This window comes from Adiantum capillus-veneris, chromosome 20 (genome assembly GCF_014529385.1).
Source record: "Adiantum capillus-veneris isolate H3 chromosome 20, ASM1452938v2, whole genome shotgun sequence".
Classification (NCBI taxonomy): domain Eukaryota; kingdom Viridiplantae; phylum Streptophyta; class Polypodiopsida; order Polypodiales; family Pteridaceae; genus Adiantum; species Adiantum capillus-veneris.
Genome location: NC_140950.1, coordinates 138,754,728 through 138,826,816, shown reverse-complemented (window position 1 = coordinate 138,826,816; position 72,089 = coordinate 138,754,728).

The following is a 72,089-nucleotide window of genomic DNA, read 5'->3' as shown; positions in this document are numbered from 1 at the left end:
TACAGTTATGGTTTTCAGGGTTTAGGTGTTTGACCATATAGGATATGTCCTTGTGAGACTTGCCCTCCGATTTCGAGTCATTCCGATATGATTTGAGATTGTTTCGAGCTTGTAGTGTTTCGTAGGATGCGTTGTCTATTTCTTTGCTTTATGGTAGTTTTCTTTGTTAATGGAGTTTTCAAAGGTACTGTGTTTATTCTCTGTGTATTAAGGTTGTTAGTTTTCTGTGTAATGTAGTAGGATTAGTGACTCTAGAGTGTTGTTAGTGTCTAGCTCAGGGTTGACAACCCAGAGATTGTGTCCATGCCCTAGTCGGGTCAGCTACGTCCTTGGATTGACAGTTTGTTGGTCTGTGTTCTCGCTGTGCTCCATCGTCCGTCGCGGCGTACCCGCTAACACATGAAGACAATGATCAAAAAAATCTATGGATCTATAATTTTTTGACACTCAAAAATTAAACTATTCCAAAGCACATAGTGGATGTAGAAGCTGAGACATTAGAGCTACAGGTACATTGTACCAAGACTTCTTTCCCACCCTTTTTATCTATGTCTTCCTGCATCCAGTGCTATATACAACATATGGCAGTTTCTCCATGATTGCTTCCTTGGAAGCAAGACCCATTGCCCGCACCATCCATAACATCTATGTATATGATGTGGACACATATCTTGTTTCATTCAATCTACAAGAAATTGCTGCAATGTTTAAATATTTGTCAGTCAATCTTGCATTATTTCAAGACAATTGCATACTCAAATACATCAAAGAGATTTTTATTGTTTATATGCATCACTATGCTCAACACGTCGGCTTCATTTGTGGAGTCTACTTTGACTTATTCAACTCGAACCCAAGGGTGTAGATCTGCATCTTTCTCGTAAGCAATACCTAACGAGATTAAAAATGATTATTAAATGTATTTCTTAACAAAACTGCAAATTGATACCATCAGCAATGCAACTAGCTTACTCTCTTTCAGTACTCCCATCCATGCAGCGGGCCTATGGTTGCCATCTCAGGTATATAACATTTTTACCGCATAGATCGCTCCAAAAAGTGTTTTGGATTTCAGCCTCAAACTCATCGCTTATTTCACGCCACAAGGGATCCCATGTCTTCTTGGTGTTGTCTTCCACATCAATGATTGGATATCCTGGTGCATCAAGAGAGCATATGAAGCTTCCCTTGGGTTTGTAATACCCCTCCAACAAGAATGTATCTGCAAGAGGTTGCAGACACTTGGCATTCCAACTAATTTGTCTTGCTTTTTCCAGCTTCACCAAACGGCACAATGGAACCCAAGGGAGCGAAGATTCATGCTCTACCTGCAAGCAACAATATATGCCAAAGACCAATCCAAAGGATAGTTATATAGTAAGCTTTAACCAAAAATCTATAGTTTACCTTTCAAATTTCCTAGATGATTTGATAACATATCTTGTTGAACTGTAGCGTCTTCATTTATGGGAAATTCTCCCCCAATGTTTGCCCCTGTAGTCATATAAGCCTCCATTTCTCGATCATCAATCTCCTCGTCGAAGTTGTATTTGTCCTCCACAAACCCAAATGATGCTCCTTCTTGAACTTAAGCGTTTCCTTTGGTAGATTTTTTGGATTTATCAATTGTCGCGACAGGTGGAGATGTCACAATACTGGCTACTACGCTCTTCGAAATAGTCATAGCAGCGGTAGATAGTTCTTCTTGTTCTTTCCTTGCAATCTTGGTGATCCGCTATCAAACATTTAATACATTGCAAATTAATCAACATACAAACTTGTGGCAACTATTTGAAAGATAAAACTCCAATGCAAGAAACACAAACTTCTGGAAAAATGAACAAAGCAATTACCAGGAGATCGGTTTTCGGCCACGCGATAAGGCTTTTTTGTGCCTTCTTTAGGGTATTCATCTCTTTGTTAATTAAAGGTACATGAGGTAGAGGAGCATCCTTGCCATCATACACTTCTAACACGGCAACATAAAAGCATCCTGAAGCCATTTTGCTGCCATGTATCTTCACCAAGTTTGACGTCTTCTCTATTTGTCCAATACCAATTGCTTCCCTGTTATAAATGAACTCAACACTAGCGCCAATATCAAATTTCTTGGCCATCGGAAGAGAACTGATAGCCTAGCACAAAATACTAATCTGTAAAAAAGAAATGCAGATTATATTAGTATCAATATATCTTCTATTTTGCTCTTGAATTTTTCTTTTTCTCCGACTATACAACTCTCTGTAGCTATCACTCTCTCGAATATATTTCTCTCTACTATATTCAAATGTTAAATTTAAACCTTTATCTGTATCTTTGAATCTCTCTCATCCCTCTCGACGTACAACCATCTCAATCAACCTCCTTCGCTCTCCTCTCTCTTGTCTAATAACCCTACTTTGCCAAGAGAGAAAGCGTCGGCTTGCTGCGCAAGGGAGAAAGCGAGGGAGAGAGGGAGATAGACTGTGGAAAGAAGTTATAAGTACCTTGAGTATTTTGCTCTCCGCGTGTTACGTAAGATTCAATTAAAAAATAGTCGCCCAAACCCTCTTTATATAGGCTCCTTGTAAAGTTAATGTAAGCGTACTTGGCGAGCCAATAATAAGGTAACATGTGTTGTTTTTTGTGTGCACAGGTGTACACACTCCCGTGCAACCAATAGTGCTAATGATACACCCTATGTAGCAGGTACCTTAGAGAACAAAATTTTCCTCTATAACTGTGGCAGTTTGAGAGCCCTTGGTTAGTATTAAGGCACTGCTACAATACTGAAACAAATGCTTCTTTTAATCCTCTCACCCTCTATGTGCTAAAACCGTCAGTAGCTAGCACAAAAGCAACTTGCTTAATTACCTAAGCATAACCATTGTAAGCTTGGGTGTAAACGATATTGCAAAGCAAGCGTGCACAAACCAGGATTATTGCATCTTTCCCTCTCTCCCTCTCTCTCTCTCTCTCTAGAGCGTGAACAACATACAGCATATAGTAAACATACAAAATTTATCAATACAATGTAGGAAGGGGGAAGGAAGCGCTAGCACTCACCATCCCAACCTAGAAGTGAACATAAGCAGGCACGGGGCGCTAGCGCTCGACAGAAGGAAAACAGAAGGGCGAGGCTATCATGCCCTGCTATCATGCTCCCATAGTTTCACTTAATCCATAGCTCAATTCGGTTCGTTTCATCGCATTGTATTGCTATCAGATTGGCTCCATTTCAATCAGATTTCCATGGATGCTCCTGCTGTCAAGGAGGATCAGGCTATTGAAGCTGCTGGAGTAGCTGAGGCCCCCTCTCGTGCAGATCAAAACAAGGATGCATCAGATGGAGAGATCATCGTACAGAAGTCAGATGTATTTGCAGATACTAAGAGGCTGCCCTTCCCCTACAGGCTCAGGATCAGAGAGTGCTAGCGTTCAGCTGAATGGCCGGTTGATCGCACAACCTTTGAGAGTGCTAATCATGTCCGCAAGCATCACGTCTCCAGCTTGATGATTTGCAAAATATAACCAGGGTTTTGAGAGGTCTCCGGCACTCCTTTTTGGTTCTGCCCAACTTGCTGTTGCATGGACAAACTTCGCTGATCGTCTCCCTCGCAGGGAGCGCTAGCGCTCAACAGAAGGTAAACAACGCACTCTTTAATTCCTGCACTCATGGAAGATACCTGCCCTGCTGCGCAGGCCCCTCTCCTGCAGGCTTAGGATCAGAGAGCGCTAGCGCTCAATAATGGGACTGAAGGGCCGGTTGATCGCACGAAATATCTGACCTTTGAGATCAGTGAGTGCTCATCACATGCTCATCACATAGCTTGATGATCTGCCTTGAGTTCATTGAACTGGTTGATCGCACGAAATATCTGACCTTTGAGGCTAACAACACTAATAGCGATCGGTGGCTAGTGGGCTTTGTGAATCCCAATGCTAATCACGTCGGCAAGCATCACGTCTCCAGCTTGATGATCTGCAAAATATAACCAGGGTTTTGAGAGGTCTCCGACACTCCTTTTTGGATTTGCCCGGCTTGCTGTTGCATGGGCAAACTTTGTTGATCGTCTCCCTCGCAGCAAGAAAAGGTAGGGAGTGCTAGCGCTCAGGAGAAGTTAAACCTGCACTCGCCATAGCTGCCATGGAAGATACCTTCAATTCAGCCCTGCTGCGCAGGCCCCTCCCCTTCAAGATTAGGATCAGAGAGCGCTAGTAACGGGGCTTAAGGTCCAGTTGATCGCACGAAATATTTGACCTTTGAGAGTGAGTGCCCATCACGTGGTCATCACGTAGCTTGATGATCTTCCTTGAGTTCATTCAACTGGTGTAAACCTTGAGTTCATTGAAGAATTGCAGAGGGCACAGGGTTGTTGAGCTATTTTCTCTCTCTCTCTCTCTCTCTCTCTCTCTCTCAATCAATGAGTGGCTAGAGACAAACCTGTAGACAAAGCTCTAGCCTGCTTGTGCTGCTTGTAAGGAGCCTTTGTAGCTATTTAGGGCAGAGTACCCCCACTCCTAACTACCACTAATGAGCTCCACATGGAGCGAAACGCATTCCGCATAGTCCACAACCTAAACTATAACACACCCCTTATTTTCTAGTGATACGCATGCTCAAATACTACATTTTAGTCGTATCACTTTGAGGCTACACAAATGTCATTTCTAACCACAAGGCTCACCAAGAGCCCTATGGGCAAAAAATGGCAATCCCAGACCTGTGAGACAGTAAGAAATGGCTATGAAACTTTGTAGGGGTAGGTGGTAGGATTCATTACCCATCCTTGCAAAGTTTCATAACCATCTATTACCATCTCGTCAATATGGAGCTAAACAATCGTCAATTTTTGACCGCAAGGCAAGCTCAGGACTCTATAGAAAAACATTGGCGTTTGCACAGTTCCATACCAACGAGACGTAAAGGGATGGCCATGAAACTTTAAAAGGTAGGGAGTAGGGTGTATTACCTATCCCTGAAAAGTTTCATGGCCATTGATTACCATCTCGTCGATATAGAGCTACACAATGCCAATTTCTTACCACAAGGCTCGTTGAGGGTCCTATGGAAAAAAATGATGTTTGCGCAATCAGAGACCGATGATACAATAAGCGATGTCCATGAAACTTTGTAAGGACAAGGACTAGGATGTATTATTTTCTTGTGGAGAGTTTCATGGCCATCGGTTATCCTCTCATTGGTATGGAGCTACACAATCACCAACTTCTTACCACCACTGGGCTCGCTGAGGGCCCTATGGAAAAGAATTAGCGTCTAAATAGTCCTAGAAGAGCAAGACAATAAGTGATGGACATGATACTTAATAGGAGTAGGAATTAGGGTACATTACCCACCCGTACAAAGTGGCCATCAATTACCGTATCACTAGTTCAGGGCTTCACAAACACCAATTTTTTTCCATAGGCCTCTCAGGGAGCCTTGTGGCAAAAAAAAGAATTTTGCGTAGCCCCATACCAATGAGACAGTAAGCAATGGCCATCAAAATTTGTAGGGGTAGGGAGTACAATGCATTACTTTCCCCTGCAAAGTTTCATGGCCATAGGTTACCATCTCATCTGTCTGGGGCTACACAAATGGCAATTTCTTACCACAAGGCTTGCTGAGGGCTCTATGGCAAAAAAATGTTCTTTGCGCACTCCTAGACCTACAAGAAGGGAAGCAATGAGCATGAAAATCTACAGGAATGGGTGGTAGGATGCATTATCCATACCTACAAAGTTTCATAACCATCTATTTCCATCTCATCGGTATGGGGCTATACAATCACCAATTACTTACCACAAGGCTTTTTGAGGGTCCTATGGCCAGAAATTGGCCTTTGCACAATCTCAGACTGATGAGACATGCTTTTGAGACCTTTGTGATTGTGAACACATGCTATGGGATGCATGTCTAACCTCACCATCCTATCTTATTGCAGTATTAGCGAGAACCACGATTAAATTATCAACGCATGGGACGAAGCTGACTCGACTAGTGCATAGAGGCTACAAGAGGTTGTCAATCTCTTAGAAAACAACTAACAACTTGCATCTAACTCAAGCTACACTCAAGTGACTGAAATCACCAAAAGTCAATTGCTCATCGACAAACAAATCACATTCGTTGCAGCATCAAATGACATCTAAATGTAACGAAACTTCTAGGACATGTTTATAAGACCTAAGTACACATGCTTATGGTCACAAACCCCACTTTAGGTCAAGTTCCAAAATCGCGATTATTAACAACAGTGGATTTTTGACCTAGTCGTTTTCGACCCAGAATGCATCTAAATGCTTTGCAATGATGCCCCAATATCCCGCCTATGCTTAGTTTTTGATTTGAAAGTGTAGATTACTAGTTATGATGAAATTAGGTCATGGGTCGGCGACGCCAAAAGCTACGAAATACTATGATGTGTTTACATCAATGCATAGAGCTCTTACTAGTGGTTGCAATGCAATAAAACACGTAGGAAGCGTGAGAAGGAGAGGAGTGAGCACCGTTAGCTCACGCTATGTATTTCATTATCCAAAACTTAATAATAACTTACAAAAATTGAATTTTATACCTTAGCCAGGGTTTTTGGTAGTCAAAACTAATAATTTGGGAGTTCTCCCAAAGATGGGTAATGACAGGTTGATACAATATAGAAGCTTGTAGCCTCGGCTCATTAATTACAAAGTTTATCCAAGAAAATAGGAGTTACAATGTTTCCGATTTATCAAAATAATAAGTGTTTTACAATTATGAGAACTCCAAAAAGTGGTATCCGTGTTAGCTTATTGCTAACATTTCCCCCTCCTTGCCTGTGTCGTCCCTTGACACAGCCTTATGGATTGAAGTAGTCTTTGGGCTGGCGACTGGTGAGGCGGTCTTTAAGCGCACTTAGTGCCTTTTGATATCTGATCTTTCTTTCTTTATCTGGCACTTGCAAAAACTGCATAGTTACTCTGTTCTTCAGCTCCACTGCTGAGTAGCCTACAAACCTTGATGTGAGGTTGCTGATCATTGGCGCAAATATCTTCATTTGCCAAGTGAAGAATCCCGTGTAGAATGCTTCGTCGAACGCCAGCATATTGTGTGAAGGTAGAAACATGCATCTCGCGTAGAAGCCATAGAGGACTTCTTTGGAAAGTTGGCCACTGAGATCATAGCACAAACCTTTGTTACCCTCGAGGAATAACATCCAAGGGACGCCTGCTTGCTCTGACTTATTGAACACTTCGATGCATGTGAGCAGCATTCGGTAGATCTTATATAGCATAGCGCATGACAAATCTGCTAGACTTTTAAAGAATGACATGGCGCCCTTTAGGGGTTTCACCATGTATTCTTCAGTCGTCGTCGCTGGTCCCTTTTCTGGAGCAGGCAATCTGGGGTAGTTTAGCCAAGTTGGCTGCTTCTTGAGTAGTGCCTCATGTGGTATCCAGGTCCTTACTCTTGGTACAAGACAAAAAGTCGGATCTCTTTGCAGGGCCGCAGGTACTCTCGTGAATAGAATCAAGTACCTTGGGTTTTTGAACAGAATCAAGTACCTTGGGTTTTTGTTGAGCCCTCCACTTTTGGGTGGTCTTTATCTGTGCCCTCGATGTGCATGTCTGTGTAAAGTCTTTCTTTTACCTGTAGTAACTCAAATTTTATCAAAGGGTAGGGCAGGGAGTGTTGGTGCCATTGCGCATTGATTTGATTGGGAGTGAGTTGTGTGACATTGACAGAATGAAGTACTCTCAACTCCCAATCCATTGCTACCTTCCACTACTCATCTACCTTTTGTGTAACTTTTTCTTTCAGTGCATCTTCTTCAGCCTGTGAGAGCTGGACCATGGACACTGTGTCTTCTTCTATAATGGGCACCTGAAAATCTTCCTTACCACTCAGCTCTACTGTGGACTATGTCTCCATTTCAGCAAATGATATTGAGGGTATTTCTATCTGAGACTGCTTCGAAGTGCCTGTCTCTTCTTGCGTTTCCGGCCTTCCCTCTCTTAGTAGCTGGTTGACTCTTTTGAGTTTCGCTATCTCCTTCAATAGTTCATCTTCTCTTTGGACCCGCATCAAGGCCAGGTCTCTGTGCTGAGATTTCTCTAACTTCAGCTCCAGCTCGAGGTCTTTATTTTTCTTTTCTAGTTCCTTGTAGACCTCGTCTATACCTTTGATCGAGGCGACGGCTGGATTTTCTCGTATTTGCCGCAAGAATATTGCCTAATCATTGATTCTTTGTTTTGAGTACTGTAAAGAAGCATTGGCTACATCTAGCTGTACCTGTATTTTTTGAGCTGATATGGTGGTAGTGAGAAGTTCATTTGTAACTTCTGTCAGTTGATCATCCTAGGCTTTGCATGCATCTGACAATTTGGTAAGCAGCTCACCCAGCTCCTCCATTTCTTTTTGTTGCTTATCTCTAGCGAGATGATGTTGTTCATCTTTTGATCTCAACTCCTGCACTTGCCTCTAAAGATCGGCGATGACATTAAGTCTGTTGTCTAACTCCACTTGGAGTGCGTTGATCACCATCTCTAACTCATTAGGAGAAAGTTGGACTCAATTTTGGGCCCTGTAAGAAACGCCAACTCAGCATAGAGAGAGGTAATCTTGGAAAATATGAAAGTAGTATATTAGAATTCTATTTTGCATAGTACATACATAAAAGTTTGCTCGATCACTTGAATGTATGCTCGTACATAATGCTTTTTGAGAGCCCAACTTAAGTGTGCACAAAAATCTATGTTTCTGAATCTTAATGAGTGATGTGATGTACAATGAGATAAAACACATCAAAGAAGTTTTCAAAATACAAAAAGAATACCATGAATGCATCCGAAACGTCAAAAAACCTTAGGATAGCACTTTAGAATGCCGAAATTCGACGTCTCTGGCTCAAGATATGACATTTTTAAGCCTCGGGGTCTCATGAGGTCAGAACCTAGCGAGTAGAGGCCCTAGAGACCCCTCACGGGTCTCTATTTGCTTGGTTCTGAATTCTTATTAGTCTTTAATAGTACCTATCAATCGTTATCTAGTACGATCCATTCAAATTCAAATTGCAAGTAGCTCATGAAAAGGTGATTGAGGCGTGTGCGAGTTACACACGTACAAGTACCAAACTTTATATGATAGCAATAGCGCGTCATAAAAAGGCGTTCCGCGCTTGTGCAAGATGTCACTATCAAGCGCCTTATTTTTCTAGTGATAGGGATAATTTCACCCAAAAGGTTTTCATGGACATTTTCAAAAATAAGAACAAAGGCTTTTTCAACGGAACGTTAGCCTTCTTCCTATTGGCTAAAGAGCATTCTCTCACTAGAGCTAAAAGGCCCAAAAATGAGTCCAACTTTCTCTTAATGATTTGGCCCATGTGCTACGGCCAAGTGCTGCTGAGGGAAGCCATTATATCATCTCCTGCATTTGCTTAGCATATTCATTAACCTGTAGGATGACATCGTCATTCGATTGCCAGTCTTCATGTCGTGCCAATTGAGTTGATGCTTCTGCAGGCTCTTGTGTGGATTTTGGCTGTGTCAGGATGGCTGGTTGCTGTTGTTCTTGTAGCCATGGCTGTTCTTTTTTTGTGGAGGTAGAGGATGGTTCCTCTGCCTCTTGTTCTTTTGACTGTTCAAGCCTTGTGCTGTCCTCTTCTGTTGCAGGACTTGCTGCCTTTTCTGCCTAGCTCTTTCTCTATTGGCTACTCTTAAGTAGATCCAGCTGCTTGTTGTGTAGATTCATCTGCCTTTTACTGTTCAGGTTCTTGTGTAGGTTCAGATGCCTTCTGTTGTTCAGGTTCTTGTGTAGTTTCAGTTGCTTTCTCCTATTTAGCTTCTGCTTCTTTTGTTGGCTCATTTATTGTGTCTTTAACTGCCGGTGATGGTGGTGGGCTCGACATGTGTTGATCTTGGTGTTCAAAGACAGGAGAGAAGATGCGGGGAGACACATCACCTTGGGTATGGTGTGCTTCTCCTTGTTGAATAGTTTCCTCTGCTCTCTTTTGTTCTTCGTCCGCCTCCTTCACTTTTTGAAGGGGATCGGGGAGCACCATAGATGGAGAGTGAGAGAGAGAGAAGGAGACACACACACGATGTGGGTGGGGAGACTCAAAGAGTGAGCAACCCCCTATACACTTATGCTATGTATAAGGTATACAAGTCAGTGGGCGCCCAGACTCTGGGCGGCCGGGCAAGGCACAGGCGCCTATACCCAAACAACCTCCCACTTAAAGGCGACTGTGCCTTTAAGCAAGGGAACCTAGTCTAAAGACTACAAAAGGCGAGAGAAAATTGCTCTCAACCGATGCCCACTGGCTGGCTGTGATCATGTGCATCCGGCTGTCCTGCTCCCGTGTAAGTCCATACACCACCAGACGTACCGCACACGTACTACAAGTATGTACGCAATTCCTGTATATCTCTCTCGTGCACTATGCCATCATCAGTCAACAAACGACTGACAACCCCAACTGCAAATGCTCCCACTGCAGCTGCGATATCCGGTCTCAAGATCAACATCTCATACATGAGACCACCGAATGACAATGCAATGCTAGCGGGCCCTGCTAGCTCTACGGAGCATGCATCCACATATATATCCCTGGCAATAGGCATCTTTGACTGACAAGGCGTGTCAGCCACATGCATCTCTTAACTGTCCGCAAAAGATGCATCAACTTGTCGTGCAACCTCATAGCAAACCAGCTGCTCTAGGTGTCTGCTGGAAGACATATCCTGCACAACTATATCCCCATGCTTACGGTCGAGCATAGAAAGGAATGACTGCATAATCGCTGACATCTCAGCCTCCTCTACAATCATCCACTGCAAACATGACCACTCAGTCTGCTGTGACTCACTAGAGCTCTCATGCTCTAACTCCTTATGCATAGACTCTTGCACAACGTCCTCCTGTCGTGACTCACTAGAGCAAGACCGCTCTACTTGTCTATCCTACATAGAAGTATCTCGCACAACTGACTCTCTGCTTTGCTCAGTCACTAACAAAGCATGCATGTCTGACTGTGTCACCTCTCTGTGTGAATGCTCAAGTCGTGCCCCAACTGTGTGCACAACGAGCTCACTACTCTACACTCCATGCAAAGCACCCTGCAACCCATGAAGAAAAGAGACTCTCCGGGTCTCTTGCTCTCTGCATGGCTGTAACAAGATTGAGACTCGACCATCTCGCACCAGTACTACGTGCAATGGGTACCATGTGCCAACTCTAACACCTCTCGCAATCACTAGAGAACCCAAATGCAATGCAAAAGATCACTCAAGCAGCGATACCCGACATCCACTATCCCGTAACTGTCTGACTGAGATCAAATCCCGTCTCAGATCTGGCACATAACGCACATGACGTAGGGTAAATCTCATACCACTGGGCAAGGACAAACATACGTCTCCTGCATCCTCAATGTCATACACAACACCATCAGCCATGTGCACACAACCAAGTCTCCCACTAGAAAACGTGCTAAACCACTCACGATGCGACGTGACATGGAAAGTAGCATCTGAATCTAGTAACCAATGTGAAGACTATGTGCAATCCGATATGCAATCCGTAGACATAAGATCGTCTGAAGACAAGCTAGATGTAAATGTGACATCGCCGTCACAAGCATACTCAGTAACCACCGTACTGACCTCACTAGCATCTGTCATGCCCAAATCTGCATCACGCATTTGTCGCCTCCGTTGTCTCAAACGCCTGAAACATCGACGCCTAATGTGCCCTCTATGTCCACAATGCCAACATGTCAAGTCTCTATGCTGTCGAGACTTGCATGTGGAACCAATCTCTGCCATGGACATAGAAGTGGGACTAAACTCCCCTGTAGACATGGATGTCGCGTACATAGCATGTAAACTCTGCCATAAAGCATGAGTTGTAGTCTCCCTCGAGACCTGCCAGTAAACAGACGCAACCAGAGGAAAACAAATCGTAGACATGGCTAACTCATCAAGATCCTGCCAATCATCATCATGCATAGAATTGGGCTTTGCCGATAAACCACGCAAGGGTTTATCCTGCCCCAAATCCGCCAATACAACAAGCATATGCTCCTTCCAAGCAACAAAATCTGCACCATGAAACTGTGTCAGACCATAACGCTGGAAGTCAAATGAAAAATCAGCCATAATGCTCACAAAAGAGCAACCAACAATGAGTAGCAAATGTCAACCAAATCAGCCCTAAACTGACTCGAATCGCATCAACAAAAGTCTGCAAATATGGCTGCAAATCAGCTCCAAAATTCAGCTCTTAAACAACTGCATAAACAAGTCACAAACGTGTCCCAGATCAGCCTACAACTGAGCCATACATGGACACCTGCAAAGAGGAAACAATGGCTGAAAATTCAGCGCCCAAATAAGCCCTCAAACCTGCCTGTAAAATTGTAAACCTGTAGCTGAAACCTGCTGAAAAACCTCAAGCCATTAGTGCTCGAATCCAGCTACCTAGCTTGTAGCCACACAAGCATACATCACAATACTCACTCCTGTGAGTGTGCCAAGATAACTATACGCCTGTCAAACCGTGAGCTAATCACCAAGCCCACACTATGCGGTATCGATGCATACACACGCACAAATCTCCCACCTGCAGAGAATACCGCACGCAAATGCTGAGTGCAACCCGCAATCTCTACCTAGATTGCATAAATGATGCGCATAAAACTCCTGGGAAAATTTCGCTAGAGTTTCGTCAGTAAAACGGCCACAAAACCAACAACCAAACTGACTGCACGCTTAAAACCATGAGCAACCAAAGCGCATCAAACCGCACTCCAAATGCATGCACCAATCTCCACACTTTGCATACATCATTGCAAACACCTGCAAATCTAGTACACAAATATCTGCTCTACATGTGACTGCCAAAAAACATGCTCGAGCATACATTGTCGAGCTCAAAATGCAATCACATTAGTATCCTTGAGTATCAAACCACATAAGGCATATATTGTATCCTCCCAACTGCGAGGAAACTTGCAGCAAATATCACTCTCACATTTGAGAGCAAACCATGTGTGGAATCCTCGACACACAATAAACAACTGCTACTGCAGAAAATTCAGCGTTCAAAATTTTAAAATTCTGATATGACGAGCGCGTTCGGAGCATGCCGAAACCCCAAGGTAGACTCCTGGATCACATGTATCCGAGTCCGGGTGTGAAAGCTATTCCAAAAAACCTCCGTTTCGACCCAAAAACGCAGCATAAACTGCTAAAAGAGGGCTGAAAATGCAGCTCTTCAACCGTAGCTGGAATTGCTTCGAAAGGGGGGTAAAACACGAGGACACCTAGTGGAAACGCTCTCGGAAAGATGTATTTGCCGATGCCGAAGTCGAAACCCTGTTTGCACTCTTAAAAGTGCGCGCGCACGCGGAAGCGATTTCGGGAATGAAACTGGCTCTCCGCTGTCGTCGTGACTATGCACACACGCGCTCCCTCCGCACCTACTCTCTGATACCAATTGAAGGGGATCGGGGAGCACCACAGACGGAGAGTGAGAGAGAGAGAAGGAGACACACACACGATGTGGGTGGGGAGACTCAAAGAGTGAGCAGCCCCCGATACACTTATGTTATGTATAAGGTATACAAGTCAGTGGGTGCCCAGACTCTGGGCGGCCGGGCAAGGCACATGCGCCTAAACCCCAACACTTTTCTCACTGGTTCTTCAACTTCCTTTATCTTTAAAGCTTCTGATTCACTACAAGAGGTTATGTGCTCTTGTGACGCTCTTAGCGACGGAAATACACTGGGTTTTTATAACCCCCGGCGTCGCTATAAGCGTCGCTAAAAGCGTCGCTACGAGAGCGTCGCTATATGCGTCGCTATAGGCGTCGCTATAGGCGTCGCTATAGACGTCGCTATATAGCGACGCTCATAGCGACGCCTATAGCGACGCTCTCACAGAAGAGTATAGCGACGCATATAGCGACGCTACAGAGCCATAAATAGCGACGCATATAGCGACGCCTGAGAGAATATTTTTTTGGTGGCAGGGCATTGAATGCCTGCCACCCATCAACCATATTGTACTTGATTCACTTTTTAAAAAAAGTGCAAAGGTAAATAATAGACCCAAAATAGTCACCCACAAGACGCATTGTTTGCAAAATTGACAATTGTACACATCATAGACAAACTGAATTGATTGGCAAATGTAATAATGACAATTGTACAACATCATAGGCATAAAGAATTGATTGGCAAAAGGAATTGCGGTGACAAATGTAATAATATACATGGTTCAAAAAGACGTATAAAATCCGTCTCATGATACATAAGCTATGAGAAACCCTAAACTAATGCTATCTAGATACGGCTAAACTGACGTCGTCTAATCAGACGTCTCATCGCGTCCAAGCGGCGTATCTGTCGGATTCTGCAAAAAAAGACAATAAGACAGTTTTCAGTAAGTATAAACATATAACGACATTTATAAAACAATACAAAAAATAAAAAAGAGTAAACCCTAATACTAACCATGCCGCTGCGAGAACTGAGAATGTCCATCAGGGCGTTTAAGCCCTTCCTGCCTGCGTACTCGCGCTCGTACGGTGTGGGATCACGTCCTGTCATCGACCACTGTCAAAACATACAAAGATTTCATTATGTTAGAACTAAAAAACTCATAAACCCTAAACTATCGAACATGCATAAAGAGCAATGTGAAAAGACTTACAAAATCGGCCTTAAATGATGCCCATCCACCGCTCCCCAAGTGGTGCGAGCTCCCTGCCTCTACTCGCGCTCTGGCTGCATCCTTTTGTTGCTTCCACTTGTCGGGATTCTCGCGCGCTGCTTTCTTCGCATTCTTCCAATCTTCTTTGGCCAGCCAATCTGGCCTATTCCACCCATTCTTGATTGCTTTTTGCACTTCGGAACGCTTGTGTTTGCAGTATTCGCGCATTCGAATCTTCATCAGGTCTTCATTGAAGCGCTGATCCCGTGTTGGAACGGGAAACTCATCATGAAGTATGCTGATGACTCTGTTTTTTAAATCACTTGGTACTTCACTCCATTTGTTTAGTATATAGTGTCTAAACAGCTGAGAGCAAAGACCACGCATGCGCGAGATCACCTTCTTGCCGTCATCATCCATGATGATGCCGCCGCTGATGTCGACGGAGTAAGGCAAGCCCTCTGGCCGGTGACGCGTGAACCTGGGTGTCCCGGCAGGGGTCTCTAGCGGCGTGTCGATGGGGGTACGGACGTCAGGTGTCTCCACCGGCGTCTGGGCCCCGAAGCGAGGAGTGTCGAGTGGGGTGGCTCCTGGCGGAGTAGGTAGAGGTGTGTAGCTTCTAGGAACAGTCAGCCGTGCAAAACCTGGCGTAGACGGCGATGCTGTGGCTGGTGTGGGGGCGGGCAAAGAAGGGGAGGGTAAAGAGCCTCGTCGAACACGAGGCGGTGTGGAGGCATCGGTGGCGGAATCCCCACAACAACCGCCACCGCCACCACTAGAGCGCCGGTGTCTAGAAGAGTGTGACGCTCGTCTCGTCGACGCCGAAGCTTCGGAGCGCGCCGAATGCTCCGAAAGAGAGGGAGATGCGGATGGTGTAGGAACGCGCGATGATGCGCCAGAGCGATGACGCTCCACGTACCACTGTCTCTGCTGCGGTGACAAAGAAAAAAGAAACTCCTCATCATCCATACCTGCATTAAACACACGAATATTTAAACTTAATATTGAATGAATAGAGTAGACAATGACGCAAAGACCATTAAATACAATGACGTAATGACGCATATAAATACAATGACGCAATGAATCGAGTGGTAGAAGAGGCAAGTCGAAAACTCAGAATTTTCAATCAAAAGATGTGAGCGCGAGTAGAAAAGAGCGTTACACACCATGGAAGCTACTTAGAGAGCTAGAGCTTTTACAGCACGGAGCAAAATTGTTCAAATACAATATTTGTGGCTTTAAGAGATCTCTCTCTCATCCTCGCATAACTCAGCATAACTTCCTATATCTATATAGAGCTCTCCGTTTAAACACATATCCTCTGTTTCATTTTGTAGCTCCTCTGCATGCACCCCATATAGAGCAGTAGCATCTTGATGCTCGTCTGGCACCACCGCAGCGGCTTCTGATTGAGCATCTTCTCTGATCTCCTCCATTGATGTCGTTGTGATTGGCACATGGTAGCCTTCATACGTCCTTGCACTACGAGGGGCTAACTCTATGACGTACCACCAGTTTGATGTAGACTTTGTAGGATGAAATACTACCTGCCAAAGCCACATAACTTACATGAGAGCTTTCAAGCACATAACTTGTAAAAGGGGGATGTTAACTATTTATATACTTACTTGTTCACAATGCTCGGGTAGTACGAAAGTGTCTCTTAGGTCAGTCCATTTCTTAGTAGAATCCACCTCAAGAAAACCAGACTCTCCTCTACGCACAGTAGCGTTTCGACCCTCCATGATTATCTTGAACCATTGCACGTCGAACAAGTCGACAAAAAATCCTCTGTAATCGATCCTCAAAATCTCTTGCAGCGTGCCGAAGTAAGTGAGTTCCGCCACCACGGGATCTGCATCAGAGGAACGTCGTCGACTAGACTGTTCAAATTTTGCCATGATTCCACAATCTTGAGTAAAACGCTTTTTGTCGATTCGTTCCACCCTAAAATGTCGACCTTTACACCATGCTGCTGTGTATGACTTATACTACAACGAACAAAGATTATGAGTGGCCGTTCAAACGTTTATAAATAAAGTCACTTGCTAGTCGTACATTGCAAACTTACCTTGGTCGCGCAACCCCGAGAGTACTCCCACTCTTCTTCAGTCACTTCGTCACCGCATTGTTGTGCGCTTTTCAATTGGTTGTGCAACCATCTTAAGCTCATGAAGGTTGGTAGGCTCTCCAGAACCGCTGGATAGTGCATCGGTGGTCGTCTTCCCCGTCTCCACTCGATTCGTGCCCTTTGTCGCTCTTGCTTTGCATCCTCATATTGTGAAATCCACTTTTGCATCACTGGATTGTGAAGCATGCAAAATCGGTTGATTTTAGCCTCTAGATCTTCCGTCATCTTCTTCTCAACACCGAGATTGCACATGACAATCCCAGATATGCGCTCATCATCTATGGTTCGCCATAGCGTGTCCCGGGATTTATCAAATCCGTCTAGCCACTCTCCAATGTACACTAGGGACTCTGATACCAACCAACCTTCTGCCATGCTACCCTCCGGACGTGCCTTTTGACGCACATATCCCTTAAGCGTTTTCATGAAACGCTCTAAGAAGAACATCCATCTGGAATGAACTGTGCCAGCTATTTCCACCTCATCAACTATGTGAATAAGAAGATGCACCTGAATGGTTAGCATTGTAGTAGGAAAATGTTTCTCAAACATGCACACAAGCTCCGCAGCATTTAGTTTGGCGAATGGTATGGAGTCTACGTCGATCTCCTTTTGTGAGATCCATTGCACCAGCTTTGCAAGTTTGTAGATTGTGTTACGGATGTCGAGAGACAAACATCCCTCAATGGCAACCGGTAAAATAAACTGTAAAGTATGTGCAGCAATGATATTAAAGTCCACATTTTATGCAATGATATTAAAGTCCACTATGAACGTACCTGACACATTTTATGCCAATCGTGTGACTTCAAACCGGTAAGCTTTCCTTCTTTAGTAAAACATGTTCGGAGCGAGTGCATTACGCCAGTGGGGGTCCGCAAAGATCGAATGGCCTCTTTTACTTTGCGTTCTTGGGCTCCTGTGAAAATCCATGGTGCTTTAGGAAGTTTTATCGATCCATCAGACGCTGTTTGCGGCCAATATTGCTCCATATGATCCACATTTCTAAGGTCAACTCTGGCTCCCAAAGTATCTTTCTTGCCGGTCAAATGGTCCCATAGTAGATTACCCACATTCTTGAATATGTGCATTGGATCGAGCAAGTGATTGATCACGAGTCGAGGCCAGTATGGTAACTCGTACCATAGAGATAGTCTCTTCATCCCTGGAGGCAATCCGTCATCGCACATCTCCTTCTGCTCTAACCATGCTTGTGCAGACATCCTTGGTGGCTCTCTTCCCAAAAAGCCGTCGCGTAACACATGATTCTCCGGAAGATACGCTTGATGACCTTCGTAGATTTGCTTCTTCAGTGAGGGTGCCCTACGTGCATTCAGTCTAGGTCCACATGTGACACATGCTCTGTATCCGCTTGTTTGAAGCCCTGCATGTATACACATGATAATAGATCAACTATGGGGAAAAACCAGATTTACAGTGTCTGAGAGAGGAGTGTCAATAGATCACCTGAGCATTCTGTTAGCCCGGGATAGTCATGCATGGTCCACATTAGAATACCTCTGATCAAAGCATTCCGTCGTCCTGTGTGTCGGCTCATATCCACCACCTCTATGCCAATCCACAATTGTTGTAGCTCTTCCAATAGTGGACGAAGATACACATCCATATTCCCCACTTTATATCGCCCTGGCACAATCAAGCTTAGCCATAGGTGCCCCTTCTTCGTAGTCAACCACGGGGGAATGTTGTAGTTGACGATGACAACGGGCCATACACTGTAAGATGTTGATCTTTGACCAAATGGATTTACGCCATCCATAGCCAGGCCTAAGCGCAAATTTCGAGCTTCCCTGGCAAAATCCGACCATGTTCCATCTATATGTTTCCAGGCTGCGCAATCTGCAGGAATTCGTAGCACACCATCCGAAGATTTATTCTCCTCATGCCATGATGCTAGGGCGGCCATGGACTTACATTCGAAGAAATGCTTGATGCGAGGAAGCAGAGGAAAATGTCGCAAAACCTTTTGTGGAATTTTTGTCCCGTGGAGATCTACTCGATATCTTTCGGAATCACATTTCGGACACTTCTCCATGTCTGTGTATTCCCCTCTGAAAAGAATGCAGTCATTAGGACAAGCGTGGATAGAATTGTAATCCATCCCCAAGTTTCGCAAAATCTTTCTTGCTTCATCTCGGGAATCTGGCATCACATTGTCAGCTGGTAGAATGTGCTCTTTCAGCAATCTACACAACATAAAAATATGATACAGTCGTGTAAAAATCTATCAGATCATTATACACCATGAGTTCTATTAAAGTAAACTAATTGTAATAGATCACCTGAAAAGCGCTGTGACGCTAGTGTCACTCCATCCAAACTTTGCCTGCATGTTGAGAAGAACCAGGAGTGCTTTCAATCTAGACATACGTGCTCCATTATACAATGATGTATCGGCTTCACTTTTCATATCATCATAGATAAGCCTTTCTGAATCCATGATCGTCTCGATCATTTCATCAATCTCGGGCTCAAACATTGCCTCGTTGGGAATGTGCTCTGCATGATCATCCCCCGAGCTGTCAGAGGCTACATCTTGTGGCCTCACATATGCTGCTTGACCAAAGCGCCTGCGAATACGTCTATTGGGTTGCAAGATTGCTGCTTGTTGGCCAGCGTCAGAGTCCGACGAGTTATAATTGGCAACAACTCGATCTATAATAGATGGATCGAACTCGCCAAATTCACGAACGTGCTGCAAAGAAACACGTCTTGTCCGTCGCACAGCATGCTTGCATTGATTACAAGGACATAAGACCCTCGTTGAGAGATAGGTGTTTCGGTTGGACGGTCCCACATCCTCGTCGCTACTCATAATGAGGATAAAAAACTTATAACCTAGACAACAAATTTAATATTCTATTGGCATTCTTCGTCTTATCTCTCTCTCTCTCTCTCTCTCTCTCTCTCTCTCTCTCTCTCTTTACCTCACATTCTCTAGTCATGTCCAATCCCCGCACACCTCGGTCTAGAGGTGCACGGAGATCAGAACCACCGGGTTATAATCTCGTCTTTATTGGTCAATACCTATATTTGTGGGTACAAGAAATCTAGACACCCACGTCTACATGATACTGCATGTAGTGGACAAAATCCCTTTGCCTCTTCTCTAGCTGTAGCACTTCACTTCATCTTAACATCTTTTCACAGTAGATCTTTTCACTGTTCGTCTAACTCTAAACCCTAAACCGTAAGTAATTCTTGCGTGGACTCGATCTAACGTAAATAAGCGTAAATCTAAATAAACGTAAATCTAACTAAAAATAAAGCTAAATCTAATTTAACGTAAGTCTAATGACTAGAGGTTGTCTAGATGGTCATTGTGTCGGGGATGTAGTGACTCTTGCCGCCCTGAAGATCCACCTTGTTCCCTATCTTCTGAAGACATTTCACCAGTACTTTTGGATCGACGGAGCCCACTATGAGAGAAGGCAGCAATACCCTATATTCCATTGAGGGCTTTCTTCACCCGCTTCATGCAAGCATCGCAGTCTATGGAGACCCGCATCTAATCTAATATAACATAAATCTAAATCTAGCTTAAATAAATGTAAATCTAGTTAAAAATAAACCTAAATCTAATTTAATGTAAGTCTACATATAACCTAATCTTTAACGTCTTTTAAAATAGTTTCCTACGACGTTATAACTCTCTTCTTCCTGTGTGTGTGCGCGTGTGTGGATGTGTGTGCCAATAAAAAGAGATAAATGGTATAACCTTTCTATCACCCATGCCAAGTATGATAGATTGATTATGCCATTTCTCTCTTGAATAATAGGTCTTCAGTTCAACTCCTCGTCGGCTAGATCTTTAGGTCTTTTAATTTTAATTAGTTTCCTACGACGCTCCCTTAGTTTCTCTTTCTTTCTCTTTCAATGTGTGTGCGTTTTTTTGGATCGTATGCATGTTTTCTTTCTCTTTTCCTCTCTCAATGTGTGCGTTTTTTGTTTATGCATGTTCTCTCTCTCTTTTCCTCTCTCAATGCGTGCGTTTTTTGTTTATGCATGCTCTCTCTCTCTTTTTCTCTCTCAATGTGTGTGTGCATTCTTTGTTTATGTATGTGTGTGCGTTTTTGCACTCTCTCTCTCTCTCTCTCTCTCTCTCTCTCTCTCTCTCTCTCTCTCTCTCTCTCTCTCTCTCAAAAACACTATATGTGTGTGTGTATGTGTGTGTGTGTGAGAGAGAGAGCGAGGGAGAGAGAAAGAAAGGAAGGGAACATGAGAATGAGGAGAGGGAAGGAGCATACCTGTCTCTCCTTCCTCTCCTCGTGCGTGTGTGTGTGTGTGTGTGTGTGTGTGTAAAAGAAAAAGAGAGAGAGAGAGAGAGAGAGAGAGTGAGGGAGAGCGTTACCTGCTCTTTGCTTGAGGGCGCCGAAAAACTCAGATCTGAGATCTGAGTTTTTGGGCGCGCTCGGTTATTTTTTTTACCCCAGCTGGCGTCGCTATGAGCGTCGCTATAAGCGTCGCTATGAGCGTCGCAAATTTACAAAGAAATTTGCGACGCTCATAGCGACGCTTATAGCGACGCTCATAGCGACGCCGGGAATTTTTTTTTTGAGCGTCGCTGTGTGAGCGTCGCTAATGTGAAGAGCCTCTTGTAGTGATTCTTGCTACATCCGTTTCAGTACTTCAACGGGTTCTTCAGCCTGCTTCCTGGTGTGATGCTTGGCCCTTGGTCCCTTAAGCTCAATAAGCACCCATTTTTTTGGGTCCTTTCCTTGTGCTTGTCAATTGCTTTGGTATGCGTGTTTCTCTCTTTCAAACCGGGCTTGCTTTTGCACAGGCTCTTCCTAGTGTGCTTCCACGGATTTTCTCTTCATTTCTTCTATGTGCGCTCTTCTTTCTTCATTATCCGAGCTCTCACTGCTGTGCCTTTCTTGCGAGATTCTAGTCGATTCTTGATCATATTTGTACGATCTCTTGACCGATCTTGTAGCTCGAGGAGACGGTTGAGTTGACACTATCTAAGTGTTTTGGTCTATGGCAGGTGGTAGGTTGTCGACCATGTCGATGGCATGGTACGCAATTCTTGTCAATACCTCTGGTGCACCCAGGTAAGTAATCTTTCCTTCTTTCTTTGTGCCTTTCAAAGTGGTCAAGACATATTGTGCGTGGTCCACCGGTTGCCTGGTTGTTGACTTGAGGACTTGCGTGAAGGTGGTGGCAACTGCATGATTGGGCGTGGTATACCTTGGTGGTCTTTTAGCAAGGAAATGAAAGTGTTGGTGGTATAACCTGGTTGGCTCTTCAACCTGTTTATGAATAAGGTCAGCAAAGGTGGCTGCGGTGGTTTCTTTGGTGAAAGTACCTGTCATTTTCCTATCCCTTGCCCTCATTGTCATTCCTTTTGTGGGCAGTCTGAGTACTTCTGCCACTATTTCCTTGGTTATCACCACTTCAACTTTATTCCCCTGAGGGTCAAAAATTTGTGCAGTTCCATCTTCTTCTATCGTGGATAAAAGCTCGTAAGCTTTTTGGAAATCCACACCGCACGGCTCCTGTTCATAGAAATCTTTGAGTCCTAGCCTGCGGTTGGCTTCTTTGGTCTCAAGCTTCCCAACGAAATCATACACTTCTTTTGGTAGGAGTTGCAACTCTACCTGATGTCCCTCCTCACTCTTGAATCTACCGATGAACACTGTGGTGTGATGCTCTTCAAGCTGTTCTTTTGAAAGATAGGCTACCTTGGCGGCTTTGACTAAATCTTGGATCCAGTTGGTATGAGGGTAGCTCCTGTAACTTTTCTTTTTGGTTGAGCTTCTTCTTGGCCCTCTCTGCTGCTAGCTCATAAGCTTTTTGGAAATCCACACTGCACGGCTCCTGTTCATAGAAATCTCTGAGTCCTAGCCTGCGGTTGGCTTCTTTGGTCTCAGGCTTCGCGGCGACATCATACACTTCTTTTGGTAGGAGTTGCAACTCTACCTAATGTCCCTCCTCACTCTTGAATTTTTCGGTGAACACTGTGGTGTGATTCTCTTCTAGCTGTTCTTTTCAAAGATAGGTTGCCTTGGCGGCTTTGACTGAATCTAGATCCAGTTGGTATGCGGGTAGCTCCTGCAAGTTTTCTTTCTCGTTGAGCTTCTTCTTGGCCCTCTCTGCTGCTTGCATGGCTCCCCTCATGCTCCTTGTGAGACGATGTTGAAAACGGACAACTATAGACTCCGGAAAAGACGTGCGAAAGACGTCGAAAAGCTCTCTCTGCAAAGGCCACAAGTGGAAATGAGGTGGTTTTAGCCTACCTTGGATATCTATACCCGGACTTCCCGAACCATTTGTCCCTAGATTCCCCCATTAGTCCTACTAGGCCGTGAAATCTATGTTAGACTCAAAAATTTCCTTCATCATATTCCTGTAGCTCATCTGCAAGAATTTTGCAAAAGTAGGTCTGGCTGCCTAATTTAGGCTTCCCGTTTCCATCTTCTCATTTCATTGAAATTTTTTGTGCTTGTCCGCCTTGTCTTTCTGATCACCATCGTATCTTCCATTTTTCCATCTGAGCTTCTTTGCTATTTATTATTATTTTTTGACATGTTTATTGAAAAATCAAAGAAAATAACAAAATGTTCCAAAAAAGTAAAGTGAAAATCCAATAATTAAGAAAATCCATTAAAAAACACATCTTTATTGTTTTTTGTTGGATTTCTCTATTTTTAAGTCTCGCTATCAATAAAAATGATGAAAAACCAAAAAGGACTATTTTTTGATAGTATATACACTATTTAACTCATCGGAAAGATATTATCAGTGAATGTTTCCTTGATGATGAATTATAAGGGCATTATTAGGTAATTTTGTAAAAAATCACACGTTAACATTGAACTTTTTCCTCCCTCTTTAAACATTGCCCTTAATTACTTAGAACTTAGTGCCCTTCCACCCCTCCTAGATGGCGTACTCCGGGATGAGTGTGTGCATGGATTGAACAATCATGTCTATGCATAGCCATGGTTGGCTCTACCATGCTTTGAAGATCCATGCAATTCCAACCACTATGCTGTGCAAGAGCTGATCCTGAGTAATTAACTCAAGGGTGTCTATTGTCGAGGCTTTCTGATGCTGTCTTCCAAAGAGAAATTCTTGTAGCTTGTGTGCTCCATGTTTGATTGTACCATCAGGATGCTTTCGCACGCTGATTGCTTGAGTTGTTGGTAGCACTTTTGGCTGTTGTTGAGCTTTTTCTTGCCATTGGTAGGTTGGTTTGCTTGGTGTGGAATGGTGTGGTGGAGTCTTCTAAGACTTAACTCGCCATTGCTTGATTGGTTTTATGGTTTGTGGAGAAGATAAGTGCTCCTTTTTCTTCCAAATCCATTTCAAGTTAGGTTCCTTGCGTGTTCTTACCCTTGTAACCTTCTTTTGTTTTGTCAGTGATGATTTGGGAACCCAGATTTGAATCAACTTATCCTTAAGCTGTGCTTTTGGTACCCAAATTTGCCTGACTCTGTGCATGCTACTTGTAGCATTTTCTTGTTGAGGGGATGGAGAAGATTGATTACTTTGTGGTTTGGTGTGCTGATTGCTTCCTTTCCATTCCTCTTTGCTTGGTGCAATTGGAACAATGGGTTGCCCGCCTTTAGGTGATAGCTTGAGCTGATTTGTATCCCAATCTAGTATTGCTTTGTATGTCCGCATCCAGGGAATTACAAGAATCATCATCTCATTCATGTGTTCATCTGGTAAGCATACAAATTGATGAGGACATGAACATCCATGTACTATCACGTTCAAGTTGACTACTCCCAATGTTGGGATTGGGTTCTTGTTGCATCCTTTGATTGTCGCTATTCCTGCTGTCAATGCTTGACTTGTTGCCTTCTTGTAGGTGGAATAACTGACTGCATTTACTCTAGCTCATGTGTCGACCAAAGCATTGGTGCTATGATTGTTGAGCTATAATTTGATGCGTAGGTCCATTCCGTCTAACCAGTCATCATCTGTTGAAACTGGATCTTTATGTAATTCCCATTGTCGTTCAACTATTTCCAGAGTGTTGATGGAAATTGGTATCTATTGATTTCTGAGAGCAGCTTTCCGTTTGAGTACCCGAAGCCAAGCTTCCTCTTGGGCTTCATCAATAACTTGCTGTCGTTTAATCCTCCTTTGCATAGCTGCATGCATTCTTTCTAACAATTCATTGGTTAGTGGGAAATTGTATTTCTTTAAACGGCATCCACTTATCCAATTAGCCATTGGTTCACCATCTAGGGTGGACAACTTCATTGCTCTGCTTGGAGATACATCTTCAATGATAAACGGTCCGTTTCCCTTTTTCTTAAACTTGGAAATGTGTTGGTTAAGGGAATAGACTAAAACTAAGTCCCCTTTCTTGAATATTTTTGTTATTAGATGGGAATTGAAAAATTGTTTTTGTTTCCTCTTTTGTGCATAGATGTGAGCTACAGCAGTTAGCCTCTGCTCATCTAGCTTTTCCAAATATTCAAGTCTTTCTAACAATTGATGTCCAGTCCACTCAAGATTCTTTGCTACCCTTAGTGTCGATAGTAGAAATTCTATTGGCAGTATGGAATCAAGACCATAAACAAGGTTAAAGGGTGTAGCATTTAAAGCTTTTTTGAATGAAACTCGATAAGCCCATAGAGCAGCATGGAGATTCATTTCCCAGTCTGCCCTTCTTGAACTAATGAATTCAGTCAATATCGAGCTAAGAATTTTTTTTCGTATGCTCAGCTTGTCCATTTTCTTGTGGGTGATAGGGAGCTGATTTGTTATGGATGACCATAAACTCATTAAGAAAATACTCAATTACCTCATTGAGGAATGAGTTCCTCAATCATTGACAATTTCTATTGGCAGTCCATATCTCATGAATACATACTCATATAAGAATGCGGCAGTGGTTCTGGCATCATTCTTTTGAGTTGCTTTAGCCTCGGCCCACTTGGTCAAATAGTCTGTAGCTACAATGATATACTGAGCTTGGGTTCTATAAGCAGGTGGTTGTATTGTCCCAACAAAATCTATACCCCATTTTGCGAAAGCTCTTGCCCCCATCATTGGTCTTAAGGGCATGCTATCTACACGTGTTGGCATTTTTGCTTGTTGACAAGCATCACACCTTCGAACATATTTTTTGGCATCTGCAAAAGTGTTGGCCACCATATGCCTGCCACTAAGATTGATCTTGCGGTGGTCTCACTAGAAGAGTGATCTCCAGCTAATCCAACATGTGCTTGTTCTATAATTGGAATATATTTGTCTTCGTTTTCACAAAGACGCAAATGTTGATCTTTACCTCTTTGATACAATTGGTTCCCAATAAGGGCTAATAGGTAATGTCTATACTTTTTAACGACGTAGATCATTCCTAATCCTTTCCTTTTGGTGGTGGTGTAATTCTTTTCCGCCATGTTCAACTGTCGACTAACATAAGAAATAGGAAAGTCAATTTTTCCGTCTCCTGGTTGAGCTAGTATACAACCAATAGCAAAATTGGAAGCATCTACATGTATGTGGAATATCTTATTCCATTCTGGTGCTTTCAATATTGGAGCTGAGGTGAGAGCTTGCTTGAGCTTCATGAAGGATTCTTCACATGCCTCGGTCCACTCAAAGTGTGTAATTGAGCTATACATGGGTTTTACAATTATAGCGTACATGTAGATGAACCGTCGGTAATATCCACAATGCCCCATGAAGGCTTGTACCCGCTTGACTGTTGTTGGTCTAGGCAAATCAGCAATGACAGGAATTTTTTCAATATCAGTAGCTATGCCATTTTAACACAATATGTTCAAGAATTTTTCTTTGTCTACCCATGAAAGTGCACTTTTCAGGATTTAAGCAAATCCTATAAAGTCTACATTTTCCAAATACCTTTTGAGATGTGCAAACTGACTCACCTGGATTGATGAATGTACGCATAGATCATCCATATATACTTCTAAAAATTTCCTAAGAAATTCTTTAAAAGCATGGCTCATCAACCTTTGAAATCTGGTTGAAGCATTGGTTAACCCAAACGACATAATCTAATAGGCAAAAATAACCCATTCTATTGCAAAAGCAGTTTTATGCTGATCTTTTGGGTCAACCAAAAGTTGATTGTATCCCGAGAAGCCATCTAAGAAGCTGTAAGCTTATTTTCTTGCAACTTGTTCCAAAACATGCTCAGTGATTGGAAGAGGAAAATTGTCTCTAATGGTAGCTGCATTCACTTTTTTGAGATTGACACACACTCGTAATTTTCCATTCTTCTTGGGTACTATCACAATTGGAGACACCCAATTTGTGTGTTCAATTTCATAAATGAATTTGGCTTCCCTTAGTTTTTCAATTTCTTCTTTGATATTTCTGAAAAATGTTTCATTATATGTGTATGGCCTTTGTCTACTTGGTTTCGCATCATCTCTCATGGGTGGTATGGTATGTTGACAGATTTCTGGATCAACACCCTTGAGATCTTTGTAAGACCAAGCGAAGATATCTTGATATTCTTTTAGCAAGCTTAGCAAAAGCTCTTCTTCTTCTCTGTTAGGTCATTTGCAATATAGGCAGGCCTAGGTTCTTTCCCTGCACTACAAGAGGCTATTCATATTAGCGACGCTCACACAGCGACGCTCAAAAAAAAAAATCTCGGCATCGCTATGAGCGTCTCTATGAGCGTCGCAAATTTACTTATAAATTTGCGACGCTCATAGCGACGCCGGCTGGGCTAAAAAAAATAACAGACAGCGCTCAAAAACACAGATCTCAGATCTGAACAAAAACTCAGATCTCAGATCTGAGTTTTTCGGCGCCCTCAAGCAAGGAGCAGATAACGCTCTCCCTCTCTCTCTCTCTCTCTCTCTCTCTTTCTTCTCCACACACACACACACACACACACACACACACACACACACACACACACACACACACACACACACACACACACACACACACACACACACGAGGAGAGAAAGGAGAGCCAGGTATGCTCCTTTCCTCTCCTCACTCTCATGTTCCCTTCCCCTCTTTCTCTCTCCCTCTCTCTCACACACACATAGTGTTTTTGAGAGAGAGAGAGAGAGAGAGAGAGAGAGAGAGAAAGAGTACAAACATAAACAAAAACGCACACACACATACATAAACAAAGAATGCACACACACATTGAGAGAGGAAAAGAGAGAGAGAGCATGCATAAACAAAAAACACACACATTGAGAGAGGAAAAGAGAGAGAGAACATGCATAAACAAAAAACGCACACATTGAGAGAGGAAAAGAGAGAGAAAACATGCATAAACAAAAAAACACACACACATTGAGAGAGAAAGAGAGAGAAACTAATTTAACGTCGTAGGAAACTAATTAAAATTAAAAGACCTAAAGATCTAGCCTACGAGGAGTTGAACTCAAGACCTATTATTCAAGAGGGAAATGGCATAACCAATCTATCATACTTGGCATGGGTGATAGAAAGGTTATACCATTTATCTCTTTTTATTGGCACACACATCCACACACGCGCACACACACACAAGAAGAAGAGAGTTATAACGTCGTAGGAAACTATCCTAAAAGACGTTAAAGATTAGGTTAGATGTAGACTTACGTTAAATTAGATTTAGGTTTATTTAAGTTAAATTAGATTAGATTTAGGTTTATTTTTAGTTAGATTTACGTTTAGATTTAGATTTACGTTATATTAGATTAGATTTAGGTCTCCATAGATTGCGATGCTTGCATGAAGCGGGTGAAGAAAGCCCTCAATGGAATATAGGGTATTGCTGCCTTCACTCATGGTGGGCTCCGTCGATCCAAAAGTACTGGTGAAATGTCTTCAGAAGATAAGGAAGAAGGTGGATCTTCAGGGCGGCAAGAGTCACTACATCCCCGACAATGACCATCTAGACAACCTCTAGTCATTCAACAACAACTTCAAAGTTAGTAACAAGAGTAAGAACGGTCCAAAGGGCCAATTGCTGATGTCAGATGTGGATGGAGATGAGGCAGCGTCACCGCCGGAAGTTCTCACATCTTTAGTGATGAGAATGACAACTCTTGCCGAGTTATGTGAAAAATTATGTGTTAAATCAGTTTTAAGGTTCTTATAATCCCTGTTAGTTTAGTTCTTTGTTTTTAATATAACATAATTTACGTTAGATTTAGATTTATGTTATATTAGATTAGACTTAGGTTTATTTAGGTTTACCCATACACACACACACACACACACACACACACACACACACACACACACAAGAAGAAGAGAGTTTTAACGTCGTAGGAAACTATCCCAAAAGACGTTAAAGATTAGGTTAGATGTAGACTTACGTTAAATTAGATTTAGGTTTATTTTTAGTTAGATTTACGTTTATTTAGATTTACGCTTATTTACGTTAGATCGAGTCCACGCAAGAATTACTTACGGTTTAGGGTTTAGAGTTAGAAGAATAGTGAAAAGATCTACTGTGAAAAGATGTTAAGATGCTGTGAAGTGCTACAGCTAGAGAAGAGGCAAAGGGGTTTTGTCCACTACATGCAGTATCATGTAGACGTGGGTCTGTAGATTTCTTATACCCACAAATATAGGCATTGACCAATAAAGACGAGATTATAACCCGGTGGTTCTGATCTCCGTGCACCTCTAGACCGAGGTGTGCGGGGATTGGACATGACTAGAGAATGTGAGGTAGAGAGAGAGAGAGAGAGAGAGAGAGAGAGAGAGAGAGAGAGAGAGAGAGAGAGATATAAGACGAAGAATGCCAATAGAATATTAAATTTGTTGTCCAGGTTATAAGATTTTTATCCTCATTATGAGTAGTGACGAGGATGTGGGACCGTCCAACCGAAACACCTATCTCTCAACGAGGGTCTTATGTCCTTGTAATCAATGCAAGCATGCTGTGCGACGGACAAGACGTGTTTCTTTGCAGCACGTTCGCGAATTTGGCGAGTTCGATCCATCTATTAAAGATCGAGTTGTTGCCAATTATAACTCGTCGGACTCTGACGCTGGCCAACAAGCAGCAATCTTGCAACCCAATAGATGTGTTCGCAGGCGCTTTGGTCAAACAGCATATGTGAGGCCACAAGATGTAGCCTCTGACAGCTCGGGGGATGATCATGCAGAGCACATTCCCAACGAGGCAATGTTTGAGCCCGAGATTGATGAAATGATCGAGACGATCATGGATTCAGAAAGGCTTATCTATGATGATATGAAAAGTGAAGCCGATACGCCATTGTATAATGGAGCACGTATGTCTAGATTGAAAGCACTCCTGGTTCTTCTCAACATGCAGGCAAAGTTTGGATGGAGTGACACTAGCGTCAAAGCGCTTTTCAGGTGATCTATTACAATTAGTTTACTTTAATAAAACTCTAAATGTATAATGATCTGATAGATTTTTACACCACTGTATCGTATTTTTATGTTGTGTAGATTGCTTAAAGAGCATATACTACCAGCTGATAATGTGATGCCAGATTCCCGAGATGAAGCAGGAAAGATTTTGCGAAACTTTGAGATGGATTACAATTCTATCCACGCTTGTTCTAATGACTGCATTCTTTTCAGAGGGGAATACATAGACATGGAGAAGTGTCCAAAATGTGATTCCGAAAGATATCGAGTAGATCTCCACGGGACAAAAATTCCACAAAAGGTTTTGCGACATTTTCCTCTGCTTCCTCGCATCAAGCATTTCTTCGAATGTAAGTCGATGGCCGCCCTAGCATCATGGCATGAGGAGAATAAATCTTCGGATGGTGTGCTACGAATTCCTGCAGATTGCGCAGCCTGGAAACATATAGATGGAACATGGTCGGATTTTGCCAGGGAAGCTCGAAATTTGCGCTTAGGCCTGGCTATGGATGGTGTAAATCCATTTGGTCAAAGATCAACATCTTACGGTGTATGGCCCGTTGTCATCGTCAACTACAACATTCCCCCGTGGTTGACTACGAAGAAGGGGCACCTATGGCTAAGCTTGATTGTGCCAGGGCGATATAAAGTGGAGAATATAGATGTGTATCTTCGTCCACTATTGGAAGAGAAACAACAAGTGTGGATTGGCATAGAGGTGGTGGATATGAGCCGACACACAGGACGACGGAATGCTTTGATCAGAGGCATTCTAATGTGGACCATGCATGACTATCCCGGGCTAACAGAATGCTTAGGTGATCTATTGACACTCCTCACTCAGACACTGTAAATCTTGTTTTTTCCCATAGTTGATCTATTATCATGTGTATACATGCAAAGCTTCAAACAATCGGATACAGAGCATGTGTCACATGTGGACCTAGATTGAATGCACGTAGGGCGCCCTCACTGAAGAAGCAAATCTACGAAGGTCATCAAGCGTATCTTCAGAGAATCATGTGTTACACGACGGCTTTTTGGGAAGAGAGCCACCAAGGATGTCTGCACAAGCATGGTTAGAGCAGAAGGAGATGTGCGATGACGGATTGCCTCCAGGGATGAAGAGACTATCTCTATGGTACGAGTTACCATACTGGCCCCGACTCATGATCAATCACTTGCTCGATCCAATGCACATATTCAAGAATGTGGGTAATCTACTATGGGACCATCTGACCGGCAAGAAAGATACTTTGGGAGCCAGAGTTGACCTTAGAAATGTGGATCGTATGGAGCAATATTGGCCGCAAACAGCGTGTGATGGATCGATAAAACTCCCTAAAGCACCATGGATTTTCACAGGAGCCCAAGAACGCAAAGTAAAAGAGACCATTCGATCTTTGCGGACCCCCACTGGCGTAATGCACTCGCTCCGAACGTGTTTTACTAAAGAAGGAAAGCTTACCGGTTTGAAGTCACACGATTGGCATAAAATGTGTCAGGTACGTTCATAGTGGGCTTTAATATCATTGCATAAAATGTGGACTTTAATATCATTGCTGCACATACTTTACAGTTTATTTTACCGGTTGCCATTGAGGGATGTTTGTCTCTCGATATCCGTAACACAACCAATTGAAAAGCGCACAACAATGCGGTGACGAAGTGACTGAGGAAGAGTGGGAGTACTCTCGGGGTTGCGCGACCAAGGTAAGTTTGCAATGTACGACTAGTTAGTGACTTTATTTCTAAACGTTTGAACGGCCACTCATAATCTTTGTTCGTTGTAGTATAAGTCATACACAGCAACATGGTGTAAAGGTCGACATTTTAGGGTGGAACGGATCGACAAAAAGCGTTTTACTCAAGATTGTGGAATCATTGCAAAATTTGAACAGTCTAGCCGACGACATTCCTCTGATGCAGATCCTGTGGTGGCGGAACTCACTTACTTCGGCACGCTACAAGAGATTTTGAGGATCGATTATAGAGGATTTTTTGTCGACTTGTTCGACGTGCAATGGTTCAAGATAATCATGGAGGGTCCCAACGCTACTGTGCGTAGAGGAGAGTCTGGTTTTCTTGAGGTGGATTCTACTAAGAAATGGACTGACCTAAGACACACTTTCGTACTACCCGAGCATTGTGAACAAGTAAGTATGTAAATAGTTAACATCCCCCTTTTACAAGATATGTGCTTGAAAGCTCTCATGTAAGTTATGTGGCTTTGGCAGGTAATATTTCATCCTACAAAGTCTACATCAAACTGGTGGTACGTCATAGAGGTAGCCCCTGGTAGTGCAAGGACGTATGAAGGCTACCATGTGCCAATCACAACGGCATCAATGGAGGAGATCAGAGAAGATGCTCAATCAGAAGCCGCTGCGGTGGTGCCAGACGAGCATCAAGATGCTACTACTCTATATGGGGTGCATGCAGAGGAGCTACAAAATGAAACAGAGGATATGTGTTTAAACGAAGAGCTCTATATAGATATAGGAAGCTATGCTGAGTTATGCGAGGATGAGAGAGAGATCTCTTAAAGCCACAAATATTGTATTTGAACAATTTTGCTCCGTGTTGTAAAAGCTCTGGCTCTCTAAGTACCTTCCATGGTGTATAATGTTAGGAAATAAGACGTAGCTAAATAGATAATTGAGTAGATTACTTAATGGAGAGAGACAGATTTATATACACGAGATTATAGAGTAGAGAGAGAGAGAGAGAGAGTACACACGATATACGTGGTTCACCCAATGTGGGCTACGTCCACGGGAAAGCAGCCACTCAATGGCTTTAGTACTTCAAAACAAGAAGTAGTTTACAAAGGGATTATATGCTTAATGGAGCTCCCGCCTTGCTTCACTCTCACCACCTCACACTCACCTTGTTGCATCAACTTCACACTATGAAATGTGTGTAGAAATGGCCTCCTTTTATAGGCCAAAAGGGCTGCCCTCTCTTATGAGAGACAGCCATGTGTAACCGCCCTTGTACGAATAAGTCCAAATCGGACCCTCCAATCCGCCCATGTGTGGCCGCCCTTGAGAAGACAAGTCCGCTTTTGAATTCGGCCACCGGCCACCGGCCATTGACTTCCGACCACCGGCCATCGGCCATTGACTACTGGCCACCGGCCAACCGACCGATTGTTTTCCGACCACTTTCCGGCCGCCGTCCAGCCATAATATTTCGGCGAAAAAGAATATTCCGGCGAAAAAAAAGTCTCGGGGACCTCCGCCCCCGAGGCCTTTAAAGTTGCCCCTGATTCTTGTCCATGAAAATTTTGGTTTCCGGTGAGTGATTTTCCTTCACGCACGATGGCTTCTCCTCATAATGGGGGCCTTACAAATGTGCGTTTTTACCACAGAAAATTACAAGGGTAAATCAGGCTCCATACTTAACATATAACTCTCTTTTCTACTCGTGCTCACATCTTTTGATTGAAAATTCTGAGTTTTCGACTTGCCTCTTCTATCACTAATTCATTGCGTCATTACGTCATTGTATTTAATGGTCTTTGCGTCATTGTCTACTCTATTCATTCAATATTAAGTTTAAATATTCGTGTGTTTAATGCAGGTATGGATGATGGGGAGTTTCTTTCTTCTTTGTCACCGCAGCAAAGACAGTGGTACGTGGAGCATCATCGCTCTGGCGCATCATCGCGCGTTCCTACTCCATCCGCATCTCCCTCTCTTTTGGAGCATTCGGCGCGCTCCGAAGCTTCGGCGTCGACGAGACGAGCTTCACACTCGTCTAGACACCGGCGCTCTAGTGGTGGCGGTGGCGGTTGTTGTGGGGATTCCGCCGCTGATGCCTCCACACCGCCTCGTGTTCGACGAGGCTCTTTACCCTCCCCTTCTTTGCCCGCCCCCACACCAGCCACAACATCGCCATCTACGCCACGTTTTGCGTGGCTGGCTGTTCCTAGCAGCTACACACCTCTACCTACTCTGCCAGGAGCCACCCCACTCGACACTCCTCGCTTCGGGGCCCAGACGCCGGTGGACACACCTGACATCCGTACCCCCATCGACACGCCGCTAGAGACCCCTGTCGGGACACCCAGGTTCACGCGTCAACGGCTAGAGGGCTTTCCTTACTCCGTCGACTTCAGCGGCGGCATCATCATGGATGATGACGGCAAGAAGGTGATCTCGCGCATGCGTGGTCTTTCCTCTCAGCTAATTAGACACTACATACTAAACAAATGGAGTGAAGTACCAAGTGATTTAAAAAACAGAGTCATCAGCATACTTCATGATGAGTTTCCCGTTCCAACACGGGATCAGCTCTTCAATGAAGACCTGATGAAGATTCGAATGCGCGAATACTGCAAACACAAGCGTTCCAAAGTGCAAAAAGAAATCAAGCATGGGTGGAACAGGCCAGATTGGCTGGCCAAAGAAGATTGGAAGAATGCGAAGAAAGCAGCGCGCGAGAATCCCGACAAGTGGAAGCAACAAAAGGATGCAGCCAGAGCGCGAGTAGAGGCAGGGAGCTCGCACCACTTGGGGAGCGGTGGATGGGCATCATTTGAGGCCGATTTTGTGAGTGTTTTCACATTGCTCTTTATGTTTGATATTTTAGGGTTTATGAGTTTTTTAATTCTAACATAATGAAATCTTTGTATGTTTTGATAGTGGTCGATGACAGGACGTAATCCCACACCGTACGAGCGCGAGTACGCAGGCAAGAAGGGCTTAAACGCCTTGATGGACATTCTCAGTTCTCGCGGCGGCATGGTTAGTATTAGGGTTTACTCTGTTCTATTTTTTGTATTGTTTTATAAATGTCGTTATATGTTTATACTTACTGAAAGCTGCCTTATTGTCTTTTTTTGTAGAATCCGACAGATACGCCGCTTGGACGCGATGACACGTCTGACTAGACGACGTCAGTTTAGCCGTAGCTAGATAGCATGAGTTTAGGGTTTCTCATAGCTTATGTATCATGAGACGGATTTTATACGTCTTTTTGAACCATGTATATTATTACATTTGTCACCGCAGTTCATTTTGCCAATCAATTCTTTATGCCTATGATGTTGTACAATTGTCATTATTACATTTGCCAATCAATTCATTTTGCCTATGATGTGTACAATTGTCAATTTTACGCTTGTCAATTTTGCAAACAATGCGTCTTGTGGGTGACTATTTTGGGTCTATTATCTACCCTTGCACTTTTTTTTAAAAAGTGAATCAAGTACAATATGGTTGATGGGTGGCAGAGCATTCAATGCCCTATCACCAAAAAAAATTTCTCTCGGGCGTCGCTATAATCGTCGCTATTTATGGCTCTGTAGCGTCGCTATAGATTTCTGTGTAAACGTCGCTATAACCGTCGCTATACACTACAAGAGGTTGTGTGCTCTTGTGACACTGTTAGCGACGGAAATACACTGGGTTTTTATAACCCCCGGCGTCGCTAAAACCGTCGCTACGAGCGTCACTATATGCGTCGCTATATAGAGACGCTCATAGCGACGTTTACACTGCAGACTATAGCGACGCTCATAGCGACGCTACAGAGCCATAAATAGCGACGCCCGAGAGAATGTTTTTTTGGTGGCAGGGCATTGAATGCCCTGCCACCCATCAACCATATTGTACTTGATTCACTTTTTAAAAAAAGTGCAAGGGTAGATAATAGACCCAAAATAGTCACCCACAAGACGCATTGTTTGCAAAATTGACAATTGTGCACATCATAGGCAAAATGAATTGATTGGCAAATGTAATAATGACAATTGTACAACATCATAGGCATAAAGAATTGATTGGCAAAAGGAACTGCGGTGACAAATGTAATAATATACATGGTTCAAAAAGACGTATAAAATCCGTCTCATGATACATAAGCTATGAGAAACCCTAAACTAATGCTATCTAGCTATGGTTAAACTGACGTCGTCTAGTCAGACGTCTCATCGCGTCCAAGCGGCGTATCTGTCGGATTCTGCAAAAAAAGACAATAAGACAGCTTTCAGTAAGTATAAACATATAACGACATTTATAAAACAATAAAAAAAATAAAAAAGAGTAAACCCTAATACTAACCATGCTGCCGCGAGAACTGAGAATGTCCATCAGGGCGTTTAAGCCCTTCCTGCCTGCGTACTCGCGCTCGTACGGTGTGGGATCACGTCCTGTCATCGACCACTATCAAAACATACAAAGATTTCATTATGTTAGAATTAAAAAACTCATAAACCCTAAACTATCGAACATAAAGAGCAATGTGAAAACACTCACAAAATCGGCCTCAAATGATGCCCATCCACCGCTCCCCAAGTGGTGCGAGCTCCCTGCCTCTACTCGCGCTCTGGCTGCATCCTTTTGTTGCTTCCACTTGTCGGGATTCTCGTGCGTTGCTTTCTTCGCATTCTTCCAATCTTCTTTGGCCAGCCAATCTGGCCTATTCCACCCATTCTTGATTGCTTTTTGCACTTCGGAACGCTTGTGTTTGCAGTATTCGCGCATTCGAATCTTCATCAGGTCTTCATTGAAGCGCTGATCCCGTGTTGGAACGGGAAATTACTCATCATGAAGTATCCTGATGACTCTGTTTTCTAAATCACTTGGTACTTCACTCCATTTGTTTAGTATGTAGTGTCTAAACAACTAAGAGCAAAGACCACGCATGCGCGAGATCACCTTCTTGCCGTCATCATCCATGATGATGCCGCCGCTGAAGTCGATGGCGTAAGACAAGCCCTCTGGCCGGTGACGCGTGAACCTGGGTGTCCCGACAGGGGTCTCTAGCGGCGTGTCGATGGGGGTATGGACGTCAGGTGTCTCCACCGGCGTCTCGGCCCGGAAGCGAGGAGTGTCGAGTGGGGTGGCTCCTGGCGGAGTAGGTAGAGGTGTGTAGCTTCTAGGAACAGTCAACCGTGCAAAACCTGGCATAGATGGGGATGCTGTGGCTGGTGTGGGGGCGGGCAAAGAAGGGGAGGTTAAAGAGCCTCGTCGAACACGAGGCGGTGTGGAGGCATCGGTGGCGGAATCCCCACACCAACCGCCACCGCCACCACTAGAGCGCCGGTGTCTAGACGAGTGTGAAGCTCGTCTCGTCGACGTCGAAGCTTCGGAGCGCGCCGAATGCTCCGAAAGAAAGGGAGATGCAGATGGAGTAGGAACGCGCGATGATGCGCCAGAGCGATGACGCTCCACGTACGACTGTCTCTGCTGCGGTGACAAAGAAGAAAGAAACTCCTCATCATCCATACCTGCATTAAACACACGAATATTTAAACTTAATATTGAATGAATAGAGTAGACAATGACGCAAAGACCATTAAATACAATGACGTAATGACGCATATAAATACAATGACGCAATGAATTGAGTGATAGAAGAGGTAAGTCGAAAACTCAGAATTGTCAATCAAAAGATGTGAGCGCGAGTAGAAAAGAGCGTTATACACCATGGAAGGTACTTAGAGAGCGAGAGCTTTTACAACACGGAGCAAAATTGTTCAAATACAATATTTGTGGCTTTAAGAGATCTCTCTCTCATCCTCGCATAACTCAGCATAACTTCCTATATCTATATAGAGCTCTTCGTTTAAACACATATCCTCTGTTTCATTTTGTAGCTCCTCTGCATGCACCCCATATAGAGTAGTAGCAACTTGATGCTCGTCTGGCACCACCGCAGCGGCTTCTGATTGAGCATCTTCTCTGATCTCCTCCATTGATGCCGTTGTGATTGGCACATGGTAGCCTTCATACGTCCTTGCACTACGAGGGGCTACCTCTATGACGTACCACCAGTTTGATGTAGACTTTGTAGGATGAAATATTACCTGCCAGAGCCACATAACTTACATGAGAGCTTTCAAGCACATAACTTGTAAAAGGGGGATGTTAACTATTTACATACTTACTTGTTCACAATGCTCGGGTAGTACGAAAGTGTCTCTTAGGTCAGTCCATTTCTTAGTAGAATCCACCTCAAGAAAACCACACTCTCCTCTACGCACAGTAGCGTTGCAACCCTCCATGATTATCTTGAACCATTGCACGTCGAACAAGTCGACAAAAAATCCTCTGTAATCGATCCTCAAAATCTCTTGTAGCGTGCCGAAGTAAGTGAGTTCCGCCACCACAGGATCTGCATCAGAGGAACGTCGTCGACTAGAGTGTTCAAATTTTGCCATGATTCCACAATCCCTTAAGCGTTTTCATGAAACGTTCTAAGAAGAACATCCATCTGGAATGAACTGTGCCAGCTATTTCCACCTCATCAACTATGTGAAGAAGAAGATGCACCTGAATGGTTAGCATGGTAGTAGGAAAATGTTTCTCAAAAATGCACACAAGCTCCGTAGCATTTAGTTTGGCGAATGGTATGGAGTCTACGTTGATCTCCTTTTGTGAGATCCATTGCACCAGCTTTGCAAGTTTGTAGATTGTGTTACGGATGTCGAGAGACAAACATCCCTCAATGGCAACCGGTAAAATAAACTGTAAGGTATGTGCAGCAATGATATTAAAGTCCACATTTTATGCAATGATATTAATGTCCACTATGAACGTACCTAACACATTTTATGCCAATCGTGTGACTTCAAACCGGTAAGCTTTCCTTCTTTAGTAAAACACGTTCGGAGCTAGTGCATTACGCCAGTGGGGGTCCGCAAAGATCGAATGGTCTCTTTTACTTTGCGTTCTTGGGCTCCTGTGAAAATCGATGGTGCTTTAGGGAGTTTTATCGATCCATCAGACGCTGTTTGCGGCCAATATTGCTCCATACGATCCACATTTCTAAGGTCAACTCTGGCTCCTAAAGTATCTTTCTTGCCGGTCAGATGGTCCCATAGTAGATTACCCACATTCTTGAATATGTGCATTGGATCGAGCAAGTGATTGATCATGAGTCGGGGCCAGTATGGTAACTCGTACCATAGAGATAGTCTCTTCATCCCTGGAGGCAATCCGTCATCGCACATCTCCTTCTGCTCTAACCATGCTTGTGCAGACATCCTTGGTGGCTCTCTTCCCAAAAAGCCGTCGCGTAACACATGATTCTCTGGAAGATACGCTTCATGAACTTCGTAGATTTGCTTCTTCAGTGAGGGCGCCCTACGTGCATTCAATCTAGGTCCACATGTGACACATGCTCTGTATCCGATTGTTTGAAGCTTTGCATGTATACACATGATAATAGATCAACTATGGGAAAAAACAAGATTTACAGTGTCTGAGTGAGGAGTGTCAATAGATCACCTGAGCATTCTGTTAGCCCGGGATAGTCATGCATGGTCCACATTAGAATGCCTCTGATCAAAGCATTCCGTCGTCCTGTGCGTCGGCTCATATCCACCACCTCTATGCCAATCCACAATTGTTGTAGCTCTTCCAATAGTGGACGAAGATACACATCCATATTCTCCACTTTATATCGCCCTGGCACAATCAAGCTTAGCCATAGGTGCCCCTTCTTCGTAGTCAACCACGGGGGAATGTTGTAGTTGACGATGACAACGGGCCATACACTGTAAGATGTTGATCTTTGAACAAATGGATTTACGCCATCCATAGCCTGGCCTAAGTGCAAATTTCAAGCTTCCCTGGCAAAATCCGACCATGTTCCATCTATATGTTTCCAGGCTGCGCAATCTGCAGGAATTCGTAGCATACCATCCGAAGATTTATTCTCCTCATGCCATGATGCTAGGGCGGCCATGGACTTACATTCGAAGAAATGCTTGATGCGAGGAAGCAGAGGAAAATGTCGCAAAACCTTTTGTGGAATTTTTGTCGCGTGGAGATCTACTCGATATCTTTCGGAATCACATTTCGGACACTTCTCCATGTCTATGTATTCCCCTCTGAAAAGAATGCAGTCATTAGGACAAGCGTGGATAGAATTGTAATCCATCCCCAAGTTTCATAAAATCTTTCTTGCTTCATCTCGGGAATCTGGCATCACATTGTCAGCTGGTAGTATGTGCTCTTTCAGCAATCTACACAACATAAAAATACGATACAGTCGTGTAAAAATCTATCAGATCATTATACATTTAGAGTTTTATTAAAGTAAACTAATTGTAATAGATCACCTGAAAAGCGCTGTGACGCTAGTGTCACTCCATCCAAACTTTGCCTGCATGTTGAGAAGAACCAGGAGTGCTTTCAATCTAGACATAAGTGCTCCATTATACAATGGCGTATCGGCTTCACTTTTCATATCATCATAGATAAGCCTTTCTGATTCCATGATCATCTCGATCATTTCATCAATCTCGGGCTCAAACATTGCCTCGTTGGGAATGTGCTCTGCATGATCATCCCCCGAGCTGTCAGAGGCTACATCTTGTGGACTCACATATGCTGCTTGACCAAAGCGCTTGCGAACACGTCTATTGGGTTGCAAGATTGCTGCTTGTTGGCCAGCGTCAGAGTCCGACGAGTTATAATTGGCAACAACTCGATCTATAATAGATGGATCGAACTCGCCAAATTCGCGAACGTGCTACAAAGAAACATGTCTTGTCCATCGCACAGCATGCTTGCATTGATTACAAGGACATAAGACCCTCATTGAGAGATAGGTGTTTCGGTTGGATGGTCCCACATCCTCGTCACTACTCATAATGAGGATAAAAAACTTATAACTTGGACAACAAATTTAATATTCTATTGGCATTCTTCGTCTTATCTCTCTCTCTCTCTCTCTCTCTGTCTCTCTGTCTCTCTCTCTCTCTTTACCTCACATTCGCTAGTCATGTCCAATCCCCGCACACCTCGGTCTAGAGGTGCACGAAGATCAGAACCACCGGGTTATAATCTCGTCTTTATTGGTCAATACCTATATTTGTGGGTACAAGAAATCTACACACCCACGTCTACATGATACTGCATGTAGTGGACAAAACCCCTTTGCCTCTTCTCTAGCTGTAGCACTTCACAGCATCTTAACATCTTTTCACAGTAGATCTTTTCACTGTTCGTCTAACTCTAAACCCTAAACCGTAAGTAATTCTTGCGTGGACTCGATCTAACGTAAATAAGCGTAAATCTAAATAAACGTAAATCTAACTAAAAATAAACCTAAATCTAATTTAACGTAAGTCTACATCTAACCTAATCTTTAACGTCTTTTGGGATAGTTTCCTACGACGTTAAAACTCTCTTCTTCTTGTGTGTGTGTGTGTATGTGTGTGTGTGGGTAAACCTAAATAAACCTAAGTCTAATCTAATATAACATAAATCTAAATCTAACGTAAATTATGTTATATTAAAAACAAAGAACTAAACTAACAGGGATTATAAGAACCTTAAAACTGATTTAACACATAATTTCACATAACTCGGCAAGAGTTGGCATTCTCATCACTAAAGATGTGAGAGTTAACTTCCGGCGGTGACGCTGCCTCATCTCTATCCACATCTGACGACATTAATTGGCCCTTTAGACCGTTCTTGCTCTTGTTACTAACTTTGATGTTGCTGTTGAATGATTAGAGGCTGTCTAGATGGTCATTGTGTCGGGGATGTAGTGACTCTTGCCGCCCTGAAGATCCACCTTCTTCCCTATCTGCTGAAGACATTTCACCAGTACTTTTGGATCAACGGAGCCCACCATGAGTGAAGGCAGCAATACCCTATATTCCATTGAGGGCTTTCTTCACCCGCTTCATGCAGGCATCGCAGTCTATGGAGACCTAAATCTAATCTAATATAACGTAAATCTAAATCTAGCGTAAATAAACGTAAATCTAGTTAAAAAAAAACCTAAATCTAATTTAATGTAAGTCTACATATAACCTAATCTTTAACGTCTTTTAAGATAGTTTCCTACGACGTTATAACTCTCTTCTTCTTGTGTGTGCGCGCGTGTGTGGATGTGTGTGCCAATAAAAATAGATAAATGGTATAACCTTTCTATCACCCATGACAAGTATGATAGATTGATTATGCCATTTCCCTCTTGAATAATAGGTCTTGAGTTCAACTCCTCGTCGGGTAGATCTTTAGGTCTTTTAATTTTAATTAGTTTCCTACGACATTAAATTAGTTTCTCTCTCTTTCTCTCTCAATGTGTGTGCGTTTTTTCGGATCGTATGCATGTTTTCTCTCTCTTTTCCTCTCTCAATGTGTGCGTTTTTTGTTTATGCATGTTCTCTCTCTCTTTTCCTCTCTCAATGCGTGCGGTTTTTGTTTATGCATGCTCTCTCTCTCTTTTCCTCTCTCAATGTGTGTGTGCATTCTTTGTTTATGTATGTGTGTGTGCGTTTTTGTTTTTGTTTGTACTCTCTCTCTCTCTCTCTCTCTCTCTCTCTCTCTCTCTCAAAAACACTATGTGTGTGTGTGTGTATGTGTGTGTGAGAGAGAGAGAGAGAGGGAGAGAGAAAGAGGGGAATGGAACATGAGAATGAGGAGAGGGAAGGAGCATACCTGGCTCTCCTTCCTCTCCTCGTGTGTGTGTGTGTGTGTGTGTGTGTGTGTGTGTCTGGAGAAGAAAAAGAGAGAGAGAGAGAGAGAGGGAGAGCGTTACCTGCTCCTTGCTTGAGGGCGCCGAAAAACTTAGATCTGAGATCTGAGTTTTTGGGCGCGCTCGGTTATTTTTTTAGCCCAGCCGGCGTCGCTATGAGCGTCGCAAATTTCTTTGTAAATTTGCGACGCTCATAGTGACGCTCATAGCGACGCCGGGATTTTTTTTTTTGAGCGTCGCTGTGTGATCGTTGCTAATATGAATAGCCTCTTGTAGTGATACTCGTCGCTATGAGCGTCGCTATATAGGGATGCTTATAGCGACGCATATAGCGACGCTCTCGTCGCGACGCTATTAGCGACGGTTTTAGCGACGCCGGAGGTTATAAAAACCCAGTGTATTTCCGTCGCTAACAGCGTCACAAGAGCACACAACCTCTTGTAGTATATATGCGTCGCTATATAGAGACGCTCATAGCGACGCTAATAGCGATGGTTATAGCGATGTTTACATAGAAGTCTATAGCGACGCTCCAGAGCCATAAATAGCGACGATTATAGCGACGCCCGAGAGAATTTTTTTTTGGTGACAGGGCATTGAATGCCCTGCCACCCATCAACGATATTGTACTTGATTCACTTTTTTAAAAAAAGTGCAAGGGTAGATAATAGACCCAAAATAGTCACCCACAAGACGCATTGTTTGCAAAATTGACAAGCGTAAAATTGACAATTGTACACATCATAGGCAAAATGAATTGATTAGCAAATGTAATAATGACAATTGTACAACATCATAGGTATAAAGAATTGATTGGCAAAATGAACTGCGGTGACAAATGTAATAATATACATGGTTCAAAAAGACGTATAAAATCCGTCTCATGATACATAAGCTATGAGAAACCCTAAACTAATGCTATCTAGCTACGGCTAAACTGACGTCGTCTAGTCAGACGTCTCATCGCGTCCAAGCGGCGTATCTGCCGGATTCTGCAAAAAAAGACAATAAGACAGCTTTCAGTAAGTATAAACATATAACGACATTTATAAAACAATACAAAAAATAGAAAAGAGTAAACCCTAATACTAACCATGCTGCCGCGAGAACTGAGAATGTCCATCAGGGCGTTTAAGCCCTTCCTGCCTGCGTACTCGCGCTCGTATGGTGTGGGATCACGTCCTGTCATCGACCACTATCAAAACATACAAAGATTTCATTATGTTAGAATTAAAAAACTCATAAACCCTAAACTATCGAACATAAAGAGCAATGCGAAAACACTTACAAAATCGGCCTCAAATGATGCCCATCCACCGCTCCCCAAGTGGTGCGAGCTCCTTGCCTCTACTCGCGCTCTGGCTTCATCCTTTTGTTGCTTCCACTTGTCGGGATTCTCGCACGCTACTTTCTTCGCATTCTTCCAATCTTCTTTGGCCAGCCAATCTGGCATGTTCCACCCATGCTTGATTGCTTTTTGCACTTTGGAACGCTTGTGTTTGCAGTATTCGCGCATTCGAATCTTCATCAGGTCTTCATTGAAGCGCTGATCCCGTGTTGGAACGGGAAACTCATCATGAAGTATGCTGATGACTCTGTTTTCTAAATCACTTTGTACTTCACTCCATTTGTTTAGTATGTAGTGTCTAAACAGCTAAGAGCAAAGACCACGCATGCGCGAGATCACCTTCTTGCCGTCATCATCCATGATGATGCCGCCGCTGAAGTCGATGGCGTAAGACAAGCCCTCTGGCCGGTGACGCGTGAACCTGGGTGTCCCGACAGGGGTCTCTAGCGGCGTGTCGATGGGGGTATGGACGTCAGGTGTCTCCACCGGCGTCTCGGCCCGGAAGCGAGGAGTGTCGAGTGGGGTGGCTCCTGGCGGAGTAGGTAGAGGTGTGTAGCTTCTAGGAACAGTCAACCGTGCAAAACCTGGCATAGATGGGGATGCTGTGGCTGGTGTGGGGGCGGGCAAAGAAGGGGAGGTTAAAGAGCCTCGTCGAACACGAGGCGGTGTGGAGGCATCGGTGGCGGAATCCCCACACCAACCGCCACCGCCACCACTAGAGCGCCGGTGTCTAGACGAGTGTGAAGCTCGTCTCGTCGACGCCGAAGCTTCGGAGCGCGCCGAATGCTCCGAAAGAGAGAGAGATGCGGATGGAGTAGGAACGCGCGATGATGCGCCAGAGCGATGACGCTCCACATACCACTGTCTCTGCTGCGGTGACAAAGAAGAAAGAAACTCCTCATCATCCATACCTGCATTAAACACACGAATATTTAAACTTAATATTGAATGAATAGAGTAGACAATGATGCAAAGACCATTAAATACAATGACGTAATGAGGCATATAAATACAATGACGCAATGAATTGAGTGATAGAAGAGGCAAGTCGAAAACTCAGAATTTTCAATCAAAAGATGTGAGCGCGAGTAGAAAAGAGCGTTATACACCATGGAAGGTACTTAGAGAGCGAGAGCTTTTACAACATGGAGCAAAATTGTTCAAATACAATATTTGTGGCTTTAAGATATCTCTCTCTCATCCTCGCATAACTCAGCATAACTTCCTATATCTATATAGAGCTCTTCGTTTAAACACATATCCTCTGTTTCATTTTGTAGCTCCTCTGCATGCACCCCATATAAAGTAGTAGCATCTTGATGCTCGTCTGGCACCACCGCAGCGGCTTCTGATTGAGCATCTTCTCTGATCTCCTCCATTGATGCCGTTGTGATTGGCACATGGTAGCCTTCATACGTCCTTGCACTACGAGGGGCTACCTCTATGACGTACAACCAGTTTGATGTAGACTTTGTAGGATGAAATATTACCTGCCAGAGCCACATAACTTACATTAGAGCTTTCAAGCACATAACTTGTAAAAGGGGGATGTTAACTATTTACATACTTACTTGTTCACAATGCTCGGGTAGTACGAAAGTGTCTCTTAGGTCAGTCCATTTCTTAGTAGAATCCACCTCAAGAAAACCAGACTCTTCTCTACGCACAGTAGCGTTGCGACCCTCCATGATTATTTTGAACCATTGCACGTCGAACAAGTCGACAAAAAATCCTCTGTAATCGATCCTCAAAATCTCTTGTAGCGTGCCGATGTAAGTGAGTTCCGCCACCACAGGATCTGCATCAGAGGAACGTCGTCGACTAGACTGTTCAAATGTTGCCATGATTCCACAATCTTGAGTAAAACGCTTTTTGTCGATCCGTTCCACCCTAAAATGTCGACCTTTACACCATGCTGCTGTGTCTAACTTATACTACAATGAACAAAGATTATGAGTGGCCGTTCAAACGTTTAGAAATAAAGTCACTAGCTAGTCGTACATTGCAAACCTACCTTGGTCGCGCAACCCCGAGAGTACTCCCACTCTTCCTCAGTCACTTTGTCACCGTATTGTTGTGCGCTTTTCAATTGGTTGTGCAACCATCTTAAGCTCATGAATGTTGGTGGGCTCTCCAGAACCGTCGGATAGTGCATCGGTGGTCGTCTTTCCCGTCTCCACTCGATTCGTGCCCTTTGTCGCTCTTGCTTTGCATCCTCATATTGTGAAATCCACTTTTGCATCACTGGATTGTGAAGCATGCAAAATCGGTTGACTTTAGCCTCTAGATCTTCCGTCATCTTCTTCTCAACACCGAGATTGCACATGACAATCCCAGATATGCGCTCATCATCTATGGTTCGCCATAGCGTGTCCCGGGCTTTATCAAATCCGTCTAGCCACTCTCCAATGTACACTAGGGACTCTGATACCAACCAACCTTCTGCCATGCTACCCTCCGGACGTGCCTTTTGACGCACATATCCCTTAAGCGTTTTCATGAAACGTTCTAAGAAGAACATCCATCTGGAATGAACTGTGCCAGCTATTTCCACCTCATCAACTATGTGAAGAAGAAGATGCACCTGAATGGTTAGCATGGTAGTAGGAAAATGTTTCTCAAACATGCACACAAGCTCCGCAGCATTTAGTTTGGCGAATGGTATGGAGTCTACGTTGATCTCCTTTTGTGAGATCCATTGCACCAGCTTTGCAAGTTTGTAGATTGTGTTAAGGATGTGGAGAGACAAACATCCCTCAATGGCAACCGGTAAAATAAACTGTAAAGTATGTGCAGCAATGATATTAAAGTCCACATTTTATGCAATGATATTAAAGTCCACTATGAACGTACCTAACACATTTTATGCCAATCGTGTGACTTCAAACCGGTAAGCTTTCCTTCTTTAGTAAAACACGTTCGGAGCGAGTGCATTATGCCAGTGGGGGTCCGCAAAGATCGAATGGTCTCTTTTACTTTGCGTTCTTGGGCTCCTGTGAAAATCCATGGTGCTTTAGGGAGTTTTATCGATCCATCAGACGCTGTTTGCGGCCAATATTGCTCCATACGATCCACATTTCTAAGGTCAACTCTGGCTCCTAAAGTATCTTTCTTGCCGGTCAGATGGTCCCATAGTAGATTACCCACATTCTTGAATATGTGCATTGGATCGAGCAAGTGATTGATCATGAGTCGGGGCCAGTATGGTAACTCGTACCATAGAGATAGTCTCTTCATCCCTGGAGGCAATCCGTCATCGCACATCTCCTTCTGCTCTAACCATGCTTGTGCAGACATCCTTGGTGGCTCTCTTCCCAAAAAGCCGTCGCGTAACACATGATTCTCTGGAAGATACGCTTCATGAACTTCGTAGATTTGCTTCTTCAGTGAGGGCGCCCTACGTGCATTCAGTCTAGGTCCACATGTGACACATGCTCTGTATCCGCTTGTTTGAAGCCCTGCATGTATACACATGATAATAGATCAACTATGGGAAAAAACAAGATTTACAGTGTCTGAGTGAGGAGTGTCAATAGATCACCTGAGCATTCTGTTAGCCCGGGATAGTCATGCATGGTCCACATTAGAATGCCTCTGATCAAAGCATTCCGTCGTCCTGTGCGTCGGCTCATATCCACCACCTCTATGCCAATCCACAATTGTTGTAGCTCTTCCAATAGTGGACGAAGATACACATCCATATTCTACACTTTATATCGCCCTGGCACAATCAAGCTTAGCCATAGGTGCCCCTTCTTCGTAGTCAACCACGGGGGAATGTTGTAGTTGACGATGACAACGGGCCATACACTGTAAGATGTTGATCTTTGACCAAATGGATTTACGCCATCCATAGCCAGGCCTAAGCGCAAATTTCAAGCTTCCCTGGCAAAATCCGACCATGTTCCATCTATATGTTTCCAGGCTGTGCAATCTGCAGGAATTCGTAGCATACCATCCGAAGATTTATTCTCCTCATGCCATGATGCTAGGGCGGCCATGGACATACATTCGAAGAAATGCTTGATGCGAGGAAGCAGTGGAAAATGTCGCAAAACCTTTTGTTGAATTTTTGTCCCGTGGAGATCTACTCGATATCTTTCGGAATCACATTTCGGACACTTCTCCATGTCTATGTATTCCCCTCTGAAAAGAATGCAGTCATTAGGACAAGCATGGATAGAATTGTAATCCATCCCCAAGTTTCGCAAAATCTTTCTTGCTTCATCTCGGGAATCTGGCATCACATTGTCAGCTGGTAGTATGTGCTCTTTAAGAAATCTACACAACATAAAAATACGATACAGTCGTGTAAAAATCTATCAGATCATTATACATTTAGAGTTTTATTAAAGTAAACTAATTGTAATAGATCACCTGAAAAGCGTTGTGACGCTAGTGTCACTCCATCCAAACTTTGCCTGCATGTTGAGAAGAACCAAGAGTGCTTTTAATCTAGACATAAGTGCTCCATTATACAATGGCGTATCGGCTTCACTTTTCATATCATCATAGATAAGCCTTTCTGAATCCATGATCATCTCGATCATTTCATCAATCTCGGGCTCAAACATTGCCTCGTTGGGAATGTGCTCTGCATGATCATCCCCCGAGCTGTCAGAGGCTACATCTTGTGGACTCACATATGCTGCTTGACCAAAGCGCCTGCGAACACGTCTATTGGGTTGCAAGATTTCTGCTTGTTGGCCAGCGTCAGAGTCCGACGAGTTATAATTGGCAACAACTCGATCTATAATAGATGGATCGAACTCGCCAAATTCGCGAACGTGCTGCAAAGAAACACGTCTTGTCCGTCGCACATCATGCTTGCATTGATTACAAGGACATAAGACCCTCGTTGAGTGATAGGTGTTTCGGCTGGACGGTCCCACATCCTCGTTGCTACTCATAATGAGGATAAAAATCTTATAACCTGGACAAAAAATTTAATATTCTATTGGCATTCTTCGTCCTATCTCTCTCTCTCTCTCTACCTCACATTCTCTAGTCATGTCCAATCCCCGCACACCTCGGTCTAGAGGTGGACGGAGATCAGAACCACCGGGTTATAATCTCGTCTTTATTGGTCAATACCTATATTTGTGGGTACAAGAAATCTACAGACCCACGTCTACATGATACTGCATGTAGTGGACAAAACCCCTTTGCCTCTTCTCTTGCTGTAGCACTTCACAGCATCTTAACATCTTTTCACAGTAGATCTTTTCACTGTTCGTCTAACTCTAAACCCTAAACCGTAAGTAATTCTTGCGTGGACTCGATCTAACGTAAATAAGCGTAAATCTAACTAAAAATAAACCTAAATCTAATTTAACGTAACTCTACATCTAACCTAATCTTTAATGTCTTTTGGGATAGTTTCCTACGACGTTAAAACTCTCTTCTTCTTTTGTGTGTGTGTGTGTGTGTGTGTGTGTGTGTGGGTAAACCTAAATAAACCTAGGTCTAATCTAATATAACATAAATCTAAATCTAACGTAAATAATGTTATATTAAAAACAAAGAACTAAACTAACAAGGATTATAAGAACCTTAAAACTGATTTAACACATAATTTTTCACATAACTCGGCAAGAGTTGACATTCTCATCACTAAAGATGTGAGAGTTAACTTTCGGCGGTGACGCTGCCTCATCTCCATCCACATCTGACGACAGCAATTGGCCCTTTCGACCGTTCTTGCTCTTGTTACGAACTTTGAAGTTGCTGTTGAATGACTAGAGGTTTTCTAGATAGTCATTGTCGGGGATGTAGTGACTCTTGCCGCCCTGAAGATTCACCTTCTTCCCTATCTTCTGAAGACATTTCACCAGTACTTTTGGATCGACGGAGCCCACCATGAGTGAAGGCAGCAATACCCTATATTCCATTGAGGGCTTTCTTCACCCGCTTCATGTAGGCATCGCAGTCGATGGAGACCTAAATCTAATCTAATATGACGTAAATCTTAAATAAACGTAAATCTAATTAAAAATAAACCTAAATGTAATCTAATTTAACTTAAATAAACCTAAATCTAATTTAACGTAAGTCTACATCTAACCTAATCTTTAACATCTTTTAGGATAGTTTCCTACGACGTTATAACTCTCTTCTTCTTGTGTGTGTGCGCGTGTGTGGATGTGTGTGCCAATAAAAAGAGATAAATGGTATAACCTTTCTATCACCCATGCCAAGTATGATAGATTGGTTATGCCATTTCCCTCTTGAATAATAGGTCTTGAGTTCAACTCCTCGTCGGCTAGATCTTTAGGTATTTTAATTTTAATTAGTTTCCTACGACGTTAAATTAGTTTCTCTCTCTTTCTCTCTCAATGTGTTCGCGTTTTTTTGTTTATGCATGTTTTCTCTCTCTTTTCCTCTCTCAATGTGTGCGTTTTTTGTTTATGCATGTTCTCTCTCTCTTTTGCTTTCTCAATGTGTGCGTTTTTTGTTTATGCATGCTCTCTCTCTCTCTTTTCCTCTCTCAATGTGGGCGTGCATTCTTTGTTTATGTATGTGTGTGTGCGTTTTTGTTTATGATTGTACTCTTTCTCTCTCTCTCTCTCTCTCTCTCTCTCTCTCTCTCTCAAAAACACTATGTGTGTGTGTATGTGAGAGAGAGAGAGAGAGGGAGAGAGAAAGAGGGGAAGGGAACATGAGAGTGAGGAGAGGGAAGGAGCATACCTGGCTCTCGTTCCTCTCCTCGTGTGTGTGTGTGTGTGTGTGTGTGTGTGGAGAAGAAAGAGAGAGAGAGAGAGGGAGAGCGTTACTTGCTCCTTGCTTGAGGGCGCCGAAAAACTCAGATCTGAGATCTGAGTTTTTGGGCGCTCTCTGTTATTTTATTAGCTCAGCCGGCGTCGCTATGAGCGTCGCAAATTTGCGACGCTCATAGCGACGCCGGGATTGTTTTTTTTGAGTGTCGCTAATATGAATAGCCTTTTGTAGTGATAGCGACGCTCTCGTAGCGACGCTATTAGCGACGGTTTTAGCGACGCTGGGGGTTATAAAAACCCAGTGTATTTCCGTCGCTAACAACGTCACAATAGCACACAACCTCTTGTAGTGCTGGTTCAGCCAAGTTTATTTTTTTTCGCGTTCTCAGGCCCTTCGTAAGATTCGCCTTGTTTTCGTAACTCCCTAATAGGTTGTTCGACTATGATTTTTCAATCTTGGAGAGTGTACTTTTTGTAATGGGATGGAACACTCATTACGTCCTTACCATCCTCTTTTGTTGCTTCCATTTTGGTCGTATATATCTCCTTTAGAGCTTTTTTTAACTCTTGATATTTTTTTTTCTTAGCACGTGTCATGGTTTGCCCCTTTTCCTTTTTGGTTGGCTTTCCTTGAGTATCCTTCCTTGTTTTTTCTCGATGTTTTTGACATTTTTGGATTTTTGTTTGAAGGATATCTACCAGTGATTTTGTCCTTGACAGAATCATTTGCATTTATTTACATCAGGAATTGTGTTATACTAGAGACTGATGGTATAGGTCTCGCTTTCACATTTTTGGTGTTTGTTTTTCGTTTATACCATTTTTGTCTTCTGAATTTCCGGTTAGGAAAGTAAAAAAACTTTTCCTCCCCTCCTTTCATAAGTAGCTTAGCTCTCAAATGTTCTTTTTCTGACCCCAAATCTTCTGAGGTAGCTGAGTGTTCATCTAACTCATCTATTGCATCGTAGTAGAGGTATGAAAAGACTTGTTGAGTTTTCATCAAGTCCTTGGGTTCCTCATTTTTATCTTCAATGTTGAGAATTGAAATCATTTGGATGGGAATTATGTCGTATCCATCCTCATTGCAAAATTGAGTAGGCATAGACATATTCACATATACATCCATTGTCGCTAAAATTTGAGTCCACTCGAATGGCTCAAACAAGTGCTCTGGAAATTGTTCGGGTACATAGGCTACGTCTGTGCAATCCCTTGTTAGAATACATTCTTCTCATTTTAAACTCCCATTTTCTGAAGCTCTACACATCCAAATAGGAGTGTCTTTGTTAACCAGGATGGAAGCTAAGTTTCAGTCAAAGAGACTGAATCAAACTCTTGTATGGGTGCTTTCAAGACATCTCTATAAGTGTGATCTTTTAGATTTACCCTTGTTATAGATCCCACTTGCTTCAAGTACATATAATTATTTTCCCAATCTTGGATAAGCTGTACCTGTCGCATGAAAGGTCTTCCTAATATGATTTCATAATTGAGTTTTTTTCCCAAGGTCTACTATGGCAAAAGTGTGTTGATATTCAATTCCATAGGAATTGACTATCACTTTTTCAAGCAGTCCTAATGGTCTCTCAATGTGTCCGTTAGCCAATTGCAATTTCATTCGAGTTTGTCTAATGGTTGGTTATTCCTAGGATTCCCATACTGCTTTCGTGGCTATGGCTATGCCTGTTCCACTATCCAGTATGCCATGGTTTCAATGTCATTATATTTCACTGGAAGGGTGGTGCTTCCTTCTTCTCCTTCGTAATATTCTTTGGCTTTGTTCATTGGAACAAATCGAATCTCTTTGTTGTCCATTTTGTTTTTCAAATTTTCAAATTTTTTTGAGATTAGCCCCGTTATCCCCACCTTCTCTAGGGTTTTTGTAGATCATTCCATAAATATGGTCTGAGTTTTATTAGTTCTCCCAAAGTAAGAGTGCATTTGATGGGTGTAGACATGATTGAATGAAGGTTGTCTACTTCTGGGGTCTGTTACGCTCTTCTGACTTAAGTGATCTTACACACTATGAATTCATCTTTGTTATCTCCCAAGTAAGTGGGTAATGTTTTCAAGGTCAATGGTTTTGACATTCCTGAAGCTTCAGATCCGCAATCCCCATACAAGGATTGTACATCCATATTCATATCAGAAGGTAGGTTATCCAATCAAACTTCCTCTATAGGAGCTGACTTTAGAGTGAGGCTCCCATCATTGATCTCTCTAAATTTTTCCCATAAGTGTCCTAGCCAGTCCTCCTCTACGAATGGAATCCCATCTAGGCATCTTCGCTGGCCGGCACTATAAGTTTTGGTTCTTTTGTTTCAGGGTGGGGTTCTGCCACCACATCAAGTTTTTCTTCAGTGTCTCTTACTACAAGCTCTTCAGGTTTTGCGATACTTTCAAGCTTGGGTTTTGTTTTTCCAGCATTTCTTGCATGATTCTTACCAAATTTTGATAAGCTTCCAACTTAGCTGCTTCCATGTCTGGAGAAGGATAGTTTTTCCATATGTTTTCCATCTTTTGGCCTGCTTTAAGTCCTTCTTGGTAGGCTTCCAAGGCTGCATTAATAGACTCAAAAATTTTATCAACCAGAATTGATCCTCCAGATTTCACGGTTGTTTCCTTGACTTCACTTCTAGTTTCTTTCACCTTTTCTTGGAATAGATTTTTTGCTTTCTCCTCGATTTCAACTCGTTGTTTCTATTTTCTAAATTCATACCTTTTGCTTTTGCTTCTTTTGGTCCTTTGAGAGGCAGCTTTTGTAGTCTCCAAATCATCAAAGGAGTTGTGTTTCTATTTCTTAGCATGAGCTCTAGTGATTACGTTGATTGGAACCATCTGTTCACTCTCAAACGAGCTACTAGGTGTCACTTGGACTATGTTTATTACTGTTTTACCCTTGTTTAAAAGATTTTTAGGACAATCTTCTAGAAACTTTTCTCCCTTTTTGCAGCATTGCATGCAATAAGCTTCAACTGGCTTGAGGTTTTTGTTAGGCTCTGGACATTTATTTTTCCAATGATCATCTGCACCATAGTTGTGACAGTTTCTTGTTCTTGGCTTAATCATGGGTCTTACCATAGGAGGTTTGACACCTTGATTAGCTACATAATACATTGGTGCGAGCTCTGGTGGAGCATAAGTCACAGGTTCCTCCATTGGCGGTGGATGTGAATTATACTAAGCTCCCTCTACCATTACTGTAGATGGACTAGGCTCAACATAAGTTGTAACAAGCACTAGTTCTTGTTCATCTATGACTCCTTCAGAATGCATGTACTTTACAGGCTTTGCATTATGTCCTAGATACGGAGGTTGTTGACCCAACACCGGTTGAGGTCTCTCCATACCCATAGGTGGTCTTTGAGCTTGGGCCGTATTAGGCTGATATCTGTACATGAGTTGTTCTTGTGGCCTGATGGGCACGTACTGAACATTCCCATCATACTTTGGTCGGAAATAGCACTTGTTGGTCACATGGTTGGTCCATTTACCCTCAATTGCACACCATTTTTGTGGCCTAATTGGTTGTCCCTATTGAGGTATCCTTTGTCTTGGTGCCCTCATAGGTTCTTTTTGCATGTTGTTCATCATGTCATTCATCCTTTTAAGCATGTATTCTATGGCTGGAAGTGGTGCTGCAGCAGCCGTTTCCACTTGTGCTGGTTTCGTGGATGCTGTTTTCTCACTTTGGTTATCCTTAGGGACATCTTCTTTGTTGAAAATATCAAAATTGTCTCTAAGTCAATCGCATCTGACACACAGGCTTCTAGGGTTGTATGCTTCTTGCTATAGAGTATAGCATGAAGTTCTTTGTCTAGTAGTCCCTCTAGAAACAATGATACCAGTCGTTCTTCTGCCGGTATCTCTAGCTTCGGGCATCTGGCAATGTATTGCTTCATTCGCGTTGCACAATCCCTAACAGACTCAACATGTTTCTGTTTAAAGCTCTAGATTGGAGCTACCGTATTATGTTTGATCCCCGTTTTGGAACAAGCAGCTACAAATCCTTGAGCTAATGTGTTCAAGTCCATGATGGACCTTGGTGGAATGTTTTGGAACCATGTCAATGCTTTTCCTTCTAATGTCATTTCAAATCCCTTGAATTGAGTATGGAAATCGAATATATGTTCTGCTCTTAGCACTTGCTTAAAGCTTGCTAAGTGGTTGTATGGATCCCTTGAGTCACTGTATTTTCTAACCCATTTCTGAAAATCAGCTGGTCTGTTGTGTCTGTTTAGTTCAACTCCCAGTCTCCTGGCAGTTGGTCCTGTTCCGAGTCCTTCAAACTAGTCAGTTGGAAATAGTGACTCATGTAGCCCTGGACTAGCCTTAGTGTCACCCAATTTTCTACGTGATGAGGTGGTTTCTGGTTTCTTAACATTACTCTCAAATGATCTCTCATGGTGTTCATCTCTTGGAATTGTTTCTGGTCCATGTCCCAATATCCATTCTTATGGAATACCTTTGGTATTTGGTTTGTTCTACCTCCTCTCTGGAGTCATCATAACAAAGGAGTTGTTATAACAATCCCTAAACAGGTAGGTTGGTAGGTTTGCTGATCTCTTATCCTTGATTTTGAAGATATAGGTGATCTTCATGGCCATTAGTTGTCTTGATTTGGCATGCGAAGTCTATATGAGATCTTTTACATTTCTATTCTCCCAACAATAGAATTTGATCCTAGGATTATCTGTACTAAGCCGTTTCAAAGGCTTCAAATCTACTTGATCGTATCCCTTGAACTCTAAGGTTGGTGGTCCTTCTTTTGCTGACATATATAAGATTATGGTGTTTACTTCAAACGCCCATTTGTCTATCACGTCAAGGTTTTCAACTTGTAAATACCGAGTTCCATTTCGATCTATGTACATTTTTCCTTGTTTTTTTGCCCTAATTTCTTCTTCGAACTCAATACCATGGTCATCAATGTGAATAGAATACTCTTCGTTAGGATCCAGGTAAACATGAGCTCCATGGCAATTAGTATTATAAAAAGAGAGTATATGATTATAGCGCATTGTCGTTCCGATTTTTGAGTGAGTCGAGTAAGAAGGCATTTCAAATGTTGAATCTGAAAAAGTGTTTGAGACTTCTTCAAGGATTGTGTGCAAGGAGTTGCCTTGATTCAGCTTTCTTCGATGGATACTCTACTGGAGGTTTCTCCAAATATGCCTTGATTTCCTAGTACACGACCAGATCTAAGGTTCATAAAGACTGGTGAAGCCCCAGATAGAGTACTTACCTTTGGATTGACTTGTCGTCAATTTCCACTTGACTCGATTGCACTTTCTGTCAAGCTACCAATTCCTCGTCTGCAACCTGATTCCTATACAAATTTGATCAAGTTAGCTATTCTTTTATAAAGACAATAGAGTTTTTGCTAACTCTTGTGATTGGTCTATGTGAATCACTTCAAATTGAGCTATGGGAGTCAGCAATTGACTTTCAGATTTGACTTTAGCAAAAAGTCAAAGGATTAATATGCAACCTGGAAACTGAGTGAACATGTATCAATTTGGATCCGATTGAACCCAAAATTTCTCGGTGGCTTTGTATTATGCTGATCTAACACTTTACCAGTTCAAAAGTCAAAACTGATGTCCCTGGATAGCAGTAGTAAATAATTGTGATTATTTACTTTTGCTAGTTTTTTGCACTTTTTGGCTTGGTTTGGCAAGTATACAACTTGTTAAAGTCCCTGGACAAGTTTCAACACGTTTGGACAATATTTGATCAAGTTTATCAACTATTTTGTGTCCGCAGACTCTGATTTCAAGAATCTGGCTTAAGTCTCACTTTTGTGATCCAAATTTTACCAAAATTTATTTGTGGGGTCTACTTGATATGCTTGACCTTGTGGTATAATACTCAAATTTGCAAAATTTTCAAGTTTTGAAGCAGATGTAAGTAATCGTGATTATTTACTCCAACTAATTTTTTAACAAATTTTTGTCCCAACTTTGACATAGATTTGTTAAGCACCTCAAGTTAAGGTCCCTAGCCAAGTTTCAACAAGTTTGGACAATTTTTGGTCAAATGGTCATCAATTTTCTGTCCGCAGTAGACTAACTTTGTTTGGTCACAATTTTCAATCTAGTGATCCAAATCTTACCAAATTTGGTTTGTGGGCTTATTACAACATGGTAAAACTAGTAGTATACTGGCTTGGTCAAAAAAGTTAAACAATATAGCAGATATAAATAATTGTGATTATTTATAACTAGCAACTTTTTGCATCTTTTTGGTCAAGTGAGCATGTATACATGTTTATTACATCAATATAAGCCTATGAATCAAATTTCAACAAGTTTAGACAAATTTTTCCCCAATTTCCACTCAAGATTCAGAAAGTCAGTACAAACTTTAGTTTTTCCCAGTTTGGTGATCCAAATCTTTTGTGCCTTTACAAAAGTTGTTTGTACACATGTAATGAGTCAATGGTATGAACCTTGTGTCAAATCTGAGCTAAAAGTTAATAATCACGATTATTAACTTTAGGCTTGAAATGAACCAATTTTTGCAATTTTTCAATGAACAGTCTTTTTATGAGCTATTTTAAGCCTATGAATCAAGTCAAAACTTAATTTGTCCTAAAATATCAAGAACAAGTAAATAATATGAGTTTTAGCCATCTCTTGAAATTTTTATCTCGAAGTGTCCTTGAGCTTACCAACTGGTTCAGACAACTTTTAAGCTTACTCTCCAGTTGATTGAGTGGTTTGGAGTCTTTTCGTGCTATTCCTAGCCGTAGACCTCAAATTTTGCAACTTCCAATAACAACTCACAATGATTGTTTTAGAGAGAGCAATATTCTGAAATCCACCTCGGATCCTACTCACCTTACTCCTAAATTCTCATGCAATGGGGTTGTGGAAAGTGTCCACAAACACTCGTTTTCTTATCTTTTATGGTTTTCTGAACATTGATCTTAAGACTTGTCTCATCTACCAGTCATCCTCAAAATCCTAATCTATTTATACAATCCCACAATCCTAAAAGCACTCAGTAAGTACTATTACTTCCAAGCTACCTCTACATAGCAAAAGACGACAATCTTAGGCTATGCGGTTTCTAAAAGAAAGTTTTGAACTCTAGGTGATCCTAGAGGAAGTTAAAGGATAACTTCACAAGACGCTCGTTTTTTTTTTTTAAGTTTAGGTCTCTTCGATCCCCTGCAGCGGCGCCAAATGCGGGACGCATGTCTAACCTCACCATCTTATCTTATTGCAGTATTAGCGAGAACCACGATTAAATTGTCAGTCCATGGGACGAAGCTGACTCGACTAGTGCATAGAGGCTACAAGAGGTTGTCAATCTCTTAGAAAACAACTATCAACTCGCATCTAACTCAAGCTACACTCAAGTGACTGAAATCACCAAAATCCAATCGCTCGTCGGCGAACAAATCACATCCGTTGCAGCATCAAATGACATCCAAATGTAACGAAACTTTTAGGACATGTTTATAAGACGTAAGCACACATGCTTATGGTCACAAACCCCACTTTAGGTCAAGTTCCAAAATCGCGATTATTAACAGCAGTGGATTTTTGACCTAGTCGTTTTTGACCCAGAATGCATCTAAATGCTTAGCAATGATGCCCCAATATCTCGCCTATGATTAATTTTTGATTTGGAAGTGTAAATTCCTAGTTATGATGAAATTAAGCCGCAGGTCGGCGACGCCAAAACTATGACATACTGTGATGTGTTTACGTCAATGCGTAGAGCTCTCACCTGCGGTTGCAATGCAATAAACACAACTGCAATGTGACAACCGGGGAGGGAGTAGGAAGCATGAGAAGGAGAGGAGTGAGTGCTAATAGCTCATGCTGAGTATTTCATTATCCAAAACTAAATAATAACTTACAAAAATTGACTTTTATATCTTAGCCAAGGTTTTTGGTGGTCAAAAGTAATAATTTGGGAGTTTTACCAAAGATGGGTAATGATAGGTTGATATAATCTGGAAGCTTGTATCCCTGGCTCATTAATTACAGAGTTTATACGAGAAAATAGGAGTTACAATGTTCCCAATTTATCAAAATAATAAGTGTTTTATAATGAGAACTCGGAAAAATGGTATTCGTGTTAACTTACTGCTAACACATGTTTAATAGGAGAATGATCGGGAACATATGCTTAGTTAAATGACTTTTAGAATAGTTAGTGATTGAATCAAGAAGGCATGAAAGGCTCCAAAACTCACTTACCCACAAATAAAGTGAACTTTTTGGAAAAAAGTTTATATACATTTTCTCCCTAATGTAATCTAAAAAAAGTAAATCTTGATAAAATTACATCAATCCTAACTAAATTATATATACTAGTAATTATCTCATGAATTTTATGATATAAATAAACAAATAAATAAAAAATAGATAAATGTTTTTGTCATCCAATAATATTTCAAATAAATAGAAATTTGGATACTAATTTATGTTTCTATAAATAAATAATTAAATAAAAATATAATTATTTTATATACAATAATACATAAATAATCAAATATTGATTTTATATTTATTTAAATTATTTATTTTAAAGTTTAAAAATGACGTGGCTATTGAGGTGGCCATGCATGGATGACATGGTCGTCTATGTGGCAAAGGTGGTGTGGATGATCGATGACATAGAGTGTATAGGTGGAAAGATGACGTGGGGTGGATGGGATCCTCTCATTTGCCATGTCATATGATGATGTGTCAAAATGATGACATGGAATGATTAGGTGGCAAAAAGGTAGATGATGAGTTGAAGAGATGGTGATATGCCATGCTTGGTGGTGAGTAATGTGGCAAGCCATGCAAACACCACGGAAAAGTGGCACGGGAGGTGGTGGATGACATGGCATCTAAAGTGAGGTGGCATGCAAGGTGACACTTGAGTGTGGTGGGTGAGTTGGCAGTTAGGGTGATGTGGCAAGCCAAGTGTTGAAACTAGGAAGCGGAACATCTCTACCATGAAAGAAATAGTCACCCACCTCCCTAAGGAACAAACCATCAAGGAGATCATAGAACTAGAATTCCCAAAAACATTTAAAATCTCTCCCTCTTCCTAAAATCCCTATCACCACTCCAAAAATCTCTAAAACTCACCTCATCAAATCCCAACAAAACCATCAATAATCCTTCCAAAACTCTCTTTAAAATACACGAACAACCTCTCTCCCCTCCCAATTCCCTCCCTCCAAAAGACCCTTTTTGTATTCCTCACCTAAGAAACCTACTCTAGCCCCTAAATACCCTCTCAACCGCATTCATAACCTCTTCACACCCAACAACCATTCTTCCTCCGCTTCAAAACCATTTTCCTACAACAAGCTAACCAAACCTCCCCAGCATAACAACCACAACAACCACAATCATCGCATAAAAAACGACGAGACCAACCAACACCGCAACATCAACATCAACCGCGATGACACCAGACACCATCACAATTTCAATCGCAACAACAATGCTGATGACAACAATGTTAACTGAGTCAACGTCAGTTAACAGAAGCTGCTAAAGATTGAAGACGTACAAATGCACATTGAAGATCAAAGTGAAGAAGAATTAAAGCTTGGAGTTACACATTTCCACGTTTCCCCAAAATGGTCACGTATTGTAAATTCCTGATTTATTTCAAGCCATTGCAATATTTTAATGTGTTACGGGTTCAATGGGAATTCCAAGCTGTAAAGAATAGGTCACTTACTGTGCCTAGGTTGCAGATTCAGTAAGTAATGAGCCCTAAAGGCCTTGGGCGCCCGGACATTGCATATTTTTACCCTAGGTATATAAGGCAGTGTGTAAAAGAAATTAGGGTTCTCAAGTAATTTGTTGAGAGCACTCTTTGGTGAGAGATCTTGAGGTGTATGTCTATGGAGTCCTTGAGCTTATCTTGCTCATGAGACTTGATTAAGGGTGAAAGCATGAATAGGTGGAAAGCTATATATGTGATATAATTAAATAGCATAGCATGACATTGGGGGTGTGGTCACTGGTGCCATATTTCAGACGTCCAAATTTATATTCTAAAAAATGTTATAATAAAAAATTCAGCCTTCACACACCCACTTTGTTTCATGAGTAGTTGTCATTTTCAAACACCGTGCCCCTCGACCCCCCCGTCTCTCTCTCTCTCTCTCTCTCTCTCTCTCTCTCTCTCTCTCTCTCTCTCTCTCTCTCTCTCTCTCTCTCTCTCTCTCTCTCTCTCTCTGGCACGCGTGCTCAAGGTCTACTGTGCTTAGAGCTTCTACTGTGCAAGCTTGGCTGCTTCAAGGACGGTTGCAGTAACCGCCCTCTTCACTTCGAGGTATGTCTCTCCCATTGAACATGTACACTCTCTACTGCTTGAGCACGCGCCCCCCACCTGGGATCATTTAGCTACATTACGCTACATTTGGAGCTGCATGAGTGCCACACCTTGCTCATTTGCAACAAGAGGCAAGCTCCCGAGGTAATTTGCTAGTCCACAAGCTGCATGCAATCTTGGGGCAAATCCCATAGCACATCACCTTGAATGCCCAGCTTACAAGAGCAGGCCCATGAAGTTCTTGTTTCTTTTTAGCAGGGATGATAAGCGAGGGCATACCACGTCTCATGAGTTCATTGGATGATGTGCAGGTATATCACTTGAGACTGCATCATGGCACCTTCCTCAAAGCATCCGATTCAAGCAAGCAGCAGTCTAGTTAGGAACATTGAACCACCTCTGCATACGAAGTTTTGTCGTCTTGCTGAGGAATTTCATATGGAGCGTGGATTGCCATTGGAGGGAGTTAATCCGCGTAGCTTGACAGGAAACAATGACATCTCTGAGGAGGACTGGGAAGATGTATTTATATGCCCAAAGCCTGTTCCGGGTAGCCAGAAGAAAGTGAAGGCATACCATGCTCGGTCGGAGTTCTTACAAAAGCTTGTGTGGAGACACTGGGATGTCTACGAGGAGGGTCCCTTCATGTATGAAGTAGGGACTCAATTTGCAAAGGCCTTTGCATTGGAATACTGTAGTGAATCTGGCAAACATCAAATTTCTTGGGCTATCTTTGCAGAGAGGGCAATGAGAGCCTCAGAAGAAAGACACAACTTGCAAAACAAGATCAAGCATTAGGAAAAATTTGGACTCATAAAGGGGCCCTTTAAGGAGTTTTAGTTTATCTCTCTCTACCAAACGGGCGCATTGATAAATTTTTGCAAACAAACTCCAAAGTTGGCGGAGGTTTGATAGTTAGAATTTCCTCTTCAAGCTCTATCTACTGATATATAGCACGCCATGAGATTCCTCATATTTTAGAAGATTCTTTTTTTGATCCACTTAGATTCCGACAGAGTTGTCACATCATAGGTGGATCAAAAACATAATCTTCTAAAATATGAGGAATCTCATGGCGTGCTATATATCAGTAGATAGAGCTTGAAGAGGACATTCTAACTGTCAAACCTCCACCAACTTTGGAGTTTGTTTGCAAAATTTTATCCATGCGCCCGTTTTGGTATAGAGAGGTAAAGTCAAACTCCTTAAAGGGCCCCTTTGTGAGTCCAAATTTTGCCTAATGAGGTGGGAAGAGTAGATGAGTCGTAGAGGGATTCCAAAACCACTGCTGCCTCTACCAGATCATCATTGAAAACAGAAGGTACGTTTGTACCATTGTCAAGCGTGCCTACAGGAGGATGCCTGGTACAATTGGCAGAGGAGGATAGCAGGGCACTTGCAAAAATGAAGAATATTGCAAAGGGCAGATTGCAAGACTATAAGTCAAGACTTGAGGGTGCAAAGAAGCAGGTAGAGGATCAAGTCAGAGAATTGCATAGGGCTGAGGGTGCTCAAAGCTCAAACACTTTGGCCATAAAGTTGCAAACGGAGATTGATTGCGTGCAAGACCCTGTAGCTCGACAATGCCTGATTGATTTGATTGGATAGTTCTCGAGTACTACTAGAGAGAACGTTGCTGAATTAGAAGCCAATGTGGCTAAAGCAAAGGTGCATACCCTCCTACATGTGATTCACTTTGTTTTGGAGTATGTGGTTCACTTCCATGTGGTTATGTGGTTAGAGTGTTATGGATTGTATGGTTATGTACTGTATGAGCATATTCTATTTCTTCTATGTACTATATAGCACAAAATATGTGCTATATGGCCACAACATAGCCATCATCTTCATGGAGTGGGTGGTTATATGCTATGTGCTATGTGCTATATGGTCACAACATAGCCATCATCTTCATGGACTGGGTGGTTATATGCTATGTGTGGTTATGTGCTATGTGCTTTATAGTTCACAATCTAGGTGCCGCATGTTCACAATAGTACCCTCATTTATTTGGAATGTGTGTGATTCTATGCTATGTGCTTTGTGTGGTTATGTGCTATGTGATACATAGCACAATGGACATGTGTAATATGTGCTATATAGCATACCTGTACGCTATATGCTCATAGTATAGCCCTGAAGTGTTTGTTAAATATTGATATGTGCTACATAGCACAATCTTTTTATGTGCTATGTGCTAAATAGCACATTTTGTGTGTTATATGTTCACAATATAGCCCTGGAGTGTGTGGAATAGTGAATTGTGCTATATAGCACAATCTCTATTTTTGGTATGTGCTACATAACACATCTCTAATTGTGATATGTGCTACATAGCACAATATTTGTGCTATATGCTATGTGCTATGTCTCATATAGCCCACTGCATATCATATACCCAACAAGCTTGTTCTATATAGCATATAGAGAAAATGTTTGGGCTATATCTGGTATTTTTAAAAGTCTGATCTACAGTGCATACTCTATGTAGCACTTATAGCACATTATACATGGACTGTGCTATGTGCTATATAGCACAATGCATATCATATACCACATCAAGCTTGTGTTTATAGCATATAGAGTAAGTGCTTGTCTTATATGTGGCATTGCAAATAAGGGATAAGATTCACGCTGCATATTCTTTTTAGCAATCTGCTTTTGTTGGGTTATTGAGACTTAAATTAGATGTGTTGTCTTCTTTGTTTCACAGGCACTACTTGCAGAAGTAGAGACCAACATAGCACAGGAATCAGAGCACTTTAAATTTTGTGTTACCATGGAGAGGACTTCACATAACGTGGGAGCCAGTTTGATGAAGCTTTTTCCTCCTGTGCAGAGCATTAGCGAGGTGGCACTTAATGGGTTCTACCATTGTGCAGGATGTGGATTCCCGTTCGATGCCAAAAGCTTGGATTTATTCTCCCTGCCTTGCACCCATGTGTACCATATGCTATGCTTCGCGCATGTATGTAGGGACTATGGCTATTGTGTTGCACTAGATTGCAACATGTCTGTTCCCCCTAGAGCTAAGCATATGATTGGTCTGAAGGTGAAGAGTGAGATGAAAGAATCAAGTGCAGGTAGTCACTGTGCCAATTATTTACTACTACTATTGCATGCCCACTTTCCATTGGGAGTTTCAACTCTTGCATTTAATGAAATCATTTGCAGGTACAGACATTGCAGCAGAGACCTGTATACAAGAATCATTGAGGACAAAAACAGAGAGAGTCTCTACGCAGGCCACTGGTAGCCTACCAAAATCAGTATTTATGTGTGTATTTTGGGATACTCCAAGTGAGACTTTGTAAATAGCTTGCTTTGTAGAACAATCATCGCATGCTTACTCCAACAAGATGATGCATTCCACAAGGAAGAATGGCTTGATTACCCCAGGGATGCAGCCAGGCCTTGAAGCGGAGTCTACCCGCAGGATGCAGCCAAACCTTGAAGTGGAGTTTGCCGTAGGGGATGCAGTAAGTGGAGTAGTTGAAGACATCTTGATGGCAAAGTCTTCTACAGTCAAATCACCTAGGCAACAAATAACTCCAAGAAGGCTGTTGCGTTCTCTGTTGAGTGCCAAAGCATCACCAAGTGTGGACACTAGAGATGATGCATCAGATGAGGCAGTTGCAGATGCGGTCTCTCAGTGTGGGAAGAAGCCAACACCAAAGCACAAGAAACCGACTCCCAAGAACTTAGGTGGAAGTCCCACAATGGATATACCTCTTGATTCATTTAGGAAGAGAAAGAAACCAAATGCAAAGCAATGAGTGTGTTTTTTTTGTAACTTCATGCAATTAGAAGATGTCTTTAGAAGGCATGTGCAATCCATTGCACCCCTATTGTATCATGCTCATTGATGAATCAAGTGTTGGAATTTTTTAGTGACATGTCTCTTAATTCTTTGCATCGAGTAGTTGAAAACTATTTGATTTATTTTCTGTACATGTTTAGTAATATGTTTCTACTTTCTCTTGTCGTAGATAATCAAGAAGCTGAAAAAAGAGGAACTTGCATGAGACGCACTCGCTCTTCAGGGTTTCTAGATGAGGGGTCTGTAGGTTCACTGGCTCAGTCTTATCCTGTGAAGAATCCAAGAAGGGGTGCTACAGCTTCCAGGGGGGTTACAGGCAAAAAAAAGCGTCTTTTGATACAGTTGAGGGGTGTGTAGGTTCACTGGCTCAGTCTTATCCTGTGAAGAATCCAAGAGGGGGTTCTACAGCTTCCAGGGGGGTTACAGGCAAAAAAAAAAAGAGTCTTTTGATACAGTTGATCCCTGCAAACCTACTAGTACTGCTGAATTTGTTCCAAATGTGCCTAATGCAGTTGATGTGCAGGTTGTGCATGATGATGTGCATACAGATGTTGACCGTGCTAAACTTGAAAAGGGTACATTACCCACCCCCACCACAGTTGAATCAGGCACAGATTCCATTGATGATGCTATGGTAGTTGATGCGTGCATAGATGCCATTGCTGATGCCTGCACAAATGACATTATGGATGCTATGGAAGTTGATGCTCACACAGATTCTGCTACTGTTGATGGCAATGTTAATGATGGTGGAACAGAAAGTGTTTTTCATGCTGTCATAGATGCCCTTCTTGATGCAGTTGTGGCTATGGGTACAGATGCCACTGTTGAATCTGGCACAGATGCCATTGATGATGCTACCACAGTTGATGCCTGCACAAATGCCATTGTTGATGCTACGGTAGTTGATGCCTGCAAAAATGACATTGTGGATGCTATGGAAGTTGATGCTCGCACAGATGCTGCTCTGCTGATGGCAATGTTAATGATGCTGGAACAGAAAGTATTGTTCATGCTGTCATAGATGCCCTTCTTGATGCAGTTGTGGCTATGGGTACAGATGCCACTGTTGAATCTGGCATAGATGCCATTGATGATGCTACCACAGTTGATGCCTGCACAGATGCCATTGCTGATGCTACGGTAGTTGATGCCTGCACAAATGACATTGTGGATGCTATGGAAGTTGATGCTAGCACAGATGCTGGTGCTGATGGCAATGTTAATGATGGTGGAACAAAAAGTATTGTTCATGCTGTCATGGATGCTCTTCTTGATGCAGTTGTGCCTTCGGGTACAGATGCCACTCTTGAGGATACCAGAGGCATGGGTGAGGAGGTCCTCATTGAGAGAGAAGATGGAACACGTGAGGTAGTGGGTGCAAGTGATGTCACAGCTCAAGCCCAGGTGGTCTGTCCAAGTGATGCAGCTGATGACATTGTTGATGCAGAGGAGGCAAAGGGTACAGATGCCGCCGTTGAAGATATGGGAGTCTTGGGTGAGGAGGACCTCACTTAGAGAGTACCTGGAATAGGCTCAACAGTGGGTAACAGTGATGTCGCACCTTCTGCCGACACAGCTGAGGCATACGACAGAGCAGTTCAATTGGGAGAGGAAATGGGAGAAGTTCTCCTGGCTGCTACGGACATGAAAGAGGCAAATACACGTAATACAACTGAGGCATGTATAGAGCAAAACAATGAGGCAGGGAAAGGCGCAGAGGTGTCCACTGACAGAGCAGCTCAATCGGGAGAGGCAATGGGAGAACATTTCATGGATGCTGTGGACACGAAAGAGGCAGTTGCACATGATACAACTGAGTCTTGTACAGATCCCACTGTTGGGAATACCAAAGGTAAAAGTCCAGAGGTCCCTATGGATCGAGCGGCTGCTACAGATACAGATGAGGCAGGTACAAAGAATGCTGATAAAGAGGCCAAAAATGGACATGAATTTGAGAGGCAAGAGAGGCCGTATCTTGTGGTAATGCCAGTACAGATTGTTGCACTGCCTCCTGCGTCTTTTGAGGACAAGAAGAGAAGGGAAAATTTATGCATCATACTGGATGTGAATGGGCTTCTCATAAGGAGGTATAAGGTCTCCTTCTACAAAGGAATAGCGAGAAGCAATATTCCTGATCGGGCAAGATCAAGGTATCAGGTAGTCACTGCACCAAATGCTACAGGAAAGATGCAATTTGAATATGTGGTCAGGCCCAATGCATCAATCTTTTTTCATGCACTGCTGCAAAGAGCACAAGTTGCACTATGGAGCTGCATGACCCAGGACAATCTAGCACTTGCTTTGAGTGCATGCTTTCCTGGGCTGAACAAATAGCATTTCCTCGATATTATCGGTCAAGAGGGGTGTAGAGAGGCGAGCTTCAATCTAAATGAAGTTCCTGGGATCCCTCCATGTAGAGATAACTCAAAGCCCATATTTTTCAAGTGTTTGAAAGACTTTTGGAAGCACCATCCTAAGTTCAACTCTGATAATACACTAGTGGTGAATGACACACTCTACAAGTGTCTGCTCAACCCTCCTGGGACTTGTGTCTGTCCTACTTCATTTGAACCAGCAGGTATTTGTCAGTCCCCAATTTACATGGTTAGCACATTGTTCCCTTGGTTAGTCAAGTGGACAGTCTCACCCAGCCCTAATGCTTAAGCAAAGATGAACCAGTTTGAAAATCCTTCGGACAGTGTGTCTGATCGTGTCATCAGCCACTATAGAAGTCAACGAGAAGTATGTAAGGAAGGTTGATTGTGGTTATGGAATCATGTATACAAAATTTTGTGCACTAAATGTACTTGCGATTACTATACAAAAAACTAACCTGTTCAACGATCTCTAAACTTAATGATTTAATGATGTAATTTTATTTTGGTGATATGATGTAATTTTATTTTGCTGATATGATGTTGTCATACTCTGATAGAGTCTTGCTACATGGCACACATAATAGCATAGAGAGGACCATCGGGCTATTATTACACATAGTTATGCTATATAGCACTCATACTGCAAGAAATACTATGACATAATAGCATAGATAGGGAGATTGGCCTCTTATTACACACACTTACGCTGTATGGCACACATAGTGCTCTCAATATGTAATATAGCTCTTTCACATACCACACATCATATCATAGACAGGAACATTGTGCTATGTGATACACACACTTTTACTGTATAGCACACATGTTGCTATCTTACTACAATAGACTCCTTTTATAGCATAGACAGGGACATTGGGCTATTATTACACACACTTGTACAATATAGCACACATAATAGCCTAGGTAGAGACAATGGACTATCTTGACACATTATTTGGCTACATATCACATATAGTAGCATGTACACAACTCCATAACACCCAATGGGTAGCTATTCATAAGAGTGAGATGATTGTAAGAATGAGACATGTTTACCTGAGATTCATCAAGAAAGTGAATGGGATGCTCTTGATAATGTTTTCTTCCCAATTGTTTCCGACAAATATCTTGGCTAAATTTTTTCAAGGTGAAACATGTTCATAATAGTAACCTCATTATCTGAAATGTGTGTGATTCTATGCTATGTGCTCTGTGTGGTTGTGTGCTATGTGATACATAGCACAATGGACATGTGTAAGGAGGTACTGAATGGTGAAGGCTATATAGAACATAATATAAGCCTGTTAAATAGGTATCATGCTGCTTCATAGGGCATGGCATTGTAAATGGTTTCATGTAGTTCCGGAGATAAATAATATTTCTTTGAGGTAGCATCTACCAAAGGCATGTCAAACTTGATTTCCCGAACAAGGTGAGAGTACAGGTTAGTAACTCCCCTATCATCAAGTAGAGTGTAGTGATTTCGGTCCCCCTCTTGCTGTTGATAATAACACCCTGTGACAACATAAGTGTTTTTATCACATTTGCTTTTCCGCTTATCTCTTAAGATGCAATCTGTCATCCATTTTCTCTTTGTACATCTCAAAAGAAAGAACTCTACACCTTTTGCATTGCCAGCATCTGCATTGACTGCAAAGTTATCACCTTCAATGACATACTCACTCAGCATATCCTGGGATCCCTCAAACATTGCAGCTTCATCTTCTGGTACCTCAGTCTCTTCTGCTAACTCAGAGAGTGGTTTCAATGCCTTATGTGTCCACTTGCCTGCATATGATTTGCTGGAACAAGTCCTCCAATAGCCCTTCATGCAAGCATCACAAAAACAAGAAAGCCGCCTGGTCCTTAATTGAGTAGGATCATGACGACAAAACCCTGAAATGTAATGGAGTGATTGAGATCTTGGTACTCTCTCACAACCCCATAGATTAGACCTGTCCACTTCTGTCTCTTTTACTAGCCAAAATTTCCTGTTTATAGTAGGACCTGCTTTAATGGATTGTGCATAAGAGCTACATGCAGCATTGGACATTGTTCTCGTAAAAAATGCAACCACGTCTGCAGCTTGCCTAAGAACAACTCCATTACTCTTGAGTTGCTCATGTGTAAGGTCTCTCTTTATCACAGCGCCAGCGCCATCATCCTCCCCCTTTCCATGGCCAGAGCCAAAAAAATTCTATGTCATCTCTGTACCTGTTAGTTGGTAATATCTAGCAACAAAGTAAAATGGCCTTGCAGCCTTGAATTGCGAGGCTGCACCATCTGACCACATCCAATGCTTCTTGAAATTCAGCCCCTAGTCTTTAAGCCACTGATCACAAAGAAGAAAACAATGCTGGACAAATAGCGTATCATGTTGCCTATCATCGGAGATGTAGAAATGCATATGCTTGATAATACTGTCATCTTCGTTGTCACACATGTACGTTATGTGAACAAGGATGGTGCATTGATCTGTATGCCAATGCATGGATTGTACTTCATTTTGATGGTATCTGAAGGAAACACCTTCAAACATTCTCTATATTGATGTGCTTGCAAAATGTAAGTGAAATTGTGCTCGATGAAGATTCTGATGTCGTCTTTTATCCTCCCTGTTCAGCTCACTTAAAGCCACCTGTTTGAGTGACAACATCTTTCTCTTACTTAGACCATGCTTAGTTTGAACTTTAATGTCCTCGAAGACTTGCAGTGGAACTGTCTTTGTCATCTCTGCAAGTTCTCGTGGACAAAGGATGAGCTTTTCCACACCACAGTTTTTGCATTGGCCCATCAAGCAGATGTGTTTATGGAACATATCCACCTCAGCCTTTGTACATACGCATGATTCCCACAACTTCGTGATCCCTGAAAACGAGTGCTCAACGGCAAGACATTTTGCATTCACCCCATCTGATTTGCAAACATTGCATTTACATGTACATGACCTCCCATGAAAACCAAAAGCAGATGAGCGCATAACATTAAATGCATCTTTGAGATACATCAGTTTGATATGATAAACACAACAGCAAGTATTTTGATCTTTCAACTTTCGCATGAACCAAGGCTTCAGCTTCTCAAAGGACCTTTGCCCAATTGTCACATGTGGGTGGCTATCTTTAAACTTTAAGAAATACCCTGTCTGCTTGAAAACAAAATGCATTAGAATTACATTTTGCTATATATCACACATAATAGCATAGCTACAGATGCATTGGTATAAATACACATAGCTATGCTACATAGCACAGATAATAGCATAGATAGATAACTCAGCTTTCATTACATGCTCAATTTTGTTATATAACACATAATAGCATAGATAGGGATTTTTAGCTATTATTACACACACATCACACACGTCTGCTATATAGCACACATAGTGCTCTCATATTATAACACAGTTCTTCTACATAACACACAAAAGAGCATAGAGAGGGATATTGTGGTATTATTACACATATCACACTCTGCATAGCACACATAATAGCATAGACATGGATACCATGCTACTATTACACTAACATCTGCTATGTAGCACACATAGTGCTCTCATAATATTATAAAATCTGATAGCACACATAATACCATAGATAGGTATATTGTGCTATTGCTATATAGCAGACATGATGTTGTCATACTCTGATAGAGTCCTGCTACATGGCACACATAATAGCATAGACAGGACCATCAGGCTATTATTACACATAGCTATGCTATATAGCACTCATACTGTAAGAAATACTATGACATAATAGCATAGATAGGGACATTGGCCTCTTATTACACACACCAACGCTATACGGCACACATAGTGATCTCAATATGTAATATAGCTCTTTCACATACCACACATCATATCATAGACAAGAACATTGTGCTATTCTTACACACACTTTTACTGTATAGCACACATGTTGCTATCTTACTACAATAGAGTCCTTTTACATGGCACACTTATAGCATAGACAGGGACATTGGGCTACACTTGTGCAATATAGCACACATAATAGCATAGGTAGAGACAATGGACTATCTTGACACATTACTTGGCTACATATCACATATAGTAGGATGTACACAACTCCATAACACGCAATGGGTAGCTATTCATAAGAGTGAGATGTTTCACTTGAGAGTTATTCATTGTAAGAATGAGAAATGTTTACCTGAGATTCATCAAGTAAGTGTATGGGATGCTCTTGATAATGTTTTCTGCCCAATCGTTTCCGACAAATATCTTTCTTGTTTGGAGACACCCTACTGTGCTCTATCCAAAATGTAATAATTGTCTGCTTCAATTCCTCCGATAAGGACCCAGCATTTCTAGACTTTCTTTTGCATAAGTCGAACCTCAACGTACTTGACATAGGATCACTGTCAAGTCTACCCAAAGCTGAATATAAATTCCTTGGATGAACATTTAATAGATTTGCCACTTTATGTAGAGTAACACCTCTACCTTGGCTCCCATTATCATGTAGTAATCCATTCACCAGCATGCTGAATGTGCTTCATTTTAAAAACATCTCGTCAGCTGATTTTGGAATCTTTAATTCCTGTAAGGAGACCTTGAGTGCAGAAATAAGGCCATTTGTAGGAAGATACAAATCTTCACAAAATGGCAAGATTCTATTATCATTGAAAACACCTTGAAGAATTGCATTCTTATCTTCTTTCCCGTAACTATGCAACTGTCTCACAATGTGCTGAACAATATTCTGAATACTATGTTTCTTCTTGTCTTCCTTTGTGTGTACATCGACATCCTCCCTATGAAAATTTTCCCTATGACAATCTTCCACTCCAATGTTGACGCTTGGCTGTACTTGCTTTCTTGCACGACATCCCTTTCTGTACTCATATTTAGCCTATGCTTCATACTTCCTCACTGCAATAATTTCATCCTCATTTAGACAAGCCTTTCTCTTGG